We start from the raw sequence: 62,261 nt of genomic DNA on the forward strand, positions 1-62,261 counted from the left end.
AATATGAAAGATTGCTCCATATAACATATAACACCAACAACATAGTAAATGTATGTAGGCCTAGAAAAAAATACAGTTCAATGTTATTGCTTAAGAAACAGATTCCTTCCAAATAACTATTTGCGAAAAATGCAATCAATAATTTATATACAAATAAATGGTTACATATCAACCAGCACCGAAGTTGGAGTGGCCTACCCACATAAATAATTGCAATACACCAACATTGTTAACTGTCATACATAGCTAAACATGCAAATGAAAAATTAAATACCAACCCAACTGAAATGTTTATTAGACTATTCCATAATATAAAATGATACCGTAATGCACCTGTTCTTTGTCTTTAGATCTTTTGAAGAAATTGATTAATATATATGGTGAATCGCAATGATCGCAAGCAGAGGAACGTGGGAGTTATTGAGCAGCAACTGAACCAGTCTAAAAATCCCTTCATCACGAAAACAGTTAGTGATAAAAAGTCACCACAGAGCCTAAAAACCATCAACGTCCTTCATGTTAAGTGAAAGGAAAAACCTCGGACACGAGAAGTTAACGGAGCAGTGAACTAGGCCCTCTCGGATGCCAGGCCGAAAAAACATTTGTTTCACTAAGACTCCTTTCAGCTGCCCACCCCTCCTTCTCCAGCAAAAAAAAATACAGAAAACGGCTAATAAAACGGTTGAGGTGGCGTTTTGAGAAAACGTACCTTTTTTTAGTACATGGTATAAAGATAATTATGAGCCTTTGATTGATATCCAGACATGTTTTGCGGAGACACGTTCCTGCTCCCCACTTGTATTGGAGTGAACGAGGATATACTTCTGGGACTCCATGAATTGAGGGACCCGTCCACAGCCCGCTAAAACGACTGCAATACCAGGCTTGGCCGCTGAGCACTGGTGGATTGCGGAAGTATGCACTGTTGCTGGGGGCTGCCGTGTTCCAATATCCATACTATCCGTACTTACTAGCCTTAGTTTGAGTACGCAGGGCGTTCCAATTCATAAGTGTACTGAAAGGACCCGGATGGTGAACTCAAAACTGTCAAATCGCGAAGTGTGGATCGATGTACACTTTTCGTACTCAACGGCAGCCATCTTAGCTACGTAGAGGAAAAGGGCGGAGCCAGGCTGAGCCAAAGTCGGCCCATTTTCCACATAGCCTGCATTAATAGTATTTTTTTTAGTTTTTATAGCTTTGATAGCTTGTTATAGCTTCTAGGCGTAAAGAGTTCACCGTACAAAGCGGGATGTCTATTGCGGGGGAGGAGCCGCGGAGGCAGTCGTGATCGTAATTTCCGGTTAGTGCACCACGGAGTATTCGATTTGGAACAACACTGACATCTGAAAATTAGCGCACTTAGTGAGTACGGATAGTGTACTACGTTTAAGTGTACTCATGGAAGTATGGATATTGGAACACGGCATTGTTAAAGACCATATATAGTATATAAATGGATGTAGCATCCGGGCAGACCTTGGTTATTCCAACTGCATCCAATTCTCTTAGTTTATGCGCGTCGCCATCTTAGTTTGACACGTCATAGTTTGACTCAGCCTCATTTCCGTTAACCAAAAAAGGGCTTTGATCTCCCGCCCCCCATTGATTGGGGGCGGGAGATACGCCCATCTAGGCGACGTACAGAGAGTGAGAGTCAGCGGCTAGCTGTCACTCAAGAGGCCGCGCCCCTAATTATCCATACATTTTAACCTCCAATAAAATAAAAACTAGCCTCCTAAAAAAAATTCCACCCCCCTCAGTGTTGTCATGGCGATATGAACTAAACATACTGACTAGAATGGTTTTTTGGACCAGGCTGTAAATAGGTTTAATAAGACTGTGAAAACGGCCTGTTTAACATGTGAGTCAACGAAGAATTGCTTCCTTTTGGTACCACCTCGTAGTGGCCACCCGGTGCTACTGCAATGTTTGTCACTTCCGCATTGGATGCTGGTATATCTCGCTGTGGTTGGGGCTTCGTAAAGACACGTAAGAGCTTCCGAACCTCCGAGCTGTTTTGAAGGCGGCATTAGTGAACAGAGGAGGTTGCGGTTTCCGGACGGCATTTATAGGACCCTAGCTTTTCTTATTGACTTAAATACTACTTTCTGTCCAGGTTCATAAGTAATCGTTTTAGCGGGCACTTAAAAGGTTTAATCCACACCAATTGCTAATGCTACTATCGCATCCTTCCATACTACTCCTGTCGGTCTGGTCTCACAAGATGGCGCCAAGTGTGGCGCCACTTGACGTCACTCAAGCAACAGGCAAAGGTCGTATCATTTAAAGGACAATTCCGGTATTTTAAACATTATGGTTTGTCTAGGATGAAATAGGGTTGTTAACACCGAAATTTTGAATATTGGTCCTGTCTCGAGTATTTGGCTAATTTCGAATCGCCCTTCCTCATAAAGTATCGAAACGAAATACAGTTTCTGTCGTGTTTTATTTGGCATTTTGTAAATCGGCATTTTGTAAATGAAACGGAAAGGGGGTAGTTGTAGTCTTTTCACTCGGTTCTCAGTAGGGCTAGAACCTAGCGAAAAGATTACAACCAACCCCCCCCCCCCCCTTTCCGTTTCCGGTCCGGTTTCCGTTTCATTTACAAAATGCCAAATAAAACACGAGAGAAACTGTATTTCGCTACGATTCTTGATGAGGACCATCAACGAACACCGCTCGATGAGTTTCTCATTTCTGAAAACGAAGGTTAAGGGGTGTTTGTGAAAACCCATAGCCAGCCATTTTGAAGCAGGCAAAATGGAAATTAGCCAAATACTGGAGACAGGACCAATATTAAAAATTTCGGTGTTAACCACTCTTATTTCATATTTTTTTTAAGACAAACCACAAGGGGCCTCAATGTTCAAAATACCAGAATGTCCTTTAAAAACAATCTTGACATAGGCCTATTGGGGAACAAATGCTGTCGTTTTTTAAATGTGATATTCGGTAATAACCTTATGTTGCTGCAACTTGCTGGGTCTAAGATAAGATAAGGCAGATATTGGGTGGACATAGCTGACTTTCAGACAAGTCAGAAATCAATTCTAATAGGCCTATTGATAATAAGAATAATTGTAGACCACTTCATGGGACTGGTGCATTCACCACCTCTCTCTACATGGTAGTATTTACATCCTGTCTCCGGTCAAGATGACGTCATCATTGCCTTCTCCATAGGCTTAACCCCAAGTGTCTCTCTGAGGCTTAGGCTGAGACATAGGCTATGTCTCAATTCAGGGGACGCATCCGTCAAAGGATGCGTGCCCTGAATTGAGACACAGCCTTAGATTCACACAGAGAACCATCTACTCCTGCTGCACTCGCCACCAACATGTCCTCCACCACGTCATCGTCCAGCCAGGCGGCCATGTGCCGTCAATTCACCTAAAGCATTATTTAACTAACATGCTATTAATATTACAGACTCTATTAGAGTTCAAATGTACATTGTGTTAATTTATTATTCAGATCAGCTGGATAGGTGAGGAACTGGATCCATTGCTGTCATCCATAGTGATGCCGGGTGAGTTCAACATCATTCAGCCCTCATGTCGACTCTGAGCTTGGTATCGCTATGGATAGAATGTGCCTCTGGTTGTCCTATAGGGTGTCATGGCGGGGGGAAGTGGTCCAACTCACACCAGAGGAGAACCGCCATGCCTCTGGTTTCATTCCTTGTTCCTCTTATCGCTGTCCACATCCTCATTTTGATCTATAATTGAGGCCCCCAGCTTCTCCTACCATTGCTATGCCGATGGGTGTCGTATTTCCCCCCAGACAAAACCACAGTCTCTGTACTTTTTCGAGATGCGTCTCAGACATCGGGTCAGACTGAAGGCACACCAACCTTCAGCCGAAGCTGTCTTAAGGATTAGCTTCTCGTCATCATTTAGTAGCTACCAATTCTGCCAATGGTCCCATTGGAACTGACGATGAGCCACTTTGGCTGAGCATGTCGAAGCTGTCTCCTGCTCCTTCAGATTCACTCTGAGCAACATCTGGAGGATCAGATGGTTCCTGACCTCTCTCTGGCCCTCTCACTGCTCAACCACTACATCACTCTTCTGGTTGGGCTACCGACGGGCCCTGCGGTCCCAGGTGAACAGGATTCATAATGCAATCACACACCTGGTATTCAGCCAGCCTGAGCAAGCACATCATGTCACGCTACTGTACATATCAGTCCACTGGCTCCACTGTAGCTGGCGTGAATCCCTGGCCACCGTCTGAGGAGAGCGAGTGAGCGGTATCTGGCACTGCAGTCCCCTCTTCTCATGTGTGATACCTTGTGGAACGAACTGAAGTCCTACCTCTTACAGGAACATCATACAATCAAATAATAAGGCAAGAATTGTGGATCCATTGAGTATCAATCTTATCGAGTTCTAAATCAGGGCCAAATCAAACTTGTATTTTGAAATGGGCCATTCGCTCCCCGCTTTACAGAGCACTCTGGTATCTTTCCAATTGACCTTGGTACTCGTCAAATATTGTGGTTGGATTTTGCATGGGTGTCCATTCTTGATAAATCACTTTGTTGACCTGGTAACTTGAGGCCATGCAAAATAAGGTATGCAAATCCCTCAACTGGATACAACTGCACATGGCTGCCTTGGCTAAATGAGTTTCCCTCTGCGTGAAATCATACTAAGTGGTTGATAAAACAGCATTGAATTGTAACTTATTTTATGTAGTATTGTAGTGTGAGTATTGTCAGTATTTTATATTTTAAGCATTAAACGGTGGGCTACAACTTACATTTACACAAGTTATTGCTACAACACGAGTTGTTGTCCTTTTGCTGTATGCTTCAGTCGTGTCAGTAGTACTTTAAAAAGTACGAGGGTAGAAAATAGACATTTTAATCTATTAGAAACATCTAGAAACGGATCTCCTCCATTGCAGGAACATACTGTTGACTAAAAGAGGCAGTAGCTTCTTAACATGGTGCAATGTCAACTTCTCCTTCCCTATTGCGCAAGAGCTTTTATTTGACTTTACATCCAGAAGCATAAGAGCATGTTTTTTTGGTCATTGTCTAGTAATTAATTGGAAGAATCGTTATTTGTCATTATGGAGAGACATGTTTAAAACGGCCACATTGTTAAACGCGAAACTCTGCAGAACAACGTTTTTTTTAGCCTCGACTTTAGGATTAAACAGAAACACAACCCTCCAGTCCTCTCAATAACACGGAGTACCGCCATGTAATTATGGTGTGTTCCAGATTCCTCGGATGCCAGCCTTCCGAGTCGGATGTCGGGAAATCTCCCAGGTTTCTGGCGGCATTTCTCGTAGGCACGCCCCCTTCTTGTCTTTATCTCTCGGAATTCTGAGAGCAGACGAATTTTGAGAGCAGCGATGACACTCAACAAAAATGGCTGCGCCCGTGAAGAATTTTTTCTTTGTATTTGTACCACGTTGGTCATTTTAATGTTGATTTGAAATGCTCTTACATACTTTTTTACAATTACATTGTTACTTTATTCCGGTCACCAATTTATGCATTGCATGGTCTTGCCGTGCGCAAAATACAATGTAAAGTTGTGTTGTTTGTTTTTGGACTGGTTTGCTAAAGAGGCAATGTAGATCCAGGTAATGTAGCTAACAATAAACAACGACTAGCCAATTTCATGACGCAATCACAAAGTCGAAAGGGAACGCTATAAGTGCTCCGAGGCCGGAAATGACGTCAAACTCGGAAGGCTGGTTTCCGAGGCATCTGGATCAAACCATAAAAACCCCAAAGACGCACGATCCCTTTTCCGCTTTGCCAACCTGCGGTCAGATGGTTGCTGTTCGTCCGAATATCACGTTTAAATCGGCGGTTACGTAACGTAAAGTCACTACCAGCATCCAAACATCGGGGAAACCTTTTCACAACCTACATGCGTAACAAACACACCTAGTCCAGCACATGTTGCAGTGACGTGTTTTAACGTGATGGTTTTATTCTATCACACTAAATAAAGTGCGACTACTTGTCTTTACTTTCCACCGGCTTAGAGTTCCGCTCTTGAGAACCAGGATGTGGGCTGCTTTCGTTTCTCTCCTCGTCCACCTCCGTGTTACACTTTCAAGATGGACGCGCTCGCCTAGATAGGTTTCTGTTTCTTTTTCGATCTTGACGGCCCCGTCCCGGGCCGCTTCCCGGGCCGCTTCCCCTAAACACTAAACAGCGTTCAGTTCCGATCAGTTTGATCGATACGAGGTGACACACCGAGCGGTTAGAGTCACGTTTCAGAACAGACCGGATAATGTTGTACAGCGAGGCTCTAACTTCCTGGTTTTCCCGATCTTTTTAACAGTAGAGTCTTGCTCGGTCACACAGCGCAAAAGGGTACGGGCTCTACATATACGGTCTGGGATCCAGGGTGGGTCCAGCTGAGATGGTTCAGGCTGGCAGCACAGGTCTGATGGTGGACTTCCAAAGCTTCTAGCCATGGATCTTACAAATGGTGGATTATCGAGCAAATGTGGTGAGCTGGTTCTCCGTATGTCAGAATAAGTTTCACTTTTGGTGACGTGGTGCTCAATGTTAGAACTAGTTTCGCTTTAAGTGGTTCGTTGAGAAACGTTTCACTTTCGGCGACCAACTGAACGCGTCGGATCGTCTTTATTCTCCGACATTATTACTGTACATCTTGTGCTTATGACATTATCAGTGTACCTCATGTACGGGGGAGCCTCCGACGCCATAGGAAACGCCACAACAACATGTATGCTATGTAGCCGACAGTTCTTCTTTTTTTTGTTAAATTTTTAGGCTCTAGAGTTGAGTTTTGAATTTATAGGCGAAATTGTGTGTTTTTAATATGGCCTTCCGTTTTGATGACTTCATGTGTTGACTCAGATTTATTTCCTGTCTCTTTTCAGCTGTGTTGATCCCCGTGTCCAAGAGTTCCGTCGTGTTTGAGAAAGTTCTGGCTCCTCTTCAGAAGTCGTTTCTTTATGGAGAGTCCAAGGAGGCCTTCAGATACCCCTCTGCCTTTCTGTTCAATAACTCCATACTGCAGGAAAAGGTCAGTGGCTGTTATGGTTGTTTGTTTTTTTACACTTCGAAAATGGCTATGGATTTCATGTGATGGTGGATTAAAATTATAATTGTAATTTTTCTCAAGCTAAGCCATTTATTGGCTTTTAATAAATGTATCTGTGTAGCGATCTAGTCAGTTAAACCAAGCAGGAAGTCAAAGAAAAGAGTGGTTCATGTCGCAAGTTAGGGTGGAAATTCCACTACCAACGGCTTTTCCTGGTTTTCCTGTTTTCTACCCAACAAATGAATGGCGCTGATTATTATCTTTAGGCTCAAAAAAGTCATACTAACGCATTTAAGAAAGGAAAAAACACCCTGGTCCACCTTGGTGCTTGTTGACCTAAAAAACAATAGAATAAGTGAACTAGTCCCCCATTGTTTCCTCCCTGACAGTACGAAGCGTTTCGGGCCAACCGACGAGAGGCTGGCTACTCTGCGGAGGAGTTGGGAGAAGAATACGGATTCTTGTTATTTGATGACATAGATAAGGTATGAGGAACTAATCAAGGTGGTCAATCATTAAAGCAGAAAATACCCCTGTGTACAATTATTAATATTTTTTTTTATGCTGTGTGTGTCTGTTTATTTCTAAAGGCGGCCAAACTGGGGGAAACAGGTGTGCTCACTGGGAATAGCACATGCAAAACACTTGGAGATCCTTCCAAGGGTAATCATATCATATATGCTGTACTACGGACTATTCTGCCTTTCAATTTGTATTTCAGTGAGACATGTCTCTATTAACATAATCATGCTTTGTATAGTGAAATATTAAAAATAAATAAAATCATAAAAAATAAAGAAAATCGCATTATTTTCAATTGGTCATGGGTCCGGATAGGACCGTCACTTGGTCCGGACCCAGTCTGCCGTTTGGAGATGCCTGCTGTACACCCTTGAACTTGCACCCAACAGATTCCTACTGCTGGTTTTCTTGTTGTAGGCCACTTTGAACTAGTTTGTTCGTTTTCACAAGGTTATCCATAGTTATTCTCAAAGGAGTGGCCCTATCACATTTTATGACACACTGCAAGGTGTGTCTTCTCTGTGTGCAACAAAGCAACGGGATGACAGTTGGGTTTACACTACTGTTCAAAAGGACAACTTGAAAGACACGTTAAGCGAAGCAACATACGAAGGGACTCATCATGTTATGCAATAATTGCGTGATATGAAAAATCCCTTAATTGTTTGGTGTAATGTTCTATTCACTCAAATGGGAAGTAATAAACTTAATTATTGCCTCACTATAGCCCAAGACTTGAATTTTTTTTAATGATATTTTCTTTGTTCTCTTTTAGGAGTTTATATAGCAAGGTACTCCGACTGCTTGGCTCCTGATCACTGGTATAGTGGGAAATCTGGTTTTATCGTTATCATAAGGCTGACAAAGGTAAGGTCATGTGGAAATGTGGTTAATTTATTGTCATGAGATCAACATTGCAAGAATCCCCTATTGCTATTTTTTATATTAATAAAGTAGCAGTAACAAGTCAATCCCTATGGTATACACAAAGGTTATGTTGGTAAGATTCAAAAGACTTGAATACAGAGCGCAAAAAGGGAGCAAGATTTTGAAATAAAATAATTGTTGCATTTCACGCACCTCTGATCGATAGGCAAGATGGATTCTCCAATCGGGGGAGAGATTGCATGATTGGTCAGAAAAGGCCTAAAATCGAAATATGCATACCATATACAATTGCAGGCACCCTCTAAACATCCCATTTAAGCTAAAAGTCTGATGCAAATAATCCTCTAGGGAGTTGTAGGAGAAAGTGTAGATTTGAGTGTGAAGCCAATTGAAAAGGTGAATGCTTATCTCTGTTTCATTTGTCCACAGGGAAGAAGCAACAAGGTTAAAGAGAACTACACTCAGAACTGTATTCCACCGTCTGTTGGGTTTGACTGTCATGAGTCCGAAGAGCTGCCTATGGTATCGGCCAACACCAGCTCGTTTCTGGCATATGAGAGAACACAGGTACGGTCTCACACTTTTAGGCTTACGTATAGTCTGTGTCTGACCCCCATGATGTCAAATAATGACAAGAAAGGGTTGAGATCTAGAAGTGTAAACTACGTTTTACAGGTAAAATGACACGATTAATCCAGGAGGAAATTATGGTGTTGACAGAACAACCCAATCAAACCAAAAAACATACAATCTATATATCCAAGTGTAGGTATATAGCCGTGTCCTTAAGGACTGATTTGCCAGTCAAGTAGATGTTCAGAGTGTTTTGTTCATCTTGCAGTACTACCTCTACGAAGCGCTGCCCGGTGACTGTAGCAATACAAACCCTGCTCCTAGCCACGTCTGTCCATTTGCCATTGTGCCATTCTCATATGACGATGCAAATACCAAGGCAACGATGTCTAGTTCTCAGGAACAGAGGTACTGTAGCACTATACATACATAGTCATCCTGGACGCATGAACGTTTTGTTATTTTAAGTTTGTAACATTGATTGTTTTTCCAATTTACCCTTTCAGGGAGACAGAAGGAAAGGGTAAGTTGAAATTGGCTAGTTTCAAATGAAGTCATTAGAAATGTATTCTACATCCAGCCATACCTGGGGGCTTCTACACAAGGGACTCAGTTGGTCAGTACTCCTGACCTTTTGTTATTGCAGTGTTGAACGACTTTATGTGGAAGGGCCAGCTTCATATCAGCTCCCAGATCTTCCATGTGCGGCTGAAGTCCAGGTCGGGGACCTTGGTCCCTGTAAAACTGTAAGGGAAACTAAAACATTCAATATTTTTCATCCAAACGGACAATCCTCAAAATGTTGTAACAAGGATTTTTCTCTGTTTGTCTTGTTTTCCCCCTGTGTCATAATTCAAGGCCTCCAGTAGTCAAAGTAGACCAAGCAGTTTCCATGGTTACCTTGAGACAGTTTGCCCCAAAGGCTGTCTTTGAAACTTGTTTCTCTGGGGAAGGTGTGTTTTTTTTAAAGTGTTCCTTCTATGTTTCGAATTTTGCTGTTATGTTGTTTTTGCCTTCATTCTATTTTTTCCAATTCCAATGAGATTCCTTTGTTTTCCTCTTACTTTTAGTGTGCCTGGATGGCATCTGCTGCAGTGTTCATGAGTTTATTCCTGAAGAACTGGAAGACCCCTCCCTTTCCCTGCTTATCCGAGAACTCAAGGACAAAGATCTTGTGAGTCTCAATATCCCTGTGCAACATATACAAGCTTTTATGATAGGAGTCCATACCCCCACCCCCGAAACAACCTAACCTACACCCTTAATACTTTTGACAGGGTCTTACAGTTCATCTTAATGAAAGTGGGTTTCTGATACTGCTACATTCGTCCAACTTTGCTACATGTACTGGTAAGTTCAGACTGATTTACAGCTGTTAATAATTGTCATTACTTCTCTATTGCCATTTCAAAGTCCCACTTACATACCTTTTCTTCCAGGTAACCAGTCCCGTGTAACTGAGGCCCTGCAAGCCATGTTTCTGTTTCCAGGATCAAGAACCATACAGAGGGGTAGGCAGAACATTAGTATATGAATACAGACTTAAAGGTTGCGGAAGTCACCGGTCAATTAATTGATTCATGCATGCTTTGTCCAACCCCATCAGCAACATTAGCAAGAGCTACAGATTATAAACAAACCACATTTTTTGGATGCAAAATTGCTAACTGACAAAGCTTTATTACCTGTTTTATGACAGACACCAGAGGAGAATTGGAACATTTCCAGATTTCCTCTGACATTCTTCAGATTCTTCCAGCATTGGACTACGCAGAAACTGAAATGCAGAAAATCCCCATAGGCCCAAGTGGGGACATACGTGGACAATTTGAGCAACAAATTAAAAACTATGCAGCACTAGTACAAACTGGCCTTGCAGCAAACTCATCAAAGGACGTCAGCCCGCTTTCACAGGATTATTATGATGAGTCTGTCACTTCCCTTTTCTCCAACCCAAAATGGACTAACCGGTTATGGCAATGGCTAAGATCATATCTCAGCCACCCAGACTCTTTTCAGCTTCCTGTGTACAGTGTGACCGAACTTTTGGCCGCTGGAAAAAAACTTCAAAAAGAGGTCTTCAATGAAGATCTTCCATCTCTAGAACAAGCTCCAGGGACCGTTTGTAGTGTGGTTCCAGAGGAGCTGCTGACAAGATCCACAGCATGTGATGTTTCAAGCAGCTGGCAGAAGGATGTTGACAAGAAAGACTCTGAGACTAATAGCGTTTTGAATGGTCCGTCATTACGGAACCCCACAGCGGAGTTGGTTGTCAGCATTACCTCTGCAGAGGGGACCTCAAAAGTCGTGGACAATGGTCTTTGTGGGAGCGACGCAGTGGTGGCAACCAAGCAACTTTCCAATACACCAATGAAATCATTGGAGAATTCAACACCAGGGGTGACCCAGCGGAAACCTTTGGGAAGACCCAGGGGTCGCCCTAAAGGTAAAAGAAAACGTTTCAAATGGTCTAGTCCACCAGCAGATGAACCTCTGAACTCTACACCTGAGAGCCCGGATGAGGAGACAAACCCGGCACAAAGCAGATTGGACAATGATTCTCCAGAAACCGAGTGGACTATATTATCAACGTCTCAGTGCAAGGGTGGAAAACTGACCTACAAATACAAGAAGGTCCCAAGGTCTCCACAGCTGCAAGAGGATGAAAAACAGCAAACAAAACCGAGGAGATCGACAAGATCAACAAGATATGATCCCTGTTCTCTTTTAAGGAAAACGGATCGTTGGGACTTGAGGCCGATCCTCACTGCATGTGGAAGAACTCTTGTCCCACATGGCTACCTGAATAGCTTGTTTCAGAAGAATGAGTGTAAGTCCACAGATCTCGAACAGCACTTTAAGGAGACAGTGAGTGAAACCTCTGAGGAAGCTAGTCAACTGGAAAAAACTGACCCTGTTGCTGGAGGATTGGCCGCGAACACCGCAAACAAAGTAAACTCAGGAGACACGTGTCCCAATACAGTGTTGGGCTCTCCTCGTTGTGAGACCTCCAGTTCTCCACCGGAATCGAGGGTCCAGTCCATGGTACTCATTGCAGAAGCTGATAGCACTGGCGGCGTGCAATCCAGTGCATCTGATGATTCCTTACCTCTGCAGTACAGGAACAACAGTGAACGCTTGCTCTTCAAGTTGAAGAAATTATTTTCGAGGAAAAAAAACACACAACTGGGTTTGGACGATTCAGTATCGCCAGTCGACGCAACACTAAGCACTGAACCGTCACTCAAGAAAAGCAAATCTGATATGGACGGAGAACCGTTAAGTACTGAGTCAAATACAGAGTGCCAGGATTCCAGAGGAAGAAACAAGGATGTTTCGATAGCTTTTTTACAGGCATTAGGCCTAAGGCCTATAGTGCCAGGGTTAGTGCCAGGTAGGTTGGAGGAAACCCGACCCATGGTTACCCTGCAGCCGCGGCTCCCCTTGAGCCCCGAGGCCCAACTCATACCTCTAGAGGTTAATTCGGCTCCGGTCCTACACATGGGCCCATTACCAATCCAAGAAAAGCCTAAGGTGGAACGACCGCTGAGAAAAAAATGTGAGTTTGTTTTTCATTTTAATAGATTAAGCATCTGTTTCAAATATCAAAGTAAAGTTCAAAACACTAATTCAATACAAGGAGGTCAAATGTGTAGAATTTGGTGGCATCCAGTGGAACAGACTTGGCGCCAATTGAATGTAGTATTCAGAAGTGTTTGTTTTAATTGTGTATGATCCCATGAAAATGAGAATCGTTGTGCATCATGTTCAGTGACATTGGTGATATGACGAAGATAACCGATTGCAATTTGCTAAACTGAATTATATCCATGCTACTGTTGTAGCATAGCTTGTGTGATTTAAAATGAAGGTTGATGTTTCACAATACGGAAAGACCTTCTGAGACTGGCACCTTACAAAACAAAGTCCAGTACAGGCCAGCGTAGTAGTTGGAGAGAGGGGTTAAGGAGGGTATTTGATTGCAATCTTCTACTTCGCCGCTATTGGCTACTAAATTCTACACACTGGCCATTCATCTTTGATATTGCTGACTATTACTTTGCATTGATCTTGCAGGGGGGAAGCGTTTAACTACACCCTCTTCTTTCAACGCTGTAACACCCGAAAACGAAGAGTCTGCAAAGAGCAACTCGGTTGAGACGAATCTCAAGGAACTGTTTTGTTCCAATGGCCAATCCAACGCTCTAAGTTTACTTGCTGATTTGGCACTGGGTGATGGCAATAACCAGGCACAGCCACAACTCAACCCTTTGTCCATGAAAAAGCCAGACCCAAGGTCAGATGTAGATAATCGTCTTAATGATGGCACAAAACCAGATAACCGGTTGGTTCTTCCGTCAACGCTACAGCATCCTGCTGATAGTCCTTTACTTCCTTCGAAGTGTCCCTCACCAGAGGGTATTTTGGGGAGCAAGGATGTTATTGGTTTGATAGCTCAAGAACATGATTACTCGTGGTCCTCTGCCTCGCAAGTGCCTAATACAAGTTCTCCAGCCGGAACACCAGAGCATTCCCAGAAAGGGCCTCTAGAAGGCCCAAGTGAACACAAAGCTGCTGTGGGACACATGACCAGGGATGCAATTGGAAGTAGACGTTTCAGGCGTTCCCGCACCTTCGTTGAAAGGGAGGGAGTTCTCCAAGTCACTAGGAAGTGGAAAGGAAGATATGACTTTGACTTGGACAGCAAGTTTACCAATCACCCTGTGGAGAAAACGGTTTGCAGGGGATTGCATGGGTATGTGTATCACCTTTTATAAGCAAGTATGTTGTATATTTGAGCAACATGTATGTGTTTGTATTAGGGATCGACCGATATGGATTTTTTTAGGGCCGATACCGATATTTTTTCATTAGCCTTAGCCGATAACCGATACGCCGATACCGATTTTCTTAAGCCGATATTTGGAGCCGATAATACCCTGGAAATCCAGAGTTCTCGCGAGAGCACAATTTGAATTTGCTCAGCGAGTCACTCTGGGAACGAGCAATATACTCGTGTATATTCTGGGCCTCCCCTGGCCCAGAACATTAATCAATAACATTGATGTATCGATATAGGCGGGCCAAAAGCGTTGCTGTTTTACCGACCGGATACGGCTAGAGTCTTATCTATTGGTTAGCTCCACTGGTCTGGATACGTCACCCCTTGTATTCTTCTGATATTTTCAAATGCATGCTTGGTGCGGCCCCTCGAGTTGGGTCATTTTCATTACTCGTTGCCAGACCCTACAGTTTTCTAGATGTGGGTCTGGATTTCCAGGCTAAGCCTCCCTCAATTAACATCATTAAAAGGACACAATGATGATAACAAATGTTACAATGTCTCAATTTAAAAACAAAATGAACATTTTTTGTAAATCATGCCGAAGAAAATATTAAAAAGAAAAAAAATCGGCCGCCCGATATATCGGTCGATCACTAGTTTGTATATACTTGTTGGAATTTTGTATTTATGCAACACAAATGCTTTTCCTAATTCATTTTCAAACTTTAAACAGATCCTGGAATTCTGCTGGAAAGGACGGTGGTGAAGAAGCTCAACTCCTTATCCACATGTGGATAGGCCTCTTCTACAGCCGCTCGACGCCAAGGTTCATCCATTCAAGTCCTCTAGACTTGGAGGATTGCCCAGAGAAGTCTGATGGAATTGTGTCGGCGCCAACCATACCCAAGACGGCCCCTATTGTAATTGGACATTCAGACGGACAAAATTTGGAGCCCATTCAAGAAGATCAACACTTCCTTAAGCAAGGAGAAGATATCTTAGACCTGTCAATTAAAAAGCAAGATGTCAATGACTGCAGTGACGTCTCTGTCTCTCATCACGAGACGAAGGGCAAGGAGGCCTCTGAAACAATTACCAGAGAGGCTGGAAAACCAGACAAAGACCCAGCTCAATGTCAAGCCATACATAGAGCCTTGGAGGTTCAACCTTTTCATAGGCCATCCAAATTGCCATGGGCACCAAACTTACCTGATGACAAAGTACAACCAATGACTGCTAAAAATGTTGATGTTGCACGTGTTGATCAGGCAAGCAACTTTAATAATGAATACATTATGTAAACAATTTTGAACAATGCAAAATGCATCAAATGCTTTAAAGATGTATCTAAAATGTTACTTTTTTTCCACAGGTTTACAAGTGTCTGGAAAATGAGTTTGACAACAATGATGGCAACGATGTTAACATCAAAAGCACCAGTAAGAGGTCGGACACAAGTACACAAAGTGCCACAAACTTGGAACATTCTGCTGTAAACTCTCTCAGTGAGGATAAAACACGTGACTCCTTAGGCAAAGTTATAGCAAACATAAATATTCAGCCACAGCTTATTGTAGAGGCTCAGGCAAGCATAGATCCAGAAACTTCTGAAATGGAAGAAAGAAAGGAGAATCTAGAAAATGCAGAAGTGGCAGGTGATCCACCAATAGAAATGGACTCTGCATGTGACTTTATGAAGGGCATAGCTGAGGATGGTATTGAAGAAAATGACCAGGATGATTCAAAACGTGAAGATACCGGTTTACCATTGATGGATTATGAAGATCCTGCAAATGGGCATAAATCACCAGTGCCTTATGTAAGCTTACCAGATGATGAGACACAGTCCGCGGTTAGATTCATCCTACTCCCACATGGCTCTAAGGAAAACTGGAACGAGTATGAAGATGGTCAATCAGCAAGGGATCAAGGTCACTTTACAAAGGAAGAAGACAATCATTTGAAACCAAAATCAGTCAGTGATCGCAGGGATGATCCAGGGGGTTCAGATATGAGTGTAGTTAGTTCTGATCAACAAGAACAGAATGATAAATTAGTAGGAAAGGAAGTTGAAACTGCTTCCATTTTAGCTCAAAATGCAGCTTCTCATCAGCGTGCCCATTCCCCACAAAATGGGGTTTCGAAATTGCTCCAAGACCCTAGTGAAATGCCCGTAGTTGGTACAGACGATTCAAAACAAGTGGAAGCTGGCCCGCAGGTCCTACCTTCACAAGACAGTCCTTTGGAATTAGCTCATGAACCCAAATACATGCCAATGAGCATATATATGTACGGTAAACCGCTAGAAAATGGGGAGAAAGTCCCAATAGTGGAAAAAGTACATTCAGTTTTTGATTCTACACATAAATTGGGCTCAGAGGACCGTGAAGTGGACAAGAGATGCCCCCCACCCGCTAAGGTATATGGTCCAGGTTATTTCACACTATCCCTTGTTGGAGAACCCTATGAGGGGGATGGAACAAAAGAGATATCCAGTGATGAGATGTTATGGATGCAATATGCAAATACAGACTCCTTCATGGCTGATGGCGGCAGTGGTGATTATGATGATGGGGATGATGCCATTTCAGAAGGAAACTTTAACCTTACTTTGGATGAGTCGATACCTGAGGAGCATGATGATGACTCCATGGATGACGTGGACAGTGAAATTGAGAGTCAAAAGAGCAACTCTGATAACCATTCTACTCCGTTACAGGAGGGTATTGAAGGCAAGAGCCAAGCTAAAGTAGAGACAGATATTGGTGCAGTAAGTTGTGCTCATCAAGAACCATATGATGACTTGGTTGAAGATGAAGTAGAATCTGCCTGTATTTTAGCTAAAAAAGCAACTTCTCATCACCTATATCATTCCCTCCAAGATGGGGTTTCAAAATTGCTCCAAGATTCAAATGAAAGGCCCTTAGATGGTAAAGACGGTTCCAAACAAGCAGTTGAGGCTGGCCCACAGGTCCTACCTTTACAAGATAGTCCTGTGGAATTAGTTCATAAACCCAAAGAAATGCCAATGAGCATAGTGTTCCATACGCTACTTGAAAACGGGGAGAAAGTCCAAACAGCGGAAAATATACTTTCAGTTTTTCAGGATAGGGATTCTAAACGTGAATTGGGCACAGAGGAAGGTAAACTGGAAGAGAGATGCCTGAAACCATTCAAGTGGGATGTTCCAGTGGTTTACTGCCAAGCAACACTTGTTCAACAATCAAGTGAAAGGGATAGTAAAAAGGATGCAGCCAGCGATGACATGCTACAGATGCAATGTGAAAATTCAAACATCTTAATGGCTGGTGGTGGAAGTGGTGATGTTAATGACAACGATCAAGATGATACCAATGGATATACCATTTCAGAAGAAAATCTGAGCCTTGAATTGGATAAAACATTAGCTGACGAGCATGATAACATTGACTCCAAGGATGAAGCAAACGTTAAAATTGTGATTCCACAGAACATGTCTGATAACGATTCTACACCTATAAAGAATGGTTTTGGAGTTGAGCGCCAAGCTGAAGTGGAGCCAGACGTGAGTGTAGTTAGTTGTACTCATCAAGAACCCGATGATGAATTGGTAGGAAAGGAAGTTGAAGCTGCTTCCATTTTAGCTCAAAAAGCAGCTTCTCGACAACCATCCAATTCCCCTCAAGATGGAGTTTCAAAATTGCTCCAGGATTCAAGTGAAATGCCCTTAGTTGGTAAACAGGTTTCAAAACAAGAAGTGGACACTGGCCCACAGGTCCTACCTTTGCAAGACAGTCCTGTGGAATTAGCTCATGAACCCAAAGAAATGCCAATGAGCATAGTGTTCCATACGCTACTTGAAAACGGGGAGAAAGTCCAAACAGTGGAAAATATACTTTCAGTTTTTCAGGATAGGGATTCTAAACATGAATTGGGCACAGAGGAAGGTAAACTGGAAGAGAGATGCCTGAAACCATCCAAGTGGGATGTTCCAGTGGTTTACTGCCAAGCAACACTTGTTCAACAATCAAGTGAAAGGGATAGTAAAAAGGATGCAGCCAGCGATGACATGCTACAGATGCAATGTGAAAATTCGAACATCTTAATGGCTGGTGGTGGAAGTGGTGATGTTAATGACAACGATCAAGATGATACCAATGGATATGATACCATTTCAGAAGAAAATCTGAGCCTTGAATTTGATAAAACATTACCTGACGAGCATGATTACATTGACTCCAAGGATGAAGCAAACGTTAAAATTGTGATTCCACAGAACATGTCTGATAACGATTCTACACCTATAAAGAATGGTTTTGGAGTCGAGCGCCAAGCTGAAGTGGAGCCAGACGTGAATGTAGTTAGTTGTAATCATCAAGAACCGGATGATGAATTGGTAGGAAAGGAAGTTGAAGCTGCTTCAATTTTAGCTCAAAAAGCAGCTTCTCGACAACCATCCAATTCACCTCAAGATGGAGTTTCAAAATTGCTCCAGGATTCAAGTGAAATGCCCTTAGTTGGTAAACAGGTTTCAAAACAAGAAGTGGACGCTGGCCCACAGGTTCTACCTTTGCAAGACAGTCCTGTGGAATTAGCTCATGAACCCAAAGAAATGGCATTGAACATAGATGTGTACCGTACGCTGCTAGAAAACGGGGACAAAGTCCAAATAGCAGACAATCTAATTTCAGTTTGTGAGGACAGAGATTCTACGCATAAATTGGGCTCAGAGGATAGTGAAAAGGACGAGCAATGCCTCCCACCAACTATGGGGGATAGTCCAGTGGGTTATTTCACACTATCCATTGTTGGAGAACCATATGAGGGGATTGGAACAAAAGATGCAGAAACTGCTTTCATTTCAGCTCAAAAAGCTGCTTCTCCTCAGCCATCCCATTACCCCCAATATGGGGTAGATTCAAAACAAGTGGAAGCTGTCCCACAGGTCCTACATTTGGAAACGGCGATTGAACCTAATGAAATGGGAATGAACACAAATGTGTTTCATATGTCGGTAGAAAACAGTGAAAAGGTCCAGATAGATGAAAATATACCATCCGCTTTTAAGGAATGTAATTATGAGAACAAATTGGGCTCAGAGACAAGTGAATTTGACGAGAGATGCCCTACACCAACCGTAGATGAAGACCCATACGAGGAGTTTCCTTCTCGGATTTCTAACCAAGTCTGCAAAATCGTACCTGAGGAAGAATGCGGAAAAAGCTCCACACTTTCAAATTTGTCGGGAAAAGAAGTGGATGCTGAGCCTGTATTGAAAGCGGGTCGAGATCAAGACCCTGGAAGAGATCTCCTGGAAGACAACCAGACTCCAAGTTACAGACTGCTTGAAACCATTGAACTCCCTCCCTCTCTACATCAAAGCCCAACCCTCTATAGCGAATCAATGGATATGGACAATTTAAATGATGGATCAAGACTTGTTAATGTAGGTATAACACCTGCCAAAAAATCACGTGTAAAAAGGAAAATGAGCAGGTTTTCAGATATTGTTCCTTGTCCCCCGAAGATAATGAACATCATTCAGGAGATTTGTGAAGCTCCAGTACGAGTCCTGACTGGACTTGAAAGGACTGAGATTCGACCTACGGACATCTACAGAGTAAAAGACATGGATAACCCATCTATTTCCAAAACTTCTGATGATAATCAGCCTCTAATCCCTGTGCTACTCAACCCACTGATTGACAAACTATCGGACAACCGAAGAGACATTTCAAATCACACATCTAAGGGCGACCAACATGAAAATGAGCAAGAGATTTTCTCAAGGGCTGATAGGGTTTCAGTTCATGGTGTTGGTGAATGTGTGCCGAAACAGACTAATAATATTGATGCCTTGTATCATGTGGAAGAACAGGGCCATTTGAAACCAAGCAGAATTGTCCCATCCAGCGTTTCAATGCAGTCCGGTGAAGATGAAAATCTCAGTTCCTCCAGCTGCCAAGATCCATTCAAAGACTGTCCAGTTGAGAAAGGACAAGGTCCATCATCCTTCAATTACACAGATCCCTCATCAAGCTCCTTTAAATATACTAATTACAGGTTTACAAAAACTGTGTCAAACTCTTTGGGAAATATCACTGAAAAATGCATGAATTCTGACCTCACGCAATTTTCAATAGAACAGGACTTTCTGATCTTCTCAGAGGAAATGAAAAAGCTTCTGAATGGCAATAAGAGAGGACCGGGCAAGAATCCAAACCACAGGTCCATGAATTCTCACCCTAGTTCTGACCGATCGCCATCCATCATCGACCGGTCCATGGACGAGGACATGCCAGAGAGTGGTGTGGAGGAACCTATGGGAAAAAAGAGAAAAAATCCCTCTTCTAGAAGAGGCAGCACAGAGGCTAACGGTGCGCTGTGTGACATTGAGGCAGTCTGCGCCAGGTCGTACCACACCATGATGGACAATGTCTGTGCAGGGAAGAGTTACCTGACAGAAATGGACGGAGCATTGAGAGAGTGTTCCGGCCCGATCAAGAAAATGAGAAGCGAGATGTTTGGCAGCATGAACCAAGGTCTGAATATGGTTGTGAGGAAGTCTTCTAAAACGAAATTCAAGTTCTTCATATTGACGACGTCAGAGGATGCCTTCTTTAAGGACACCAAGGTGAGTCCTTTACTAAAAATACTATGATTGACCCATATCTATCAACAAATTCTGATGATATGATTTCTGAAATGAAAAAAGGGGAACATATTCAAATGTACAGTGGGGCAAAAAAGTATTTAGTCAGCCTCCAATTGTGCAAGTTCTCCCACTTAAAAAGATGAGAGAGAAAATAAAAAAAAAAATCTAGAAAATCACATTGTCTGATTTTTTTTTAAAGAATTTATTTGCAAATTATGGTGGAAAATAAGTATTTGGTCAATAACAAAAGGTCATCTCAATACTTGTTACATGCCCTTTGTTGGCAATGACAGAGGTCAAACGTTTTCTGTAAGTCTTTACAAGGTTTTCACACACTGCTGCTGGTATTTTGGCCCATTCCTCCATGCAGATCTCCTCTAGAGCAGTAATGTTTTTGGGCCACACGGACTTTCAACTCCCTCCAAAGATTTTCTATGGGGTTGAGATCTGGAGACTGGCTAGGCCGCTCCAGGACCTTGAAATGCTTCTTACGAAGCCACTCCTTCGTTGCCCAGGCGGTGTGTTTGGGGTCATTGTCATGCTGAAAGACCCAGCCACGTTTTATCTTCGGTGCCCTTGCTGATGGAAGGAGGTTTTCACTCATAATCTCACGATACATGGCCCCATTCATTCTTTCCGTCATACGGATCAGACGTCCTGGTCCATTGGCAGAAAAACAGCCCCAAAGCATCATGTTTCCACCCCCATGCTTAACTGTAGGTATGGTGTTCTTTGGATGCAACTCAGCATTCTTTCTCCTCCAAACACGACGAGTTGAGTTTTTACCAAAAAGTTCTATTTTGGTTTCATCTGACCATATGACATTCTCCCAATCCTGTTCTGGATCATCCAAATGCTCTCTAGCAAACTTCAAACGGGCCCGGACATGCACTGGCTTTAGCAGGGGGACACGTCTGGCACTGCAGGATTTGAGTCCCTGGCGGCGTAGTGTGTTAGTGATGGTAGCCTTTGTTACTTTGGTCCCAGCTCTCTGGAGGTCATTCACTAGGTCCCCCCGTGTGGATCTGGGATTTTTGTTCACCGTTCTTGTGATCATTTTGACCCCACAGGGTGAGATCTTGCGTGGAGCCCCAGATCGAGGGAGATTATCAGTGGTCTTGTATGTATTCCATTTCCTAATAATTGCTCCCACAGTTGATTTCTTCACACCAAGCTGCTTACCTATTGCAGATTCAGACTTCCCAGCCTGGTGCAGGTCTACAATTGTGTTTCTGGTGTCCTTTGACAGCTCTTTGGTCTTGGCCATAGTGGAGTTTGGAGTGTGACTGTTTGAGGTTGTGGACAGGTGTCTTTTATACTGATAAAGAGTTCAAACAGGTGCCATTAATACAGGTAACAAGTGGAGGACAGAGGAGCCTCTTAAAGAAGAAGTTACAGGTCTGTGACAGCCAGAAATCTTGCTGGTTTGTAGGTGACCAAATACTTATTTTCCACCATAATTTGCAAATAAATTCTTAAAAAATCAGACAATGTGATTTTCTGGATTTTTTTTTTCATTTTGTCTCTCATAGCTGAGGTTTACCTATGATGAAAATTACAGGCCTCTCGTCTTTTTAAGTGGGAGAACTTGCACAATTGTTGGCTGACTAAATACTTTTTTGCCCCACTGTAATTATGTAATTATAAATGCAATAAAAGATTTGACAGTACATGCCCAATGGTTAACTACGATTTATTTGAAACTTTGGTAAACCACCCAAAAACCAGCAACGGTTGCTTCCTGCTTTATGGTGACAATATATAATATATTGAGCTCAATGAAAATAGTGGCCCACAATACTCTACTGTACTTTGTACTTGTGTTTCCACAGTGTAAATACCAACACTATCAAGCCAGTTCCCTGTAAAGGTGTTTTAGTACGATGTATTACATTAAGAAGTAAATGTCTAGATCTACGTAACAAATGTGTTTTTTAAAGGCACAATTGGAAGGTGCTGGCCATACTGAGGAACAACCATACCACTTCCTCCTGAGTAAGCAAATTTCCTCCTCATCGTTGCTCCTCATCATTCTAAAGAACGAAGACATCGCAGAGCACATCATTAAGGTAAGCAAACTGCTGGTAAAACAAGAGGGCATCGCTACATTAATGGTCAATATTTTATTAACCTAATGTAAATTCATGCAGAAAGTATCATGTGTATATATTGTCTTCATAGGTCCCCCATCTGCTGCAACTGAAGAAATCTGCAAATGTGCTGTTTGCTGGGATCGACCATCCAAAGGACATTGGAAACCTGACCCATCAAGACATCTTCAAGAAGGGAGGGTTCATCATGTTGGAAGGAGCCTCACTGGAATCCCTCAACTTTGGTAAGAACGCTTCTCTAAATACTGCCTTCTACTATTTGTCCTGTTATGAATATCAATTACAATCCTGACTTTCTGTCTGAAGGCCAAATGAAGGCATTGTTGGACTTATTGCAAGAGCTGAGCAGAAACGGGAAGTGGAAATGGATACTGCATTACAGAGACATTCGCAGGCTAAAAGAGAATTCAAGGTAGGCTGTGAAAGTACGCTTTAAAACATTCTTCTGTCTTCATTTATTCTGTTGCCCTATTTGGCACACACAGTTTTTGTTTATTTTCTTCAATATGGTAAATTCATCGTTATCATTTATTGTTAATCAAAGGTTGGTACTGTGGAGCAAGTAGTGATTCTACTCTGTGTGTACATTTTGTTGCAAGAAATCAAGATAATTCAAACATCATTACAGAACATGTCAGATTATTTTAAGTAGAATTGTTCCGATGCGATACCACTATCGGAAATTCTTCAGGTACTGCTCAAAATGGTATCGGCGTGTACGCAAGTCGATACGCTGATCCGATACAATCACATAACTAGCCAATTAACTACACAAGTCAAGAACATCACAAACACTACAGTGTTAAAGGAAACGAAAACAACACTTTTCCTGGGATTTGGGGTGTTGTTTTGGGTCTCTAGTGCTCCCACATGCATACAAACTTTGAAAAAAGTCTGTCCATGATTTGAGTGAGATATGCATTTCTGAAAGTACCCTGCCTACAGTTACCAAATGAGCGAGTCAGTTTCGGCGCCCCCTCCTACGTAGGAAGGGGGCACACTTTAATATTATTACCTCCCACTTCCCCACTCCCCTCCAATCAGAGCATAGCTAAGATTTTGTGGACCAGCAGACGAGCAGATCCGGCGGGGGGAACTCGGCGGCAGCTCAGCTCGGGGAATAGAATCCCTTTCTCTGCCGGACTGCCGCCGAAGCTTCGGCGGCAGTCCGGAGCAGGAGAAATGGAGGAGAAAGGGATTGTACTCCCGGAGCTGAGCTGCCGGACTGCCGCTTGGCAGCAGTCCAGCCGCCCTCGAAGCCGTCCGGCTGCTCCGGCGGTGTACTCCGGGAGCTGAACTTCTGCCGAAGCTGGCAGGCCCGGTGGTTTAAAAGAACGCCGCTTGGTAACGCTGCTTGGTAACGCTGTTATTTTTTCAGTAACGGGGTAATCGAACTAATTACCGTTTCCGTCGTTACAACGCCGTTACCGTTACTGTACGTTAAATGCGGTGCGTTACTATGAATTGATTGAATAAACTGCCTAATCCGAACGCACCCCTGGCTCCAAACACAAACTGCTAGTGAGGAGACCGGGGTGGTTAACAACGAGATAAGCGATTATGATTTTCTAAGGCAGAGTCATGTTTCATGGTAGCCAATCGGAGCCAGTGTTTTTACACGCAAGCCAGGACACGCGCGCCACACACACGCACACACCAAACAGATTGAATGAAGTAGCAGAAATGGCGAGTCCGGAGCAATCCGATGAAAAGTTGGCATTTTATGTAGTATTCACTAGATGTTCCACAGCCTTTGCAACCAAGCAAATTAAAATTCAGTTGGAAGTATATCATGGCCTTGAATGGGCAGTTCAACCATTTAACACATTAAGGCCAAGTGAAAACTGCTCAGAAAAATCCAAATTCTTTGACATATAGCAACTTTCTTTTTTTACAGTAACGCAAATAGTTACTTTCCCTGGTAACTAGTTTTATTATAGACTAATTCAGTTGCTAACTCAGTTACTTTTTGGAACAAGTAGTGAGTAACTATAACCAATTACTTTTTTAAAGTAACGTTCCCAACACTGTTCATAATATAATCTGAGGCGCACATAGCTTTTGGCCGTGATATTAGATATGTTATATAAATACCCACATATATATAATTATCATTATATAATATATATTATATAATAATAATTATATATAATATAATTATTATATTATATAGATTGAGAGCTCCAGGAGTCCGCTAACGGCAACAATCCCTTCTCCTCGATGCTGTTGTTCAGTCTGATAGCTCATTGGTCAATGGGCAGCAGCTCATTTGCATTAAAGCTACAGACACCAGAAACAGCGCATTCTGAAGGAACTGAAACAGAGGGGAATAGCGGTAGGCAAGATTTCATTTCCTAAAAGCTATTTCCAGCAAACAGCTTCAACACGTCGTCTCCGACCGACGTGCGTTCTAGCTACCAAGTCAGAAAAACATAGATTCTCATGCTAATCTACAAGAAAACCAATTTTTTATTGCAATTATAGATTGTAAAGCTAAATTATCTGTTCTGTCAACAGAAAGTGAACATTCTTAACATGGCTGTCATCGATACAGAACCCTTCAATAAGAACAACTGCTATTAGTAGTTACAATGCTAGATGCTGTACCGGTATATACTCGGTATCGGCTGATACTCAAGTATAGGAATTGGTATTGGGAGGGATTTTTTTTTTTCGGATCATCTCTTTTTTAGTTTTAAGGGTCTGATAAGAAGTGTTTCAAAAATCAATCTTGAAAATTCCAATAAGAGATACAGAGAACATTGGACATGAGATGTAAATCCTCCACCCTTCCCCAGATTCAATGCAGAGTCGATGGATAAGAAGAACCTGATGAAGAGCAGCCAGGAAACTGGAATAGTGGAGGTGCTGCCGTACCATGAGTGTGACCAGACCTGCAGACCCCACCCCCGCTATCTCAAGTGTCTGATGCAGCTTCAGGTCCAGAACATCACCGCCCGGTTCCCCGTGTTTGTAACCGGTAAGTGGGAAGGTTGTCATGTGGTTATTCTTTTCCCCTTTCTGCCCTTTCAAAATGATGAATGAATGAATCATTATCTTCCTGGCACTTAAGCTACACACTTATTGTATGTTGTACATCCTTGTATTTCAAAATAATACTTAGCATTGTGTAGCACCTTATCCTAGCTATCTTTGTTTACGGGGAATGGTTTAACCTAGCGATTGGTGGTGGCATTTGGTTTTATGAACCTTCGTAAATGTTAAGTCTTTAAATTAAACCTAAAGGTATGCACAGCCTTCTGCAGCAACTTTAAACGTTGAAAAGATTTGAGGATGTGAGTGAAGGACACCACCGTTGAGGTGGTGTCCTTCACTCACATGGCCACAGAGATCCGGTACCATTCACTTCTCAGAGGATTAGGGCCACATGTCAATTTGTAATCGAGTGCTGAGTTTAAAGTCAGTATTCTAAGATTATAATCTGAACTCAAAAAAAGATAATCACACAAGTATTGTTTTGAGTTCTGAGTTTAGTCAGAATTCTGAGATTAAAATCAGAATTCTGATTATAAACTCAGGATCAGAGTCAGAACTCCAAAATAAGAATCAGATGTGGCCCTAATCCTCTTCCGTAGTTTCCACTACTTTCGCCATTTAGTGACATTTTTTAATTCAAAGACACAGTTTAAAAATACAATTTGATGCATTTTATTAAGGAGCAGGCATCCTGCTAAAAGTTGCCTACAGGTGGAAGGTAGAGATGGGCGATATGGCCTAAAATCCATATTGCGATATACATTGCAGCCTCTTGCGATAACGATATATATCACGATAGAAAATCATAAAATACATAGCTGTAGGGTCTATGTAGGTTACATAGACCCTAAGGAAAGCCAAACTGCTAAATGTATTTAAAAAAAAGAGAATTATAGTATGTCATTTCGAGAACATTTATTGTGAAACACTGTAATCATACAACATAATGTTGCAGATAAATAAAATTAGTATTGGGTTTCTTTCCTTTAGTGCAAACCATTCTAAAAGGCACTACACTTAGTTTAAGTCCTTGGTTCTTAAATGCCACCCAAGATGCAGAGAACAGGAAAAACGGGTGTCTTTCTAGATAAGGAACAGACACTGTACTGACAATTAGAGATGGGCATGATTAATTGATGATCGATCATTGATTGTTAAGTTTTTTGTCGATTACGTGATATTTTTAACCATCAAAAGGAGGTTGACCCAGCCGGAGAGGTGGTCTCGGAGACGTTGCTCAACATGGAGCAGAGGAGACGGAACGTCTTTTGGATATTTGGGTCCGATATCCAAAAGACATTCCGTCTCCTCTTTGCTCCATGTTGAGCCACCACCCGACGGTCCGACAAAGGCAAGTTAAAAGTATGCTGGAAAACATAACTTAAAAATTCCGATGCATTTAACACATTCCGAGTCAGGATGAGGGAGAAGGAGTTGGACCAGTCCGCAGATCAATGTATATCACCCTGGATATCCATGATTGTTGACTTTCACCGGTGCTTCCCCCCCCCCCCTTTTTCTTTAACGCTTTACAACGTCCCAGACCTTTTTGTCCAATGATTTAACCCATTCAGACCGGATCACGCATCTGTGCGTGTTTACCTTTAAGACCGGATTGCGCATCAATGCGTGTTTACCATTAACCCATTTGTACCGGCTGCGCGGAGCAACATTGTATCTACTAGATACAATGTTGCGCCGCACAGTAGCTGGTACAAATGGGTTAAGGTTCTTAGCACACATGCATGTTTGTTGACGAATTCTGGCACTGTTGCGAAAATTGCAATGTGAAAAGGAATTGCATCAAACCAAAAATTAAACATTGTATTTTGCGTCATCAACATGCATTATCGCGATAGAATTAAAATCTCTATCGTAGGCCATTTTTGTATCGTTTATATCCTATATCGTTTATCGCGCATTACTAGTGGAAGGTAGAGTTGGTGGTTTTAACTCAGAACCTTCTGGGAGTCAATCGCTATCCTGCCAATGTTCTATCATAACATGAACATTTTCTCTCCGTTCACAGATATAACTAATCCAACGGAGGACAGATCCTTTGAAAGACATGGAATTTTAACCATGAATATTAACACTCTGCTGAATGTAATTGAACGTGAAAACTTTTCTCCAAGTACTAATGTTTAAGACTCTCATAGTGGTGGCTATGTCAACAAGATACATGTAAATTATCTTTCTTAGACTGACGTGATTAAATGCTGTACTTAAACTACAATACCTCACTGTTACTAATTCTACCTACTATCATCCTAGAGATAGGGTTAGGGTTCCAGTTGATACATCAACTAGAACGTTACTGCTAGAACTACAGCTTCGAGGAGGTGTATATTTTCATTTTTGTATGATTAAAGTTTTACGACGAACAAATCAAATGTATAAAATAAAATGGCTGCGTTTCTATTTTATATCTTCAACTGAATCCTCAACAAAGCTACTTTAGTGATGTCATTGGTTCAGGTTCTCTGAGCTGTTACCTGCTTCGGGTGGGTTCGAGGTACAAAGATTAAACCTGGCCATAGCATAGGCCACTGTGATGTGTTATGTATTAAAGAAGCTCATTCTTCTAGCAAGAAAGAAGACCACAGTGGCCTGGTGTACGAGGGACATGCTGCTTGATTCTGTTCAAGAATTGTAACCAAAAGCTACTAAGCCAAAGACGCCGGTTTTATTGGGTCACGTCACACAAAGTTGGCTACCGCTAGCTCCAGCCTGGGTTCCTGTCTGGTATCAGAGCAGGAAGGACGGGGGTCAGACTGGGGGTAGGACGAGGACCAGGACGGGGATCAGGGCCAGGTAGGACGAGGATCAGTCCTGGGGTAGGACGGGGACCAGGACGGGAAGGACGGGGATAGGATGAGGACCGGGACGGGGATCAGGGTTGGGCCAGTGGTGAACCTTCCGTGTCCCTCACCATAGGGCCAGCAGATGAGAAGGGCAACATGTCAACAACTTCCACTGGCCTGTGTTAGCAGCTAGTTTCTCGTTTCGGGTGTGATTCTGTTCAGAAAGGTTTACTTACACATGGACCAAATCTTTATTGAAACAGCTTGTGGTAAATGGGAGAACCACAGCTGGCTGTGACTGAATGCTGCGGTTTCCTTTTACATATTCATCTGTCTAATCCGGTTAATAAACCTTTGTTCTTTGTCTGTTCTGTCTGCCTCAGATTCTTCGGAACCATATCTCATACGAATGCACTATGACGCTTAAAGCACGAATGTTTTCCATATTCCGCTTGGGTATGTTGGTAATCTGAGCTAACTTCCTGAAGCTGGCGAATTTGGGGGAAAACCACAGGCATGTTGTTTGGAAAAATGGAGGGTTGATTGCGGAAGTCCCCGGTTTGGAGACAGCTGCACTCCCTGCCGGTCATACACCGTCAGCGCAGGTTGAAGACCCGCACCGGGTCCTCATGGACTGGGGAGGGTCCGGATGGGTTCATGGGACAGCGGACGGCATTCAGGAAGTAGGCCTCACTTACATGTTTAATTAAAGTTAATTCTGTGTTATTTGTTACTTTGCATTTTAAGTTATCCAATCATTTAAGATAGGCATGAAATGAAATAGCCTTGTTTGTTACGCAAAACACACAAATAATTCGGACTAAATGTTGATCATAACAAAACACATTAATGTGGATGTTCACCATTTGATATTTAGTAGGAGTCTGCTTTGCTTCGCAGGCCGTCCCGTTCAGAGGAGTCATCTGAGCCAGCTGTCAAGGGGGCACGGTGCGACCACAGCCATTTAGGGACATGTCCATTCTAGATTGCTCTGGGTTCAATTCTTCCGAACCGAAAGAAATGGAGAAGTAAGACACAGTGACACACAGCAGGACGTCCGCTTTCCTCTCAGTGGTAGCAGCAGGCAAATGGCAATTTGAAAACAACTTTACTGACTTTTGCTGAATCCCAATTGTTATGAATATAATATTTACAATGTCTGATTAGGAGCTTCCGATAACAATACTTTATTCCGTAAAAAATAACAAAGAAAACAAACTTAAAGGTTGTTACTGCGCAAAGCCAACGGACGACGAACCTCTCGAACACCCCGTAGTCCAGCGCGCACATTCTGCGCATGCGCACCCGTCGTTTTCGGGGACGGGTCTGTGTCGATGAAGTCAAGATGGCGGCCCTGGCAAAAGCGCCAATACATTCCCTAAAATAGAAGTCAAACCGCACCTCTACATCGACATTTAACGAACCCCGATGCGGGTTCTCCCGTCCCGTGAATACCGGAAGCATGTTCGGGGACACAGAGTGACAGGAATAATACCGTAAAAGGAGCCCGCGGCGCGATGTGCGAGAGCTACGCCCGCTCGCTGCTGCGCGTGTCGGTGGCGCAGATCTGCGCGGCGCTGGGCTGGGACGCCGTGCAGCTCACCGCCTGCGACCTGCTGGCCGACGTGTTGCACAGATACCTGCAGCAGCTGTCCAGAGGCTGCCACCGCTACTCAGAGCTCTGTAAGTGTGTGCTTGTGTGGGTGTGAGTGTGAAAGAGATGGAGAGGGAAAGAGAGAGAGAGTGTGTGTGTGTGTGTTTTTGTGTGTGTGTGTGTGTGTGTGTGTGCGTGTGCGTGTGCGTGTGTGTTGACGTTCAGGTGACGGATAAAATAGACGAGCTTGTTTGTTTTTATCCGCGGTCCCGCCGTCCCGCTCTCGGACCAGCGCCCCCTGTGGGGAGGCCTGGTGGTGGAGGCAGGGATGGGGATGTCAGAAAGTACAGTAGCTGGCTTCTCCCCGCGTTTTTATTAATGCAGTGTTGGTTGTGAATACACAAGCTGAGTGTATATAGATTGAACGCTAACCTTATTGGGTGATGAGTAAAACGCTGTAACCATGAAAGTCTCTCTTCCATGAGTCTACGTTAAAGAAATCTTGCGGTATCAAACTTTTATGAACTCCCCCTGAACCGATGTTTAAAACCATTTCATCAGCTGTAGGTTAATCGCAAATACAATAAACATATCCTCATTTCCGTTAGGGAGTGAACCAACAAGTTAAGCATCCTTTCTAGTCACTATAAACACAGCTGTCACTCATGTAGTCGGTTTTTGTGCTCCCTGTCAGATGGCCGGACGGACCCAGCCCTGGACGACGTGGGCCAGGCCTTCAGGCTGCTGGGGGTCAGCCTGAGTGAGCTGGAGGACTACGTGAACAACCTGGAGCCTGTGAGCTTCGCCCACCAGACACCTCTGTTCCCCATCACCAAGAACAACGTGCTGCAGTTCCCTCCGCCCGGAGCCCGCGAGGCTGAGGAGAGGAAGGAGCACATCCCTGACTACCTGCCTCCCCTGGTCTCCCTGCACGAGGGTAGGTCCTTCAAAGATCTTCATAATTCTTCATGGTTCTTCAGAGTCATTACTAGTTCTTCATTGTCTGCCAATCACAAACTCATCCATTGGGATAGGCCTCTTGATCTATTCTATCTATTCTAGTCGTTTAGTGGTTATTTTATGCAACTGTCGAAAGAAAAGCAAAGACCAGTGTTGTTGTGGACGCCCAATACGTTATCTTCACGTGTCTCTGACCAGAAACCAGGCTTTTGTTGACGTTTGAGATGCACGTGTGAAACAGCTGATCATTTCATGTTGTGGGCCATAAATCTGTTGTTATTCTTCAAATCTCGACAATATGACCGTGAGGAATCAGTCTGCAAAATGAGCTGGCACCATGATGCTCTCATAACGATGTCAGGGCGTTTAAGAAGTGTACTGCTATGGCAATCAGCAGGGTCTACATAAGTCCTGTCACGACGTACGAATACCAACCCGATCTGTCCATAACCGCGCTTTACTCACTATTCTTTATGCGCTTCGTCTGTTGCAACCAACAGGTCTTCCGGTTCAATTTAAAACATCCTATATTTCTTTTTTTGTTTACTTTCAACCCGCTCTATCCCTTAATAGTGAGTGTTGAGTTGATTATCAACCAAGGCTCTTGTAAACAGATAGCACGAGAAAAGCCAGCACCACCAAGGCTAATCCAAAACATACTTCCATGATACGCGTGTGACTGTCTGCAGGGTGACATGGCGCTAGATATTTGAATTTCTGATCGTATCAGAAGGTGTTTGGACTTTTAAAATGCATGTAAACATCTTAGTCCGACCGACATCGGAACAAAATCGGACTATAACGGACCTCCCATAATCGGATAAGAACATTAGTGATGGGGTTTAAAAGCCTGCATGACTGGACCATGTTTATGATGTTTCTCCATCAGCTGATTCCCTCATGTTCCTCTGCTCACTGTTTATCCTCTGCAGAAGAAGAAGAGGAGGAGGTCCTCCCGGACATGGGCACCTCTGCCGAGGCCATGCAGGTTCCCCTGGAGGACGACGAAGACGACCTGGAGGACGAGGAGGCGGTCAACGACGAGAACCACCCGCTGAAGCGCCACCTGGACAGCCCCGACGCCGCCATGGGCATGATGCCCACCTCCAAGCGGCCGCGCCTGCACCCCGGCCTCAGCCCCGAGTGGGGGGTTGAGCCCCGCGAGCCCCTCACCTCCCTCAACCCCCAGCGCCTGCCCCCCGGCGTGCTGGCCTCCCACGACAGCCTGGGCTCCCTGTCCCCGGAGATGCCCTCCGGGGCCCCGCCCTCCTTCAGGCCGCTGCCCCCCGCGCCCCGACACGCCGACCACAAGTCCCACTCCACGCCCTCGAGGAAGAGCAAAGGGTCGTCCCCGGGCCGACAAAGGACTAAGTCCCCGAAGGGGGGCAGCTCGGGGGCCCCGGGGGGCGGAGCACTCTGCTCCCCCAAGTCCTCCAAGGACCGGAAGAAGTCCCCGGGCCGGACCAAGAGCCCCAAGAGCCCGAAGATCAGCTCCTCCAAAGGACAGCCGCCGCCGCCCGGCAAGACAGACACGCCGCCCAAGCTGCCCCCGCTGGTACTGAGCGAGAGGATGGGTAAGGAGAACATCCACACGCACCAGAGCGGCTCGGAGGAGGGCGGGGCGGGCGACGGCGGCTCGGAGGACGCGGAGCCCGACGACCAGGCCATCGAGGAGTCCATCGACGCCGTCATCGCCCAGGCCTGCGCCGAGCATGAGCCCGACCCCTTCGCCTTCTCCTCGGGCTCCGAGTCGGAGAGCAACGGCTTTTCCAGCCCCCGGCGGCTCACCATCATGGAGCCCTGCATCACGCCCAAGCTCATCCTCGGACCCCCCCTCTCCAGTAAGGACCACTCCACGCCGCTGCACCTGGGCCCCGGGAATTGGACCATGGACGACTCCATCAACGAGGTGCTGCGGAAGGTGAACCAGGGTGGACCGGGGGCGGCGATGGCGGCTCCTATGCCCCAGCTGAACCAGGACTACCTGTCGTCGGGCTCGCCCTCGCCGCCCACGCCCGAGCCCGCCCTGCTCAAGGCGCTGGAGGAGAAGATCAAGACGCCGCCGCTGTCACTCCCACCGCCAGCCGACGTCAAGAAGAAGCTGAAGAAGGAGCTGAAGACCAAGCTGAAGAGCAAGAAGGAGAAGGACAAGCCAAAGGACAAGGAGCGGGCCAAGCTGAAGGAGAAGAGCAAGGAAAAGAGCCGGGACAAGGGCAAGGAGCTCGCCAAGGAGGCCAAGCTGGCACCCTGGAAGGAGGACGCGGAGCTGCTGTTCAGCCACCCGCACTGTGCACTGATGCCAGAGGCCCCGCCCGCCAAGATCAAGTCCAAGGAGGCGGACGGCTCGGGCCGCAAGGACAAGGAGAAGCACAAGGACAAGAAGAAGGACAAGGAGCGCAGCAGCAAGAAGGACAAGGCCAAGAACAAGGACAAGGGCAAGGAGGAGAAGCAGAAGCTGTCGGCCCTGGCGCCGTTCGGCCTGGCCGACCTGCCGCCCCTGTTCAGCCCGGCCGGCTGCCTGCGCCTGCCCCCCATGTTGCCCCCGCTGCCCCCCGTGCTGCAGGAGAAGGAGGCCAAGGGCGGCAAGGAGAAGGACAAGAAGAAGGACAAGAAGGAGAAGAAAAAGAAGAAGGACAAGGAAAAGGAGCGGGAGAAGGCCCGGGAGAAAGAACGGGAGAAGGAGGAGAAGAAGAGGGAGAAGGAGCGCGAGAAGGAGAAGCGGGAAAAGGAGAAGGAGAAGGCCAAGGAGAGGATCCGACTGGAGAAGGTGAGCGTCTCCTGTGGGCTGTGGGACCGCGTCAGACGACCGGGGATGATGACGGTCCTGTGATGATACGTTCATGTGATGATACGTTCAAGTGATGATACGTTCATGTTATGATGATACGTTCATGTGATGATACGTTCAAGTGATGATGATACGTTCACGTGATGATGATACGTTCATGTGATGATACGTTCACATGATGATACGTTCACGTGATGATGATACGTTCATGTGATGATACGTTCATGTTATGATGATACGTTCATGTGATGATGATACGTTCACGTGATGATGATACGTTCACGTGATGATGATACGTTCATGTGATGATATGCTCATGTGATGATGATACGTTCATGTGATGATACGTTCACGTGATGGATACGTTCACGTGATCATTACGTTCACGTGATGATGATACGTTCATGTGATGATACGTTCACGTGATGATGATACGTTCACGTGATGATGATACGTTCACGTGATGATGATACGTTCACGTGGTGATGATACGTTCACGTGGTGATGATACGTTCACGTGATGATGATACGTTCACGTGATGATACGTTCACGTGATGATGATACGTTCACGTGGTGATGATACGTTCACGTGGTGATGATACGTTCACGTGATGATACGTTCATGTGATGATGATACGTTCACGTGATGATACGTTCACGTGATGATGATACGTTCACGTGATGATGATACGTTCACGTGATGATACGTTCATGTGATGATGATACGTTCACGTGATGATACGTTCACGTGGTGATGATACGTTCACGTGATGATGATACGTTCACGTGGTGATGATACGTTCACGTGGTGATGATACGTTCACGTGGTGATGATACGTTCACGTGATGATGATACGTTCACGTGATGATGATACGTTCACGTGATGATGATACGTTCACGTGATGATACGTTCATGTGATGATGATACGTTCACGTGATGATACGTTCACGTGATGATATGTTCATGTGATGATACGTTCACGTGATGATGATGCGTGCATGTGATGATACGTTCACGTGATGATGATGCGTGCATGTGATGATACGTTCACGTGATGATACGCTCATGTGATGATGATACGTTCACGTGATGATAAATCGTTCACGTGATGATTACGTTCATGTGATGATGATGCGTTCATGTGATGATAAATTGTTCACGTGATGATTACGTTCATGTGATGATGATGCGTTCGTGTGATGATGCGTTCATGTCATGATACGTTCATGTGATGATGATGCGTTCACGTCATGATACGTTCATGTGATGATGATGCGTTCATGTCATGATACGTTCATGTGATGATGATGCGTTCATGTCATGATACGTTCATGTCATGATACGTTCATGTGATGATACGTTGTGTTCTGCTCTCCAGGTGAAGGTGGACGTTCCGGCCTCTCTGCCTTCCCCGGTCATCCCCCGACTGACACTCAGAGTGGGGGCCGGCCAGGACAAAATGTACGTATCTATATCAACCGATAGGCTTTGCTACAGCATACATGGTAAATGGTAAACGGACTGCATTTATACAGCGCTTTTCTAACCTGTGGCCACTCAAAGCGCTTTACAACACTGCCTCACATTCATCCAATCATGCACACATTCACACACCGACGGCGGAGTCGACCATGCAAGGAGACAGCCAGCTCGTCGGGAGCAGTCAGGGTGAGGTGCCTCAGGGACACCTCGACAATCGGGGATAGAACTACCAACCTTCCGGTTACCCGCCCACCCGCTCTACCTCCTGAGCCACATGCCGCCCTTGCCCCTAGGAACTCTTCATATTTCTCTTCAGTCGTATTTGTCTCTGATGCACCAGGGCCGTGACGCAGCCCTGGCAACCTGTGTAACATCTAGAACGTCCTCGGTTTACTTCTGGTCATGTGATGTCCTGTTGCTCTCTGTCCCCCTAGCGTCATCAGCAAGGTGGTTCCGAGCGCGGAGCCCAAGGCGCCGGCCCCCAAGGCCCCCACGCCGAAGGCTCCGCCGCCCAAGGCAGTCCCGCCCCCCCGCCCGCGGTCACCCCCACCGCCGCCCCCCGTTGTGATCCCGCCCCTCATGCTGCCCCCCATCTCTCTACTGGCCGCCGCCAGCTCCCTGAAGACGCCGGTGCGCAGCGTGGTGACGGAGACCGTCAGCACCTACGTGGTGAGAGGCCGTGCTTTTATTCTGAAGGGAGAAGGAGCCGATTCCGACGCCGCAAGCCCCTCCTCTTTGGAATAGATGGGAAACATGTCCCCTTATTATAGTCTGTAGTTTCCCTTACTCTACGTAAGGGATAATGGATCTAGTGCCGGTCATTATTGGAAATAAGCCTTGACAGTTCACAAAGTGTGTCTTTTTACAATTTATTTGTTCGTAGTGTTGATCAGCAGAGAAACCGCCACTTAGCAACCGAATACGCTGGGGTTGATAAGTTATCGCACTACTTCTGGAGTGCCATGAAAGACGAGAATCAGAGGCAAAAAATCCTCTTTCCTTGACGGGGGTCAATTATGCTTAGCAACGGTCAATTATACAAAAGTAATTGACAGCCGAATGTTGGGAATGCCCATTCAAGTGAATGGAGCATTCTACAGCATTAAGAAGAGCGGTGTAATAAGCCTAAATAATCCAACATTTAGCAATGTGTATCATCTTACCCTAGCTATCTTTGTTGTATACGGGGAATGGGTTAACCTAACGGTGGTTACTGCTTTGCACTTGGTTCTATGAACATCCTTACTGTACCGACAGCGATTTATTTTTGTTTCTTTCTTCAGATAAATGTACTTACTGTGAGTTGCTTTTGATAATGGCGTCTGCTAAAAGGCCATGAATCTAGATGTCAAGTGTAGAGTAACGTGCTGCCAAACCAAGAGCAGTTCTTTGTTCTAACGACCGTCTCCAGTGAACGATGGTCTCCTCGTTAAATGGCTGCTCACACGTTCTCCTTTGATAACGTTCTCCCTCCAGATCCGAGACGAGAGCGGGAACCAGATCTGGATCTGTCCCGGGTGCAACAAGCCCGACGACGGGAGCCCCATGATCGGGTGCGACGGATGCAACGACTGGTACCACTGGTAAGACCTCCATCTTGTGTATCAATAAACCATGGCTCATTCATAATGAATAGGACTGTTCAACGAGGATCAGACGATGAACTGCTGCCGTTTGTCACAACGTTCAAGCCTTATTTATATTTAGCTCTATTAATATACAACAATATACAATGTATCCTTAATGCTAAGGTACAGATGGCACCTCTCAGTATATTTATTAGTTTGTTTTAACTCAAGAGTTCAACCCTCACTCAATATACTTAGATATAGATTTGGTGTCCGTGACCTGTAGTGGGGTGTGTGTGTGGACCCCCCTGTGACCCCCCTCCCGTCTGTCCTCTATTTTCCAGGCCCTGTGTGGGCATCCTCACCGCCCCCCCGGAGGATCAGCAGTGGTTCTGTGTTAAATGTACCAGCAAGAAAAAGGACAAAAAACACAAGAAAAGAAAACACAAACTCCATTGAGACTATGCCGATTTTTTTCGCGCCATTGTACGTTTGACACTGATTTGGCGGGGGGGGGCAGCATGGCTGATCAACCTGCAGCTCACTTCCTGTTCACCCTGGTGAAATAAACCAGCCGCTGTTAATGGACCGTTTGTATAAGAGAAGAAGAGTGAGCTGAGGCCAGCGATCGCCCCCCTCCCCTCGTCTCCCATCCTTTGGTTCTCTTGTGTTTTTACACACTGCCCTCACCTCGTCAGGATTACTGGGTTTCAGTTTCGAGTCGGTGCTGGGCTGCTTGTTGATGATAGGAGTCTAAACTTAGCCACGGTTTACTGGAAAATAACCCAAGAATGATCTCCATGAAGTGCATTGTTATATATGATTTTGATGTGTTTAACGTTACCACAAAAAAAGAATTGCAGCAAATTTTCCATTTCAACTCAACAGTTACCTGCAGTATCATGACATACACATGTCATGTGTATATTAAGAGAAAATGATGGCATTGGTTATGAGTGTGTGTGTGTGTGTGTGTGTGTGTGTGTGTGTGTGTGTGTGTGTGTGTGTGTGTGTGTGTGTGTGTGTGTGTGTGTGTGTGTGTATAAAGGTGTAAATACTAACTTCAAAGCAAGGTGGGATTTGATCTTCAGATCCTCACTTGTTAAATCCATTTTCAGATATTGGTTTTAACCCGAATGATTTTCTGTAATTCCTGTACATTTTTTAAATTGAAAGTTAGTATTTTTATTTGTTCTTCCGAGGGTTTGTTGCAGACGTGTGCTCCAGCTGTGCTCCAGCTGTGCTTGTAACGAAATTAATTTTGCTGATGTTTCAATATTAAAGCTCAACCTTCAACACGTGAATCTCATTATCATAACAGCATCCGGTAGATTTTCTATACACATTTTTTGTATCTTTTTTTTTTTTATTTATCTTTAGATCATACAAAGCACTGTTTCTGATTTGATCGCGAGTTTGTAATGACTGATTTCTTTGCTTCATGAAAATACATCAGAAATATTCCAACAAAGCCAGTGTCAGACCTGAAGTTTTGTTTCCACTACACAACCCTTTAAAACGCATAATAACACACAGGTTATTTTTGGGCAAAAAAAATCAGGGCAAGTGTGGATTGTAGATGGAAAATTGCTCTGTCAGGGAGATTCATAAATTCAAATGATTGCAATATAATCTTATAGCTTACTCCATCCTTGAATTCTTTGTACTGTTGCTTAAATGATAACCCGATTTGTTTATTCATCCAATTTTTATAATCCTTTAATGGTTTTAGGGCTAATACTGATCAAATAAATTTTTCATAAATGGTCTTTTCATAGTTTCAAGAAGGTATGTTTTTTTTCGGTTTCAGTTACCTGACAAGCAGTCAAGAGTTCTGTGCTAATTTTAAGACAAACCAAGCCAATTTAAGAAATAACTTAAAAATAACTTAAGCGATTCTAAACTCGATGGACCAAACCATTATGTCTGCTATATCACAGAATTGATCCTCGGCAGTTGCATTCTAAACTTGTACATGCAGTACCCCTAACGTCCATATGGTGTCAGTGTTCCAGCACGGAGAGGGAGCGGGCCTAAAAGCCTCTTCAACGTTTCTCCAGCCCGCAGAGAGCAGTGTTTCAGCCTCAGCCTTGCACCTGTCACCATTCAGTCAAACGTTTATTTCCAGGCCAACCTTTGGAGCAGTGTGGGCTGTGGTGAACGTCTGAACGTTAATGTTGGTTTTCACCCCCACACACCTGTCATTCGTCATTGTGAACTTAAATAGATAGTCTAAACCTAGAAGGAAAGTCAGAATTAGAGCTTTAATTACAAGTTGAATACTCTCAATTAAATCCAACATATTGCATGTAAAGCCAGACAGACTCTTCATTGTAGAACACACATTGCAAACAGTAACATTTCCTCCCAACAGCAAGAATCTTTCTGTGAAATATTCATGTATCACAAAGAAGCTGTGGCCTTGTGTGGGTTTGCGACCGGAGACCAAAGGCAAGCAGAGGTCTCTTCCGATAATATCACCAGACCAAGAGGAAGTCATATTTCACTGCAGAGCAGAGAAGCGGAAGAGAAAGGCTTCTTTAAGAGTTGCAGAGTCTCCAGATGACAAACCAAAGCACACGCGCACACACACACACACACACACACACACACACACACACACACACACACACACACACACACCTCCGCTGGCTTTAACCAGGTTTGGTTTGCACCCCAGCGCCGCTCACCTACACAGCGGGGAGCGTGTTCTTCCAAATCCAAATCTACCACATTACGCAGAAAAACCAAATTCTTGTTCTTAGGTGAGATCCATAAACGTTACACCGATGTGAGATGTCTCAAAGGTCGCGGATACAGGAGCACTCCCCCCCCCCCCCCCCCCGTCTCACTGCCGTCCCTCCTCTCGTCTATCAATCACAGCTTATTACCGGCATCCGTCTGATCATAAATTCTCCACACCAGGGTATGTTGAACAACTCCTGCAACGACAGGGCCTGCAAATGCATGCCATTAAGCGCAAAGTGTCTTTGCTCTTATCGTCTGATTCTACACAGCTATATCAAGCTCTGTCTTTTTCTGCCTTCTGAACAGAAGATTTGAATAATTATCAACATCGCTAAATATGTCAACAGTCAATACTCATTTTGTCTGTTTTTCATACGTGTTTTTCCCATTTTGCAGAACAACACAAACCACATGACGGGCGGGTGATGGGTCCTGTGAGAGCACAGGTGTGGAGGGGGAGCTCTGGGCTGTTCTCAGAGCGGCTCCGAGGCCCGATGTCAACATGTGGTGTCATTAGAGCTGATCACTTGACAAGCATGGCTGCTCGTTTGGCCTCACAGCAGCGGTGCCAAGAAAACATAGTTCACTCATTTCCTTCCCCTTTACGAGAAACCTACACACAATTATAGCATCAGTGCAACATAAATTATAACAGGGACAAAGTATTGAATACATTATACATAGTAAAGTACAGTGTCCAATGCACTGGAACCAACCACAGGTCTGAGATCTGCTGCTCAAGTCCCTTCACAGCTCCATTACCGCGTCTCACGGTCAGGCTCTTAATTGCATGTGGGACTCATGACCTTTGGTCCGCGTGACGTCCAGCCAGCGGTGTGTCTCTCACGGGGGATCAGAGCACTAGTCTCTACTTGGGCCTGTGGCACCAGGAACGCTAAGCCCCAGTACTACTGCAAAGAGCGGGATTTAAACATCAGCCTTTAAAATATTCATGTCAGTGGAAAGAGTCTCGGAGTCAGGCCCTGTTAGTAATGGAGGGAATGTGGAGACGTGTGCTGAAGAAGGCTAGAAAGGAATGCGTCGACTTCGGTTTTTATTGTGCGTTATAGACAATCGTACCTTGTGTCAGCGTTTAGCTGCTGCTCGGCACCGTGTGCCATTTACATACTAGAAGCATGCCGGCACAGAGAGACCACTACAGAGCATGTGTTTACAACATGGGAGTAGAGCACAGGACAGATTTAAATGCGTACAACAATGCATACACTTAGCGCCATATACACACGATCTATAGATAGGTTCAATAAATAATGTACACATTTGCATGCATAAACACAATAGGCCGCATGTTTTAATGGCGAGTAAAGAACAAGGAGTTGCAGAGTTATGTAATCCTTACCTCACTCTTTTTACTTTCTCAACCTCATCCCCCCCCCCTTCAGACAGACCGTACCGCAGGTACACTGAGATGTTACCGAGCAGCCAGGGAGCTGAGCGTGTTCATCATCGCCACCTTACTATTACACCCTTGATGAGCTGTGCTCTCACCTTCCTCCTCCCCGTCCACACCTCCACCTCACGGGGCACGCCTCGGTCCTCGGCCGTGCCACAGCCAGGTATTGTCGATCTGACTTCCAGGGTTTGTTTCGGCAGGGACTTACATTCACATTTACATTCAGGGCATTCAGCAGACGCTTTTATCCAGAGCGACTTACAATAAGTACATTTGTCAGAAGAAGGACGAACAACAATATATCACTGTCGGTACAGTAAGGATGTTCATAGAACAAAGTGCCAAGCACTAACAATCGTTAGGTTAACCCATTCCCCGCATACAACAGAGACAGCTAGGATAAGGCGCGACACGATGCTAAGTACTATTTCTAAGTGAAAGGACGTACAACATACAATTAGTGCGTACATTAAGTGCCAGGATGTACAACGTAATATAAGTAGGAGGGGTGGGAGAGGGTGGCTATGAAGAGTCTAGGTGAACTCTGAACAGCCAGCTTGAAGGACCAGCCTGCGGCCACAGATGAAGCAGAGCTGGAGATGAGCTTGTTCTGTGTCAAGTTCCTGACCCGGCGAGATGGAGTCGATTTACAGGACGTTAGTACAGCAGTCCACGTGAGAACATTCTCCCAGAGGCAGTGGGGGTACAGGCAGTCTGTGGACGGACCAAACAGGATGTTTGGTTTCCGGATGTAACCATAGCTGCTGTGAGTTATGTCAGACTTCTCCACTGACAGGTTACGCAGGATCTCCATGACAACTTTGTTCCAAGATCGGTGACCTCCCCTTCATCCAATAAACTCACCTTCATCCGATGTATGCACCCTCATCAAATTAACTTGCCATCATCAGAAGAACACATGATCATCCAATGAGGCCGTCTCTGAGGAACTCACCATCATCGAATTAACTCACCATCTTCTGAAGAGCTCACCATCATCCGATGAACTCTCCACCATCATCAAATGAACTATCATCCAATGCAGTGAACATCATCCAATGAAGTCACACTCATAGACTGAGGGATCACCACATGTGACAGCAGCACCTGCCCCCGTTAGCCAGCCGCTATATTTATATAACTGTTGAGGCCGCGCACGTGCATTCTGCCTCCCGTTTGAATTAGCCTCCGCCATCATCGCAATTTTAATTTCTTTGTGTAAACAGTCTGGTTGTACCAGGGCCAATTCAGGCATCACACATCAGTAGACGACGCAGCACAAGACAGGGAAGAAAGAAGGGGAAATGATTAAGGCCTCATCTTATCGCTAATGTTGCGTTCCTCTAATGGAGCTGAACCCCTATTAGGGAACCGAGACGGCGGCCCCCCCGGGGGGATGGCAGAGGTTGAAGTGACACCTCCCATCTAAACTGTTGGGCTAATGTTATCGTTGCAGCTTAGCAGAAATGATGGTGAACATGCAAATGTTCCGCGTTGTATGGAGAGCATGTGTTTATGTAGCCACACACGGGCCCTGAACACTCCACGCACACACGCCTTTGTGTCCTGCACCTTTCTCAGTAGTTCTGCCTGAAAGGCAATTTTTTTTTTTTTTTTATTGTTGTTTTTTTTACTCACATGCAAATTGCTGCTCCACAAAGCCTTTGATGGAACGGAAGGCTGTGTGCTTCAGAGAAGTGCTTTGGATCTCGCGATCTGTTTGTTTGAGTGTGTGTGTGTGCTTCTGTGTGTGTGTGAAGCTCTGCTATCAGGGGAAGGACTGGGGAACACTTTCTCCTGTTTTGGAAGAACCAGTTTTAACGTTTTGCACATGCGACGCATGCACAGACACATGTCACATTTTTGCAGCGCACACTATTCCAAACCAAAGCAGTATGGGGAGGGCCCTGGGGCGTAACGGGCCCGCCAACGGTGGAATACCTAGCCGTGGATCGCAGGCCTTTCCACAGCCATTCTCATTGACCATAGGATAACAAGCACAAAGAAAAGTCCAGAGAGCGATTATGTAATCACCCTGCTTGGGAACATAAATGAATGCCATCAAAGATGGCTGCTCACAGATTTAGCAGAAGGCTATCTTTACCTCCTCTGTCTGGCTATAATGGTGACATCAGAGCGCATACAGCCTGTTCTCTCTGCATTTCAGTGGATTATTGCCAAACTCCTGGCATGGTGGGAATGTCACACATGTGGTGGTCCTGTCTGTCATGAGGTTGGCAGTAAAGCAGTCTGTGGTCCAACAATGACAGCAGACTGCTCTAGAGGGGACAGGGCTCCTCATAGACACCTCGGAAACAGGTGTCCTCGAACCACTTAATAGTATAATGCTGTATCTATAATGGACCCCATGGACACAGCTGACAACAATACAAGTAGAAAAACAAACCATTGTCTTGCTGGCTCTCTCCTCCTCTCTCTGTGTTTACACGGGCCTTACCGGGCTCACACCAGGCAAGGCGAGCGACCGGGTGCAAGTGGATGGGTGCTCATATACAGGGCTGATATTTCTATCCGGTGCCAGTATTTGCTCTCATTTTCCCTCATTCCGATCGCAAGCTTACATTGTTCAAGTCCAAGTCCCCCCCCCCCCCCCCCCCGCACTCTGATAGGATTGTCAATTAGTGGAAAGGAAAGTGCTTCTGCTGGGGCGGCCAGCTCTCCAGCAAGCGAACTGGGCCGCGGCGTTGGACACAGGCTCCACAATGCATTAGCACACGATGAGCTGTCAGGCAGGATTATTTCAGCCACGCCAGTCAGTGGAGGGGGTGGGCGCGCTCTGCTGCACTAAAGCGAGGAGAAAGAGAAGGGGGCGGGAGAGAGAGGCGCGGAGCAAAGTGGGAGAGAAACGCACAGTGTGGGTAGAGAGAGGAGGAAAGGAAAAGTGGTCATTGCACAAGGTGGATTTCTGTTTTGTCCGGAGCACCAATGTTGGAACACTCCTCCGAGCTGGCGCTGGTGCAGAGTTTGTACGTCAACAGCATGCGCTGTCCCCCGTCCGCGGCCGGCGTCTCTGTCGGCGACGAGGACCTGGCAGTAAGGTACGTGGTGGGCTAGGCCCCCCCGTTCAACCGTCTAGGGCTGGCTGAGCTGGGAGCTGAGCCGAATCACTGCTGCCTCTTTGTGTGCAGGATGGAACAGGATGTGTGGCTGTTTTTCATTTGAAGAATTGGGCCATGCCGTGTGTTATTGTCATCTTTTGTCATTTGTGGTATGTGTTTGGAAAGATGATCATATCTAGGAATATGAGAATGTTCTGAATACATGTTATCTCCTGAATAAAGAGAATGGGTTAGTTGTGTGTTACTGAAGGCTGTTTGTGTTTGTTTAGTGTTGGATGGACAATGGTGTTTACGTTTTAAAGTAACATCTTGTTTGCTCTTTATTTACCTCCTGTGAATGTCTGCTCATCTTTTTCCACGTGGGGAACAAACAAGTCCTTACATGGGCTATAAAAAAGAGGATCCAAGTCAATAATGCAGGGGCTCTTGTGAATAGGAAAAAACCAAACCAAACTGGGAAGAAATGCTCATTGAAACGACCAACATCTCAGCATACACCTTAGATAAATCAAAATATGAGGATCCTTTTATTAAAATGTGACGTTTATTTTTTGTAAGACAACGGTACAAAGGAAGATGGCGTTAATGTGTGTCTCATCAACACTTATCTGGAACTGTTCCTTCAGAAAAGTTCCTGTTCCCCATTTTGAGAGATTTGGTTGCCATTCGGTGAGCTCTGTTATGTTAGTCCTGAGAGCACAAGACTAGAAGCTATTCCACCAGATTCTAGGAGACAGAGACACGAAATAAATGATGTAGCCCAATTAGGTTGCGGCTGCCCTATTTTTACATGACCTGTTTAGGTCCTGCGTGTGTGGGAGTGAGTGTTAGAGTAGTGGATGAATTGATTTGTAAGACTGCAGAGAAAAAACCTTTGATGTCAAACACACAAAAGCAGCCTACGTGTGGCGGATTATGATTGGATTACAATAGTTTTAATTCGAGATTAAGAACCAGATTTGAGCGGGAAGGTCCTGTCAACAGGGCTGTAGACCCACGTTATCCATCCCAACAAACAAACAAATATCTCCCACAGATATCCCAAACCCTCCACACACTCAATCAATGGGGTGGACACAACAGCATCCAAATTCCACCGAAGGCATACGGTGTCTGTGTGTTCCCGCTAAAGCCAGAGACCAAACACAGTCTATTTACCACAGTCCAGATCCTTTCACATCAAATGTATTCAATGAGCTCCCTCGAGATCAAGGCGGGAGGCAATATGGGGATGTTTGAAAAGGGATGGCGCTCTTCTGTTTTTTTTGGCCTTTTTAATGAAACCTGAAGCCCCAGGGAGGTTTACACTTGCTTTTTATAGCTCTCCCTCTCTCCATCTTCAAGGCAATGGCTGTTATACACTGTGATGTTTGAACGTACAGCAAAATAGGTCACACGTCACATTATACAAACCTCTTTAGAAGTCAGTTATGTATAGCACTGGGGTAGAGCTGCCCAAAGAGATCGCTATGGAGACAAGGATGAAGTCAGATTTCATAAACGAGCTCCATCTTAACCCGGGTTATGAATAATATTTTTAATTAGGCCGCTGCTGAACCAGAAAGGACTGGTTTGATAATAACACTAGACTATGACAAGACTGCACCCCTATCACCCCCTCCTCCCATAATGTGGGAGAGGCCTCGCCCTACAAGTCCCGGCTCAACAAAAGAAGGCCGACTCCCCCTCCCCCATGTTCACAACAGCCATTATACAAAAGGTAACATGGCCTTTGACCCCGCTGAAAGGCGGAATCCAAGTTGCCAGATAAACAACTGCGGTTTAATGATGTCGTATGTGCGGTGAACTAAATAACTTAACTAAATGCAAAACTGCAATGCATATCGTAATTGATAAAACCTATTAAAACAGCTTTTCCTTCTTATTGGTTCAATATTAAAAATAAATATAAAAAACGGTAGGCGGTAGTGAAAGCTGCAGCGCCAAATAAACACAGTGCGGGACATTTCTTCTCACTTAAGAGGTTTGCGACGTCCATAAAACGTTATAAAGATTCCGTTTTACCTTTCAATGCGCGACCAGGTCCAAATAAGTTGGCCAGTGACGGATATTTAACGAAAATAACGATCGACTGTCTCCAAATCACCGAGCGGGCTGTCAGAGCGTGGTTTTCATACCGTGCGTAAAGCTGTGCGTAAAGACCACGCCTCTGCCGTTCTGCAGCTCGGTGTGCAGTGAGACGGGATCCAGTTAGACGGCATCCAGACACACTCTCACTTCAACGGACGATAGGAGACACCACAAGGAGAGCGAAACAAGGCCGACTCCGTGTTCACATCGCATGCAGCAACTCTGAAGACGCCCCTCGCACCTGTTCCGTTCCGTCTCGCAGGGGTCGGGTCTCTCTCGACCGGGGCTCACTTCTCATTGTCTGCCTGCACCGCGGCGTTGTTTTGATCATGACTTCGTCGTACGATTTGGATTTCCATCTGGCCGAAAGCCGGCTGATGAGTTCGGGCGAAACGATGTAAGTAACTCAACTTTTACAACAAGGGAAAAGGGTAGCCATTTTAACCGCAAAGCAATGCACGGAGGAGTAGCGGCGAGGCCAGCGACTCCGGCTGCGGCTCCAAGCGGAGCCGGAGTCGCTGGCCTCGACGCCGCTCCCTCGTTCACCACACGGCGCTACGCCCACGTCAACTGCAACAACTTTAATCCACTCCAACACCACCACCGAACCCCTCTTATCGTACACTATTAAGCCCGCCGCACGGACCCCGTCCGTGTACGTATCTATCGCCGGTTCTCCGTGGCTCCGAGTCACGGGACCCGCCGCTCACAAGGCCGAGTGTGGGCTGGCAGCGCTCGGACCCAACGGTCGTAACATGTGCGTCCGGAGCGCCGGCCCCGCGCTATCACCGCGCTCCGAAGTTCCGCCAACAACATAACTCATTAACCACACGAATTCGGTGTTTATCTGTGGCGTTTCTCCGATGTTTTAAGACATCAACCCGCTGACTTCCTTCCGGCTCAAAGTTTGAGCAGATAGAGTTGCTACCGACGCGGTGTCGCAGGGCGACGGGCGTCGTGCTGCGCTGCACAGTGCAACGCGTAGCCCGCCGTTGACGATACAAGGCGTCGGTGACCTGCGTCGGCTAGCGTTCGCTTCAAACACGTCTACGTGCGTACTCGTCCCTCGCAGTGGTCGGGTTTAACCGCGGATCGCTGATTTTAATTACCCCGCTCTGGTAGTAAGAAGCCCCGCTTGGGTATGCCTGGCGCTCCCCGGTCCCTCCCTGCTCGTCTTAGCGGTTGTAGCTTCGTTTTAGCGGTTGTAGCTTCGTCTTAGCGGTTGTAGCTTAGTGTTAGCAGTTGTAGCTTAGTGTTAGCAGTTGTAGCTTAGTGTTAGCGGTGGTAGATCTGTGTTAAAGGTTGTAGCTCAATGCTAACGTCGTAGCTCAACGCTAGCGCTGTAGCTCAATGCTAGCGTTGTAGCTTCATGCTAGTTCTCTAGCTAGCTCGCCCGGAGTTGATGGGTGTTCACCCGGGCTCCATGTTGCGCGCGGGGGGCTCGCAACAGCAGCACGTGGTCGGTCCGTCGTTGGTGGTAGGGGTTGGGTGTTGGTTGGGGTCATGTGACCGTGGCCGTGACGCCGTCCTCATGGCGGCGGTCCCCGTGACCCGGGACCTGGCCCGCTTCGGGCTCTCTTAACAAAGTACCCTACATACATTATTAATGCTTACATGTATCGAGGTCACGGCGATCCCTCCGTGTTTTCAGCTAATCCTGATGTTAATATTTAATAAACGTTCATGTTGCTTTCGTGAACGTTGCATGCATAGTGTTTAACCATGGTATGTTTCAGTTGGTGACTGCCATTGCATAGTTACCTACTGAAATATGCCATGTTAAATACTAATAGGAGGTCGTTTATTACCCCATCAGCCCTTACTTTCCCATATAACCTAAAAACGTTGATCAATCCTCATTCAATCGATGCTGACCATCACATGTTTGTTGACTCACTGGTGGTGAGGGCTGGACCAATTGTCCATGGTGGTAGGATCCAAAAGTAGGAGTTTAACCTAAAACAACAACCAGTTTAATAACCGGAGCACATTATTGGCTTCCCATACAAACGTCCACATTGGATTTATCAACGACAAATCATCCAACAACGACACATAATTGGTCCCAAAAGATCAAGTCATCTGCTGTCCATATGCATGGGTGGTGGGGGTTTACCAAAGATATAACTTTGCAGCGTTCATTAGGGAAACGCTGGGCCCAGAGACGACGTGAGAAATTAGATCCACCCTTAGCGAGCTGTGTTTGATTGATTTATCCTCTCGTGGCTGGTGAGAGCCACTATCAGGGCTTAAGCGATATCCTGTAGCAACAAGCAGGGACATTGCATCGGACAAGATAAGCGCCGAGGTGATCCCTTTGTCGTGGCCCGGGAGCTGTGGATCTGTGGGCAGCTTCGGCCTTTTGTCACCAGGTCTGACGGCCGTGCACACCACACCAGCTGTTCACTCCTGTGACACTGCTGTGGGAAAGTGCCAGCATGGACAGATGTTGAAGGCAAGGGGCTCCAGTCTCTGGCATGTCACCTGTTCCTCTCTCGCTGTGAGCAGGTGAGCAGGGCACAGGCCTTTGGTAGGTTGAGAAGGTCCCAGTTTGACAACAGAGACTGTAAGAAGTTCAACGTACTGTGCTGTTTCGATGCTGCTGCTGTGGTTTGGCTCGCAGTTCACACAGGATGTTTCTCAAATGAGTTCTTTGGTTCGGTATTTCACAAGAATGAGGCTGTGTTGCACAACTCAGCTGTGTCCAAGGTCTTCTGCAACCCTCATCAATTCTCACATAAAGCTGGCTTCGTTTCTGCCATTTCTTGCATGTTGACAGTTTATAGACCCAATAATAACTAGCTTGGTGTGTAGCTTGATATAAAGAATTTATAAGTGTTATTTATGTTCATTAATTTTTATTATGATGCACGGTGTAGGTTTGATATGCTGTTAGTCACGCGCATGCCATCAAACATTGATGTTGCCAAAAAAAGTAGGCGGCTGCGTTTGTTTTAAATAGTTTTATTGTGCAATTACTCCTTTTTGTTTATAGCATTACAAATGGCAGAATATCATTACTTAACATTCACAAAGTATGAAATCAATAGATTATCTTCCTTGTGGAACATCAGAAAGATATATAGCTATGTCTTATGTTTACAAGCTCAAGGCAATGTGTAAACTGTGCATTGGGCCTAGCTATGCAACGGTATATTTACATGTAGAACAGGACATAAGGGAAGGGCAGAATCTATATCTGGTCCTTTTTAGAATTTGATATTACTGATCTCAAAGTAGAGCAGGCCCAATTGTGAATATTAATTTAAATGTTGTCTGGCTGCTTACACTCGCTGCTCCACAACCACAAACTCCTGTTCTCAAGGACATTAAGCAAATTGGATTTTGATGAACACAATTGGTAATGGCTTGTTGTTGAGGTCAATGACTTTGCAAATAGAAAAATAAATATCCTAGGATTCCAATGTACACTGCGCTAGTGATCTCTTATTTATTTGTTAAGGGTTGTTAAGCACGACCCTTTAGTTTCATGTAAAAAGATTGAAGGTCTCCATGCATTGTTTCAGGCAAGCCTATTTCTTGTTGGATTGGTTTCACAAGCAGCACGTGAAACCCATTGTGCTGCCCACCCTATTGAGCCATCCCCAGTCGCCAATCTCTTGTAAAGATACTGCTACTAAGCGCCATTGTGTGTTGGCCAGAGAGAGGTGTGGCCATGACCATAATCTGACGTATGACAATACACAGATCTACCCATAAAATGTGTCCCAATTGTCAATTCAGCTCTACAATTGCAGTTCACATTTCTAGCAATACTACCAGACCGCCACACATTGTAAAGGTGGCCGTTGCTCTTAAGATGGCTGGGCTCAAAGCTAAAGGGATAGCGATGCCTCACATGATGGTCAGCATGGGGCTGGTGTTCCACATGTCAACCGTATCTGCCGCCCATACAAAGTCATTTCCTGTGGCGCTGGGGTCAGCTGCAGCAGTAGATAAGCTCCATGCTTAATTAAGCGCCCCGCAGAGAAAAGTGTAGCATTTCTCTCTCTGGGATTGAGGCAGATGGGGGGAAACTCTTTTTTTTTTTGTGTGTGTGTGACCATTCAGTATTTAATCATTCTTAAATCATGCACGGGAATATAAAGGCTGGTTTTGGCGTGGTGGGATAATGGTAAGTCAATGCAATTAGCTTCCTTTCTAAGGAAAGCATGTGCTAATTGCTGCCTTTTAGTATGCCGTTTGTCTCTACATCTGAAGGGGCCGGTTGTGAATACTTCTCCTGCCAAGGAGGGCCGCCTAAAGATTTGCATTCATGCTCTGTCACTGAGCACTGTGAGCAAGAGTTGATTTGGTTGCAAGGAGATTTAACTATTCATCGACTCTGGGCCCTACTCAAGGCAGGCTCGTCCATATCTGGCAGGGAGCGTTTGGCTTGGTTATGGCGGTAAATGGGGCGGGCCTTGTCATCGGATGCTGGCTATCTTTTAACATGGAGCCATTCACTGGCTGATTGAACATGTCCGTCTCAATCAAAAGCAATAACAATGGAAACTGGGTCACAGTGGACCCATGTGGAGGGAGGTCCTGTACGATGGCACCTTAATGTGTCAGATTTCTTGTCTTCTTCATGGCTCATTTGTAATCCCCATTTTAGCATTTAAGTGCTTTGGAGAGCCATTGATTTAAATGTCAGTGTTATTCAAGATATATCTACAGTAATAAACCATTTATCATCCCCCCCAAAAAAGCATGACGGAGATGTCCCACCATGTGCACGTTAACCTTTAGGGAGTGGGGTTGAATCTGGTCCATTAAGCAAGACGAGGAGGCGTCTCATGGCGGTACGTGTTCTCCCATAGATCCTCCCTCGCACGTTCAAAAGACATGCTTTAAGAATGGCAACACGGTGGCTGCAGAATGGGCCCCAATGGGTTCCCAATTGTGCATTCATGTCCTTTATTTATTATGTATTTGCTCAAAGTAAGGAAGGTGAGCATCAAGAGGTAAACCTCACCAGCTGGGGGGCCGACAGCCCCCATTATCTTCGGCGTGGATCGATGTGACAAATGTTATTTTCATAGTGACGGGCAGGTTGAGGTTGAGAGATGCGTCCTAATTTTTGCATGAAGATGTCACTCACTGGGGGACTGAGCGGCCGCGGTCCGGTTGCTCGTCTCTAAGGTCAGGGGAGTGACTGTGCGGCCACATGGCCCTGATACATCATGTGGTTTATGTGCTAGCGCGACAGCAGGTATGCCACCGTCGCCGCGGCACCGAATTACTTCTCAGCTGCTCTGGGGCGTCTTGGAAGGAGACGGCTGTCGTATCCAATAGCTGCATTAGGAATGTTCAAAATCGTCGTACACCGTGTTCCCCGCCTCCGGCTGCGTGGGCCGCTGGAGAGAGAGTGTGTGTGTTCCTGTGCTTCACATCATGAGTGTGTTCATCAAACGGTGTGTCCTTATGTGTACACAGCCAGGCGGCGGTAAAGCATGCACTTTACAGTGTTTCACTAGGTGGGAGGGCACATCAAAAACGGTAGCTTTAGGAGGGCCTTATCTTGTCATTATTGTCCAAGCTTCGTATGTTGGCAGGCTAAACGTTGACGCTCTCTCTCCTCTAATGAAGCGTGTAAACAATTCCTTACACATCTTAAGAGTCTTGTGCCTATGCCCGCAGAGAGGTGGCATCCTCTGCAAAATGGCGTCGAGAGCCCAGGGCGTGAGTGTGGATAAATGGTGTCACGTACCACAGTGTCGTGGCCCTGCTAGACTCAGCCCCCAGCAAGCTCCCCAGCATCCCTCTGACTCGGCCCATTGTTCTGCCCAGGGACCGGTTGACAGCGTTCTCCAGCAGGGGGGAACAATATGTAATTGTTCCCCCCGCCGGGGCGAAGACGCTGTAGGTTACTCCCTGTACCATCGCCAAAATGCCTGCGGAGGAGACGCACCGCGGACGACACGGGGTCTACTAAAGCCAGGTTTCTGTCAGGTTCCAAGCTATACCCCTGCGGTTCTCCATAGCTGTTGGGGAGGGGGGCTACAGCCCCCATTGAGGTGTCGTTTTTTTTTTTTTTGTTCCGCTTTTGCTGACTGACGGCCTTCTCTGGATCAGTTGTGTTAGTGAGAAAGGAAATCTCTGAAGACGTTACGAGCGTTGGATAACCGTGGCGCGGTGTCAAAGTGGGAGTCTTCAGCATGTCCTTTAAATCCTTAAAGGAGTTTGGCGTTTCTGCCGAACGCTTGGGATCGATGTGTAAGAGGTGGATGGCTCGTGTCCAAAGGTCGGCATGCTGTTAATCACTTCCTTTATTTATTTAATCTCTACTCAGTAGCTATTCTTTAGTGTCCCCCCCCCCCCCTGCCTTCCTTTGTTGCCTTGTGGTAGGAAAGTAAAAAGTAGCATAAAATGTGAGTGGTGTTGCATGTCTCTGGAGCTAATGGAGTCCCATGTTCTGAATCGACACCAGGTCTTCTGATCTCTGCCTTGCCTTCACGGTGTCAGCGATGGCCTTTTGATTTATACGACCCTTCTCCTGAAAACATGTCTGCCAGTAGTGCTAACTTGCCCGTCCTGCCTCGTGTCGTATCTGTGTGCGGAGGGAAGGATTAACTGCAGTCTTGCTCCTATTCTCACCTGGCCCAGGGACATTGCCTGATGGAAGATGGTGGTATTGAGTGGGACACTTATCTATATCGCTACATTTCTTTTTGCTAGCCCCCTCCCGTCCCACGTTGACTGTTTGTCAATATGTGGTTTTGAGTATGCGTTTTGTATCCCATTCGACGTCTTCTCGCCTTCTGCAGCAAAACGCCTTCCAGCGGTGGCCTGATGGCTTCCTGTTTCCAACAATAGCCAGATGAACTATTGTCATAATGTGATGCTTTTGTTTTAGCGTGTTGTGCGCTCGCGAGCTAATCCGAAATGCTTGTCTTGATTCTTAAATTAGAGAGAGTTGGAATCGTCCTGTTTCTGATTCTAATCCCTTCTACATACTGTAAATGTATACATTGAGGTCTGACAGTTTCTGTCAATTCTGTGAAATGAATCTCTCCCCAATTTAAATTTCCTTGCGGGCTAAATTCTATTTGTGCAAATGTATAATTTCCATATAGTCCTCAATAATTTCACTCCGTTTCCTCCTTGGTCCTTACAACAGGCTTGAGCGTTTACCTTACTCCTCGGGTCATGCAGCACTATTTATCTGTTGTCTGGGCGAGCCATGGAGGTAAATTGATATCGTTTTCTATCGCCGTCACTGTGAACTAGGATAGACCGCCAATCATTTAGCCAGGGAAACCTCCCCATTGGTTCTTGGCAGCGTACATTACCATAAATCAAACTCACAGGCATCAGTGACTACGCAAACCAGGACAAGGCGTGTTCGATATTATTTAATGTTGTCGGGACTGCACATATTTCAGTAGGGCAGCTTTAATGGCCCCTAACAGTATAATAGGCCGGGATGGGTGCAGGGATTAAAGTACTTCTGTGATTTCATTCCAATATCTGAAACGGGTTCACACATTAGTATCATCCCTTAACTGTCACCAATGGCCCTTAGTCTTATCTCTTTGATTTATAAAGGACAACTTACGTCATTAAACTCATTCCATTCAACCGTGGTTGTGCTTCACATCACATACGGGTCTATAATGTGGAGCAGGGCCGTGGATCAGAGAGATGAACCCCAAGAACAATCGCTCTTCCTCCGATAATTCAACTTCGGTGTTGCTGCTGCCGGTCTCTGGATCATATGGACGTTACAATGAAGGGTTGTTTTAAAGAAAGGATAGACTGGTTGGGCATGAGTATTTATTTATAAATTGATGTATATAAAAAGGTTGGGCATGTTTTTTGTAGTTTAGTTAGTTTTTCTTTCTTTGGTGCAGGTCATTAGTCATCACCTGCCACTTCATTTCAGAAATCAATCTGCTCTTTGATGGATGTCTTTCTGCGGGTCTCCGCCGATGGATGGAGTCCACCCCAACAGGAAGAGGGATTGTCATGAGATTGTCCCCGTCTGGGAATACTAAACACTAGGGGTGGGAATCACAGGGTACCTTATTATACGATACACGATACAGGCCCACGATACCAATAATATCGGTATACAGCGATTCTGCGATAATCAATATATTTTTTGACAATCCTATAAAGCTGCATGATATGTCTAACAGTGAATATAAACTGACCGTGAAAAGGTAAAGATTTCTGTCTTTAGACGTGGACCAAACTGAGTTTTTCAGTTACTTGACTTTAGCTTTTTAACTTAAGCTACATTTTCCTCATTCGTGTGTTGAGCTCCACCTCGAAGAACAGGGAAATCTGTTTAGAGCGCCTTATATAAATTAAAGTATCGTCATTCCGGGTGATATTTCCTGGGCATGAGAAGTGCCAGTGTATCGTTTCTCCTATCATACGAAGAAGAGCGGCGATATATCTCCCCAATCCTACTAACCACGCCTCTCTCGTTCTTTTGCCCCCCCTCAGCAACGGCAATGGGAGCAAATTGAACGGCTCCGTGGAGCACCTTGACCAGCCGGACCCCGACTCCATCAAGATGTTCGTGGGGCAGATCCCGCGCTCCTGGTCCGAGACGGAGCTCAAGGAGCTGTTCGAACCCTTCGGCGCCGTGCACCAGATCAACATCCTCCGCGACCGCACCCAGAACCCCCCGCAGAGCAAAGGTATGTGCCAGGGCCCGGCCAGCACCAGCTGGCCCTCTGCCTCCCCCCTGACTCCCCCCCCCCACCCGGTACACCTCAGATGGCCACGCACCGGCGGTCCGCTACAATATTGCAACAGAGCTCCATCGCCGGCCAGAAAATGTCGGCCGTCTGCTGCGCTGTTTGTCCGGTACTCTTGTGTTTTGCAGAGCGTTGCATCGTTGGACTGCAACACAATGTCCCCCGGCCTGTGTATGCAACATGCAATACCGCTGGGTTTTATTATTACGCTTAACGGACACAGATGATCCACTCGCCTCTTGCCTTTCTGGTGTGGTGACGCTAAAATGGAAGCCGTATTTGTGTAACCTCGCATTATGGAAATTAAGGCTTTTGTTCTGCAACGCACGGCTCGCAGAGTGTAGCCTCGTGTAAAGCGAGTGTGGGCTAAGAGTGTTGCTTGACTGCAATTTTCTATTAAGACATCCATCGATGCACTCACCTTTTTAGAAAGAGTGCTTGAGTCGAGAGATTCAGTTTAGGCTGGAGAGAGAGAGAGAGAGAGAGAGAGAGAGAGAGAGAGAGAGAGAGAGAGAGAGAGAGAGAGAGAGAGAGAGAGAGAGAGAGAGAGAGAGAGAGAGAGAGAGAGAGAGAGAGAGAGAGAGAGAGAGAGAGAGAGAGAGAGAGAGAGAGAGAGAGAGAGAGAGAGAGACTCTCTAACACAATGCGGGGTGATGGGCAGCTCCTGTAGAACTGTCAGCCCGAGCACGTCCTGCACATTTCCATTCCTCCTATGCTCAGCTGACCCTGCTATGGTCTGAAGCCTTAATCCGCCCTGTGGGTTTGATGTGGGGCCCCCGCTTTGATGTCGCAGGGTCTATCTGGCCCGGCCGTCTCGCAGCAAAGTGGAAAAACGGGCCGGGGTGGGGGCTGGGCTGGGGGATATGGCTGTAATCTGTGAAGTGCAGTCTTGAGGCTTGTCACCGGGATTTAGCCAGGTAGGCCAAGCGTGTTCATGTACTGGAGCAGCCCAGCCTAGGCCAGCCCCTGCTCCGTTCCGGGTAGTGGTCCACCTATGGACCTCCGCTCTGTAGCGGTCTGCCCCTAGACTTCCTCCGTTCCGGGTTCACGTGGTTCACATGCTCAGGACCTAAACAAATCTCAAGCGTCCCCCGGAGACTGTTGTGCGTTTGTGTGAGACTGTTGTGCGTTTGTGAGAGGCGGTTGTGCGTCTCCCAGGTCGCTGTGTGGCGGCGTGCATACAGGAGACATTGTGAGTCCCCCTGTGAGGCCATGAATGGTTCAAAGCCTCCCTTATAGCCGCCCCCCCCCCGACCGCGGTGTCAGCTGTGATGGCCTATTGACATGTTAATGCAATGTTAATGTATTCTAACTGATAATCCAGCCTGATCACTGGAGCCCTTTCGGCTCGCCCCGGCCCCCAGGAGGTGAGCCTCCTACTTTGCCCCCCGTGTGATGCTGAGGAGTAACGACACCCAGCAGGGGGGCTATTAAAAGTATTAAAGTGTTAGATTAAATGTCAATTTAAATCCCTGAAAAGGCATTCGCAAAGTCTTGCAAATGATCTGCCTAGGTCTTCGATATTATTTTATGACTATCAGGAGAGGCAAGACAAAACTAGTAAATTGGTGTTTATTAACGTTTGGATGATGTTTGATGTTATGGACGAGCTGCGGACCACTGCCCTGGCGCTTCGCTCTGCACCATACTTTTTGTTGTCAGGCGAGCAGCATGGCTGAGATCAACTAGCTTAGCTCGCTAGCTTGTTGGCTTGTTGGCTTGTTAGCTTGCTAGCTCCCGAGCACGGCATAACTGCACGTTGCTGACTATCCTACCAAATTAAGATCCTAGTAAAAAAAACTCAGTGCTAAAAGTATAATTTAATTTATGTATGACATCGTTACAATCCCTATATTAAGAATATTCATTAGATTCCAAACTAATTTGTGGTTCTTGCCAACAATCTGGTCTTAAGCCCAGCATTGTAGCAGAGACCGAAACCTGCGCTAGCGACCCGAACTGAGCACTCGTTTAGTGAAGTATTGTGCTCTGAGTGGTGTTAAAACTGTGTTAAACTGAACCTGGAGAAGCCTTGCCCCCACCCCCTCCCCGAAGAAGATCCACCCTCCCGGTCCGCACTTTGTCTGCACATCAAATAATAACCCCCCCTCTACGCCCCCCCCATGCCCTCCATCTTGTATTTTGTTTTGACTAATGGCGTCAATAGCACTGTAATCCACACTACCATTTTGATCGGTTGTATATTTCTCAAAATCATCCGCCAGCCGGAGCCGGCAGAGCGATCCCCTATTCTATCTTTTGAAAAAAAATCAATATTTTTTAGGTCACATCCACCACAGGTCCTGGTTGGAAACCATCTGATAAGCTGTGTGGCTCGGGAGGGCGGAGGGCTAGAGGAGAGGGAGGGAGAGGGGGAGGGAGAGAGAGACACTCTGGGAGGGAGGGGGAGAGAGCCACTCTGAGAGGGGAGGGGAGAGGGAGAGAGGAGAGGGAGGCACTCGGAGAGGAGAGGGAGAGACACTCTGGGAGAGAGGGAGGGAGGGAGAGAGAGAGGAGAGAGAGCCAACTCTCGGAGAGGGGAGGGGGAGAGGAACTCGATGCATATTAGAGTTCAACAGCCCCCCACACACACACACACAACCCCCCAGCCTGGGGAGCGCCAGTAACGGCATAATACACACTATGTAGGTCAGAGACGCATGCAGCAGCCCCTCACTTCCCCAGCCCGCTGAAACTGACAGGCTGGAATGCCACTGGCGCTCTGCTGGGACGCAGGGATGAGAGGCTGCTTTTTTTTCTCTCTCGCCCTCTCGCGCGCTCTCTCTCGCTCTTCCCCCACCCAGCCCCCCCTTTCCCTTCCTGCTCTTCTTTTCTCCACTCCCCTCCCCCATTGCCTAACCCGGCCCCCTCTCCCCTTCCCTCCCCCCTCCCCCTCCCTCTGTGCCTCTCCCACTCTCCTCGCTTTTCTGGGCCTCTCCCTCCTCCCTCCCCCCCTCTCTCTGCCTCAACTCCCTCCCCCCCTCTCTCTGCCTCACTCTTCCCTCCCCCCTCTCTCTCTGTGCCTCTCCCCTCTCTTCCTCACTCTCTCCCGCTCTCTCTCTGCCCCACTCTCCTCCTCTCTGCCTCCCTATCGCTCTGCTTCTCCTCCCTCCCTCCCCTCCCCTCTCTCTCTCCCTTCCTGCCACTCTCTCTTTGTGCAATTTCATGATTCCCATGCGTGGGCTTGTGAAGGGGGGTTTGGGGAAAGTGGTGTGTGTTGTTTAAAATGTGTGACTCGTGCTCCATGAGGCCTGCCAGCCCTGGGTGGCGGGTTTGGCGCTGACCCGTTCCCCCCCCCCCACCCCACGCCTCCGTGGGGCTCGGTGTTCGGTGCTAGCCTCTGCCGCCGCGGTCCTGCGCACAACATCTTGTTATCTGCTCCGCTCGGCCCGGGCTGTTAGCCGGCTAACCGACGGTGCTAAGAATATCTGGTCACATGGTCGACGCCATGTGACAGCTGGCGAGCAGGCGGCCGTCCGCTTGTCTGTTAGTGTTCCTGCTCTCTCGATGCTGGCCCTCCTCGGCGTTTCCGCCGATGGGAACATGACCCCCGTTCACGTGCTCTCTCTCTCTCTCTCTGCAGGCTGCTGTTTTGTAACCTTCTACCAGAGGAAAGCGGCACTGGAGGCTCAGAATGCACTGAACAACATAAAGGACTTTAAGTGGGGTGAGTTGGCTGCCTGAGATGATGCAAACGCACACACTCTCTCACACACTCTCACGCTCACACTCACACTCACTCTCACCAGAATCCACTGAACAACACAAAGACTTAAAGTGGGGGTGATCAGGCTGCCTGAGATGCTGCACACACACACACACACATTCTCTATCACACACTCTCTCTCACACTCACGCTCACATGCTTAATAAACATGCAGCCTCCTAAAAATACCTCAGAATGCACTGAACAACATAAAGACTTAAAAAGGGGTGATCAGGCTGCCTGAGATGCTGCACACGCTCTCTCTCTCTCACACTCTCACACGCTCACTCACACTCGTACTCATCTAACACGTTTAATCAACACGCAGTCTCCTAAAAATACCCCTTCCCTTGGGTCCTTTACCTTAACACGTTGCTCCTTGCTCCCTTCACATTGTGGCCTCCTTGCTCCCTTCACATGGTGGCCTCCTTGCTCCCTTCACATGGTGGCCTCCTTGCTCCCTTCACATGGTGGCCTCCTTGCTCCCTTCACATGGTGGCCTCCTTGCTCCCTTCACATGGTGGCCTCCTTGCTCCCTTCACATGTTTCTCTCCTCGCTCCCTTCATGTTGCTCTCTTTGCTACCTTCACATGTTGCTCTCTTTGCTACCTTCACATGTTGCTCTCTTCGCTACCTTCACATGGTGGTGTCTTTGCTACCTTCACATGGTGGTCTCTTCGCTCCCTTCACATGGTGGTCTCTTTGCTACCTTCACATGGTGGTCTCCTCGCTAGCTTCACATGTTGCTCTCCTTGTGTGGAGACCTGAGTGGGCGTCTGCCGTGCCGGCCCACCCATGCGGTCGGTCGTCCATTGTGAGGAGGTCCTGCTCCTTGGTCACCTGATTTATCGACGGGCTAAAGACCGGTCAACCATGAGAAGCGATAGCTTGTTAAACCGTCAACATGTTCCCCACTGATTGCTCGTTCAAATCACACCTTCCAATCATTAAATCGATAGCGACACCCCTCAGCCCGTCATTAAATCAAGGCGATCGGAGAGCGCCCCGTAGAGAGAGAGAGAGGGGGAGAGAGACTAGCTGGTGGAGTCGAACTGGGGCTGATGGATTATATGTAGTGGACTGTACTTAAATAACTACTTTCCCTGTCACGCCATCAATCAGATCTGCCCTTTCAAAACAAAGTGTGGATTGTGACGGCGGCTCCGGCGACGGCCCGGCTCCTCCGGCGTGTTGGCTGGCGGCGGGCTCAGCTCCCCTCTGCTCCTCCCCTCCTCCTCCCGCTCCTCCGGGGCTGTTGGCCGGCGGCGGCTCAGCTCCTCTCTGCTCCTCCCCTCCTCCCCGCTCCTCTGGGCTGTTGGCGGGCGGCGGCGGCGGTTGGCGGGCCGGTGGTGCAGCGGCAGCGGGGAGGCCGGTGTGGCTGCGTCTCTCCGTCTGTGCCACCTCCTCCTGCATGAGCGCCCGTGCCAGCGAGCCGCCAAGCAGCGCGGCCATCTGTTGTCTCTGCTGCTCCTCCAGGAGGGGAGGAGGAGGAGGAGACGTAGAAATGATAACATCTCTTTGGATCTGCTATATGCTCTACATTTAGGGCGTTAATCAGATGCCTTTTAACCAAAGCGATTTACAATAAGTACGTTTGTCAGAAGAAAGAGAAACGTCAATATATGGCTGTCGTTACAGTAAGGATGTTCATTGAATCAAGTGCCAAGCACTAACAATCACTAGGTTAACCCACTACCCGTAAACAACATAGATAGCTAGGATAAGACGCAACACCATGCTAAGTACTATTTTTAAGTGGCAGGACATACAAAGTAAAATTGTGCGTGGGAGGAAGTGGGTGGGTGGCTAATGCAGAGTCTAGGTGAACTCAATATCAGAGGGATGCACTGGGTATGTGTAGCGGAGGATGAAGAAGTTCACCCGATGGCTTGTGTGTTTTAGGGTGGATGATCTTCAGGAACGACCTGTGACCAAAAGAGTGAGAATGAGACTCTTGAGTGAGCGTTCTTTAAATGATGTGGCCCCGAGACTTGTTACACCGCATTCCTGTTAGTCGTAGTTATTATAATTCAGTTTCTCATTGTCAATCATCCAAGTTGATGATGTTTTAGAAGCAGCCGAGGGCCAATGTGGGTAGAAATTGGAGCAGCTTAAAAGGATAGCCGTGAGCTTACTGGGGTTCCAGGACGACGACGACTGGCCTTTGGAAAGAGTGCTCGCTTAATTGGTTCGCTGTTTTTACGACCCGTGGTTCTTATTACAGAGCGGTCCTGGACTGACTGCCTCCTTCCCTCATCAGTCGCGTTACACTGATTGTTTTAGCCCGTTTCCTTCGCCCCTTCTTGTTTCCTGTCCGCTGTGCTTTATATTGGATTCACTTCCTGCCTAAGAAGAGAAGCGCCCTGGACATGTATATATTATTATTACAAAAAGATCAATGGCATAACTGAATACAGATGGCTTCGGTGGGAAGTGAGTTGAGATGCTGGAAGCATCACCACTGCCTTGGTGAATATTCTCCTGCGGACGTGAGGCAGACACACAGGGACTAGAAGCAGGATAGATATCAGGGTGTTCGAGCCCGAGGTCTGCAGTCCCCCTGCAGACACCCCCTTCCCAAGATACCCTTCCTGCCCATAATGACATGCATCTAAAATAAATGGACTGCATTTATACAGCGCTTTACTAACCAGTGGGCACTCAAAGCGCTTTACAATATTGCCAAACATTCACCCATTCATGCACACATTCGCACACCAACGGCAGAGTCAGCCAAGCAAGGCGACAGCCAGCTCGTCCGGAACGTTTAGGTTGAGATGCCTTGCTCAGGGACACCTCGACACTCGGCCAGGAGACGCCAGGGATCAAACTAGCAACCTTCCTGTAAACAACCAACCCGCCGCTCTACCTCTTGAGCTACATGCAGCTCCCCCCAAAATAAAAACCTCATGTTGGACATCATTTACAGCATTAACTCGGGGCTGATTCAGTCTGAACAAACGGAACCCGTCCTCGTGAAACAGGAGGTATACGGATTGGGGGGGGGGGATTCATCCCTCTGTCAGCCTCACGGTGCTGATGGTGGTCACGGTCTGGACTCTCTGTTATTGACGGGCGCCATGGTAACCCTCCCTTCTGCCCCTCTCCGTCAGATGCATCATCCGATCCAGATGAAGCCCGCCGACAGTGAGAAAACAAACGGTGAGTGACAGCGCCGCAGATGGCCTGCGACAGCGGCCAAAGTGTTTGTCAACAGGCTGTGGAACAGGGAAAGATATGCAACTTGCAATCGCCATGGCGATATTAACTGCGCAAGGATGAGGTTGTTGAATAGAAGGGGAAGGAAGGTGGGGGGGGGGGGTTGAGTGAAGACAGGGCGTTGGTGTTTATGATTCGACGCCAAGACCGGAGCTCGGTTAAGATCTGGCCCGGCTAATAATACACATTTGGAAAAAGGCTTGACTGAGTCTTCGGTGGGTGGGTGGGTGGGTGGGGGGGTGAAGAGAGAGATCATAATGGGCTTTTAAAGGCACGAGGAAGGCAAGGGCGGGGGCTCTAGCGGGGGGGGGGGGGGGGGGGGGGGGGGGGGAGCGAGTGGTTGATAACCCAGTTATCCGTCCGTCCGTATGGAGGTAGCTGTGGCCTCTGAGCAGCAGATGACGGCATTAGGCCGAGCTTTGAAGAGCAGCCTGAGACCCTGCAGCACGACCCGGGTACGAGCCGCCCTGACGGGGAGTGATTGAACGTGCAACCGGCTCCGCCACCTGATGTCATTAGCACCTTCATAG

The 62,261-nt window shown here is 46.3% G+C and overlaps 2 protein-coding genes across 4 annotated transcripts in view; both read left to right on the plus strand.

Moving 5' to 3' along the window:
- The first annotated feature begins 6,063 nt into the window (after positions 1-6,063).
- taf3 (TAF3 RNA polymerase II, TATA box binding protein (TBP)-associated facto) lies at positions 6,064-38,221 on the plus strand. 3 transcript variants are annotated; one of them, XM_079743276.1, is made up of 29 exons: positions 6,593-6,728; positions 6,886-7,031; positions 7,439-7,534; positions 7,640-7,712; positions 8,347-8,438; positions 8,889-9,026; positions 9,301-9,440; positions 9,539-9,555; positions 9,679-9,778; positions 9,891-9,985; positions 10,103-10,206; positions 10,310-10,382; positions 10,472-10,543; positions 10,732-12,591; positions 13,110-13,788; positions 14,552-15,086; positions 15,191-20,431; positions 22,393-22,521; positions 22,634-22,787; positions 22,870-22,975; positions 25,362-25,543; positions 27,590-29,047; positions 29,265-30,047; positions 30,653-30,895; positions 31,851-33,685; positions 35,088-35,170; positions 35,626-35,860; positions 36,668-36,774; positions 37,104-38,221. In XM_079743276.1, exons 23-29 carry the CDS (start codon positions 29,882-29,884, stop codon positions 37,216-37,218), a joined length of 2,784 nt encoding a protein of 927 aa, XP_079599402.1. In that variant the 5' UTR covers positions 6,593-6,728; positions 6,886-7,031; positions 7,439-7,534; positions 7,640-7,712; positions 8,347-8,438; positions 8,889-9,026; positions 9,301-9,440; positions 9,539-9,555; positions 9,679-9,778; positions 9,891-9,985; positions 10,103-10,206; positions 10,310-10,382; positions 10,472-10,543; positions 10,732-12,591; positions 13,110-13,788; positions 14,552-15,086; positions 15,191-20,431; positions 22,393-22,521; positions 22,634-22,787; positions 22,870-22,975; positions 25,362-25,543; positions 27,590-29,047; positions 29,265-29,881; the 3' UTR covers positions 37,219-38,221. The 3 variants fall into 3 exon arrangements, with proteins under 3 accessions (XP_079599401.1, XP_079599402.1, XP_079599400.1); XM_079743275.1 differs by lacking the exons at positions 6,593-6,728; positions 29,265-30,047; positions 30,653-30,895; ... (3 more) ...; positions 36,668-36,774; positions 37,104-38,221 and adding an exon at positions 6,064-6,488 and having other exon boundaries at positions 27,590-28,730; XM_079743274.1 differs by lacking the exons at positions 29,265-30,047; positions 30,653-30,895; positions 31,851-33,685; ... (2 more) ...; positions 36,668-36,774; positions 37,104-38,221 and having other exon boundaries at positions 6,599-6,728; positions 27,590-28,730.
- A 7,966-nt stretch (positions 38,222-46,187) lies between these two features.
- LOC307080171 (CUGBP Elav-like family member 2) overlaps positions 46,188-62,261 on the plus strand; it is a 29,288-nt gene continuing 13,214 nt past the window's right edge. Inside the window, exons 1-3 of the mRNA XM_079742803.1 lie at positions 46,188-46,489; positions 54,550-54,746; positions 58,390-58,473. Of these exons, the coding sequence (XP_079598929.1) occupies positions 46,422-46,489; positions 54,550-54,746; positions 58,390-58,473 (349 nt within the window). The 5' untranslated portion in view covers positions 46,188-46,421. The remainder of the gene's footprint in view (positions 46,490-54,549; positions 54,747-58,389; positions 58,474-62,261) is intronic.

This window comes from Pollachius pollachius (genome assembly GCF_949987615.1).
Source record: "Pollachius pollachius genome assembly, chromosome: 9".
Taxonomy (NCBI): domain Eukaryota; kingdom Metazoa; phylum Chordata; class Actinopteri; order Gadiformes; family Gadidae; genus Pollachius; species Pollachius pollachius.

What these genes read in the sequence shown, in the direction of transcription:
- taf3 (XM_079743274.1), top strand. Translation starts at nt 6,662, where the DNA reads ATGACATTATCAGTGTACCTCATGTACGGGGGAGCCTCCGACGCCATA. An exon ending in TTATCATAAGGCTGACAAAG is followed by an intron (nt 8,439 to 8,888) that starts GTAAGGTCATGT and finishes ATTTGTCCACAG; the next exon opens with GGAAGAAGCAACAAGGTTAA. An exon ending in CAACTTTGCTACATGTACTG is followed by an intron (nt 10,383 to 10,471) that starts GTAAGTTCAGAC and finishes CTTTTCTTCCAG; the next exon opens with GTAACCAGTCCCGTGTAACT.